Source organism: Mesoplodon mirus, assembly GCF_964341445.2.
Source record: "Mesoplodon mirus genome assembly, chromosome: 7".
Taxonomy (NCBI): domain Eukaryota; kingdom Metazoa; phylum Chordata; class Mammalia; order Artiodactyla; family Ziphiidae; genus Mesoplodon; species Mesoplodon mirus.
The window spans coordinates 111,096,739-111,159,523 of NC_138983.1; the positions used below are offsets into that span (position 1 = coordinate 111,096,739).

The 62,785-nt window shown below is 40.4% G+C and overlaps 4 protein-coding genes across 4 annotated transcripts; all 4 read right to left on the reverse strand.

The window, feature by feature from the left end:
• Window positions 1–3,706: 3,706 nt before the first annotated feature.
• LOC309808403 (YTH domain-containing protein 1-like) lies at window positions 3,707–8,394 on the reverse strand. The gene has a single exon (XM_082628704.1). It carries the CDS (start codon window positions 7,150–7,152, stop codon window positions 4,975–4,977), a length of 2,178 nt encoding a protein of 725 aa, XP_082484830.1. The 5' UTR covers window positions 7,153–8,394; the 3' UTR covers window positions 3,707–4,974.
• Window positions 8,395–18,392: 9,998 nt separating this feature from the next.
• On the reverse strand, window positions 18,393–22,510 carry LOC309808404 (YTH domain-containing protein 1-like). The gene has a single exon (XM_082628705.1). It carries the CDS (start codon window positions 20,581–20,583, stop codon window positions 18,406–18,408), a length of 2,178 nt encoding a protein of 725 aa, XP_082484831.1. The 5' UTR covers window positions 20,584–22,510; the 3' UTR covers window positions 18,393–18,405.
• Window positions 22,511–31,821: 9,311 nt separating this feature from the next.
• Window positions 31,822–34,015, reverse strand: LOC309808412 (YTH domain-containing protein 1-like). Its single transcript, XM_082628713.1, has one exon. It carries the CDS (start codon window positions 34,010–34,012, stop codon window positions 31,835–31,837), a length of 2,178 nt encoding a protein of 725 aa, XP_082484839.1. The 5' UTR covers window positions 34,013–34,015; the 3' UTR covers window positions 31,822–31,834.
• An 11,403-nt stretch (window positions 34,016–45,418) lies between these two features.
• LOC309807584 (YTH domain-containing protein 1-like) lies at window positions 45,419–47,565 on the reverse strand (the record flags this gene model as incomplete). Its single annotated transcript, XM_082627407.1, is given in 4 exon segments — window positions 45,419–46,525; window positions 46,527–46,761; window positions 46,763–47,277; window positions 47,281–47,565. Coding segments are annotated over 4 exon segments (2,142 nt in total).
• Window positions 47,566–62,785: the final 15,220 nt, after the last annotated feature.

The window sequence follows — 62,785 nt, forward strand, 5'->3', positions numbered from 1 at the left end:
GGATGCTGTAAGGAACAAAACACAGCCCCAGCTGTCCTGGGACTTAGGTTATGGGTGCTGTGAGCTAGTAAGTAAATACAGAAAGGGGTACGCTATACAAATGCCTGTGGGAAGAGGATCCAGGAAGATGGCACAGCCAAGCGCAAAGGCCCTGTGGCAGGAGCAAATCCAGGTTAGCTGCGTGCGTGAGTAATAAATTGCTCTTCTGGACCATCACCTCTTCCCCCGTTGAATTTCAGGAACGGGCTCTGAATTTCTTGGTTACTGAGTGAAACAAATTCTCCTTGAGAGGATAGACATCCTGTTACTTGGTGTGGCTCTAGACCTGATTTGTAACATGAATGAGAGCCTTGGATAAGCTTTGGAGATTTTACTTCCTTGGAGCTCAAATGCTCTGGGAAGCAACTGCCATCTAGTGGCGAAATGAGGAAACATGCCTGGTAGATTGGGAAGAGAGGAAGCTCAACCTTGGATCGCTGGCTATGGAATTACTCTGAAAATCTGCATATTTTCCACTCTCACAAAATCCACGTAAGTTGAACAATAAGCTCCAAAGTAACCTCTGTCACAATTGTTTTCTGACAGGAGGAGGCATTTTCTTTGACATGTACTTGGCATTTTAACGTTTCCATATTTAATCTTCACAGCAACTCTGCAAATTGGCCGTTTTTATTATCCTCATTTTGAATAGGAAGATAAGTAAAGATTGAATCACTTTTTCAATGTATTAGATCTGTTAAATGACAGAGTTTGCATTTACCCTGGTTTGTGTGAGGACCAACTTGAGTTACATTGTCCACCTGTAGGCAGCTCTGAGCACTTAGTAAAGGAACGAGATCTTAATTGGATGCCAACAAGTCCAATTAACTTGTTGTGAAACCAGGTCCCCAATTCTCACTATGAAGGAAATGCTCAGAACTAGGATTAATAGGGAGAAATCACCACAGGTAAATGTCACTTCAGCATAAAGAACTTTCTAGGAATTAGACTTGTCTGCAGTGGAACAGGATGCCTTAGCGAGCAGACATGGATGGGGTCGCTAGTGGGCACTGGCAGGACATTGCTGTGTTTTTCTGGCCCAGGCTGAGTCTTATAAACATTTGCATTTGAGTGCTTTGTCTTGGAGTTCTTTCCAGTTTGTCACAGTCTCAGCCATTTCCTAAATACTACACATGACCCAATTCACACATCTACCTTACCTGACTGGCCCACTAGGCATTTGGATTGTTGACCGCTGAGTAAATTAGAGGTGTTTTAAGTGATGTTCTACCATATATTTGAGGGGCTTAACAACGTTTTAAAACTAACTTAATTTTTTTTCAGAAGAAGGGTTAATAAAACGAACTCAGTCCTGTTACCATAAATATTTTCTTGTACAAAATAGATAAAAATAGACGGAAGAAAAAAGAAAATAACAATTATTGACATTTGTTGAGTGCATACTATCAGTGACCATAAACTCTGATTTTCCCATTTTTGTCCCGTCAGTGCCTGTTGTCACTGTAGAATTATTAATACGGCCCCTTTTCACTTTTCAAAGTGTCTCTTACCCCAATCTCTCTCCTGCCCAGGGGCAGCCTCTGTTATTAATTTCTTGACTATCACTTAGGAAATTTCTATGACTATGTAAGCATTTATATATGCATATATGGCCCTTCCAAAAGAAAAAATAAATAAGAGCACACCATTTTAATACATCATTCTTAGCCTTGCTTTTATCTCACTTAGTGTGTCTTAAAGATTTTTTTTTTTTTTTTGCGGTACGCGGGTCTCACTGTTGCGGCCTCTCCTGTTGCAGAGCACAGGCTCCGGACGTGCAAGCCCAGCGGCCATGGCACACGGGCCCAGCCGCTCCGTGGCACGTGGCACGGACCTGGACACGAACCCGTGTCCCCTGCATCGGCAGGCGGACTCTCAACCACTGCGCCACCAGGGAAGCCCTAAAGACTTTTTTTGCAACACATAAATAAAATGTTAAATGTTAAATTTAACATGAATATTTGTTTTTTAAACCTTTTATTTAAAAATGATTATAGATTCATAAACTAAATATAGACTATAGATTCACTCTGTACTATAGAGAGAAAGAGGACCATGGACGTTTCACTCAGTTTCCCCCAGTGGTTACATCTTACACAATTATAGTACAGTATCAAAGCGAGGAAATAGACATTGGCGCAATGTTTGTATATTGTTCTATGTCATTTTGTCACATGACTCATTTAGCAACCAGTGCCGTCAAGATAGGGAACTGGTCCATCATCACGAAGATCTCCCTTGTGCTACTCTCTTGTAGCTGCCCCCTTCGCCCAACCTCTCACCATCCCATAACCCTGGCAACCACTAGTATGATTTCCATCTCTATAATTTTGTCATTTGGAGAATATTATGTACATCAAGGGTCCCCTACCCCCAGGCCGCAGACTGATACTGGTCTGCAGCCTGTTAGAAACCGGGCCACACAGCTGGAGGTGAGCGGCGGGCAAGGGAAGCTTCATGTGCCGCTCCCCATTGCTCCCCATCGCTCCCCATCGCTCGCATTACTGCCTGAACCATCCCACCACACCCTCAACCCCTGGCTGTGGAAAAAGTTGTCTTCCACGAAACCGGTCCCTGGTGCCAAAAATGTTGGGGACTGCTGATGTACATGGCATCTTATAGTGTGTGGCATTGAGATTCACTTTTCTTTAGTTAGCATAATGTATTTTTGAGATCCATCCAAATTGTTGTGTATTAATAGTTCATTCCTTTTAATTGCTGAGTTAATTAATTCCTGCTAATTTCATAATATGGGTATACTACAGTTTGTTTAGCCATTCACCTATTGAGGAACATTTTGTTTGTTTCAGTTTCTGGCTGTTACAAATAAAGCTGCTCTAGCACTCATATGTAGAACCTAAAACAAAACAAAACAAAAAAACTGAGCTCATAGATACAGAGAACAGATGAGTTGTTGCCAGAGGCAAGGGAGTGGGGAGTGGATGAAAGGAGTGAAGGGGGTCAAAAGGTACAAACTTTCAGTTATAAAATAAGTCCTAGGGATGTAACGTATAGCATGGTGACTCTAGTTAATGAAACTATATTGTATATTTGAAAGTTGATAAGAGAGTAGGTATTCAAAGTTATCATCACAAGAAAAAAAATGTATCCATGTATGGTGAAAGGTGTTAACTAGACATATTGTGGAGATCATTTTGCAACATATGCCAATATCAAACAATTATGTTGTACATCTGAAACTGATCTGATGTTATATGTCAATTATACTTCAATTAAGTTGTTTTTAAAGCTGCTATAACGATCATTTCCTGGTTTTGTGTGAACATAGGTATTTGTTTCTTTGGTGTAAATACCAAGGAGTGAAATGGTTGGGTTGTATAAATGTATGTTTCATTAATTTAACAAAACTGCCAAACTGATTTCCCAAGTGTACCATTTTACATTCTCGCTAGCAATATATGAGAGATCAGATTCTCCATTATGCCAGCATTTGTTATTGTCACTATTTTTCATTTTAGCTGTCCTAATAGATGTAGTGATATCTCATTATGGTCTTTAAAATTTTTTTTAAACCTCTTTGTTGGAGTATAATTGTTTACAATGTTGTGTTATTTTCTGCTGTATAACAAAGTGAATCAGCTATATGTATACATGTATCCCCGTATCCCGTCCCACTTGCGTCTTCCTCCATCCCTCCCTATCCCACTCCTCTAGGTGGTCACAAAACACTGAGCTGATCTCCCTGTGCTATGTGGCTGCTTCCCACTAACTATTATACATTTGGTAGTGTATATATTTCGATGCCACTCTCTCACTTCATCCTAGCTTACCCTCCCCCCTCCCTGTGTCCTCAAGTCCATTCTCTACTTCGGCTTCTTTATTCCTGTCCTGAACCTATGTACATCAGAACCTTTTTTTTTTTTTTTAAGATGCCATTTTTATGTGTTAGCATACGGTATTTGTTTTTCTCTTTCTGACTTACTTCACTATGTATGACAGTCTCCAGGTCCATCCACCTCACTACAGATAACTCAATTTCATTTCTTTTTATGGCTGAGTAATATTTCATTGTACATATGTGTCACATCTTCTTTATCCATTCATGTGTCTATCGACACTTAGATTGTTTCCATGTCCCGGCTATTGTAAATAGTGCTGCAATGGTTATTGTGGTACGTGACTCTTTTTTTTTTTTTTTTTTGTCAATCTTTACCAATTTATTTTATACAAAACAGTAGCAATGTAGAATATGGGAATTATCTTCCGCTGCCACACATGCAAGTTGTGAACATTCCAAGCCAATGTATACAGTTTGGAGGGGAAGGCTAAACAATAGCATCAACCATGCTACTGAACAGAGGAATTTTTTTATCTAAAAAGAGTAAAAATTAGATAGCAACGTCTTAATATTGCTCTCATCATTGAAGATGGAAGAAACATAAAAAGTGACTTTTTTTAAGATTAAAAAAAGGAAAAGGAGAAACCAAGAGGCTGCTACAGCACTGCCTTACAGTCAAACCATCATATTTCAATATTTGCATACTTGATAGCAGCATTATTTTTACTGAACCGTGTGCACCTACATTTAGAAATACATCAAAGCAAAATATTGTGCCAGTCATCCATCAAGATGCAAAAGAAAGCAAGCAAACAAACAAAAAACTCTAGGATGAACATATTATATGTAGATGAACATTTATGGAGACTGAATCAATATCTACATTCTTGGGCTGTTCCATTCTGCCACAATAAAAGCCTCAACTCAAATTGTCAACTGTGCATTTTTTGGAGGATTTGAGTTTTTCCAGTTCTTATTATACTGCATGCTTGGAACAAAGCGGGTCATAATAAATCCTTCTACACAATGAACTTCAAGTAGACAGTTGAAAATAGTTTTACTACTTGTAAACACACACAACAAGAAAAATACAAGATTCTTTTTATTTTTAAAGAATCGGTGCTTCCAAAAGCACATTATCTTCTATATCGACCTCTCTCCCCTCGGTCTCTGTCCCGATCACATAATCGCTCTCTTTCTCGTTCTCTATCACGTCCTCTATCTCGTTCTCTGTCTCTTCTGTTATCTCTAGGGCGATCTCGCTGTCGCTCCCGATCTCTTTCACGAGGTCTACTTCTCCGACCGGTGACAACAGCTTGTGTTCGACGAAGGAAATCATCCACCCTCATATCATAATCATGTAGTCGTTTATCTCTGTATCTTGCTTCATGTGGTACTGGGTGATGTCCTGAGTAGGGGGGATGAGCTTGAGGAGGTGGAGCATGGTGCTGATGGTGTGGAGGTCGTTCCATTCCAGGATAAGGAGTCATTCCTCGCCGAGGTGCTGGTGGTCCCAGGTTATGAAATTCCCTCAAATAATCATTGTAGGACCCATTTAAAAACACATCTCGGGGAACTCCTGAAAACCGTCTATCTACTTCCTGGTATCGTGGATCCTTTAAATACCCTGGTGTCTGATGAAACTCAGGGGCATAGTCAATCCTTGCTTTCTTTCTGCTGTTATGAATATCATAATCTTCTGGTCGACGCCTTCCCACATCCCGGACTGGTTCTCGACGGGATGGACGATCTCTTGACTGGGGCTGAGAATGCATTCTTCTCTTGTGAGGCATTTTATGAACGACCTGATGCAAGTCAATACTTTCATCAGGGGGAAATAGAAGACAAAGCTGCTTTCCACATTCAAGTTCAATTTCCTGTCCATCACGTGCGATGTTTACTGGCTTATGTCCATTCCAAGGATTGGTGAGATGAGCCGACTTAGTGAAGGGTAGTCCACGCCTGCAAATCCAGTCAATTTTAAAGACACCTCCCAGCATTTTAGCGTTCATTCCTGCTGGAAGTACCCAATGTATAGGAGATCCTCCATGGTGTGATTCTGAAGAAAGTCTTGCAAATCCTTGAAATTTTCCACTGTCTCTCACAGAAAATATTAAGATAGCACTCCTTGCAGATCTGAATGCAGCATTTAATTTCTTCTCATTTACTGGCAGTGTAGACCATACACCCTTAGCTTTGGCAAGGGACACATTCTCATGGCTGTTACTCTCTATGAGAAAAAATCTCGCATCCTGTAGGACATATTTGAGTTTACTGGTTTGATCTTTTCGGACAACATGAATGGCAGATTGTAATTTCACGTGCTTCTTTTCTGAACCTGCATATGACTCTGATGCAGAGCTTCCACTTGTATCAAAAACAATAGGAGATACGCCTCTAGCTCTCTTCCTTTCCTTCTTTTTCTCCTCTGATCCATCTGTTCCTGAACCAGATCTGACAGGCCCATCCGTGAAGGAAAGAGAGTCGATAGCCTCCCTTCGGGTGTCATAATCATTTCCCTCTTCCTTCTGGTCTCTCTCATCCTGTTCATATTCTTCTTCCTCCTCCTCCTCTTCCTCCTCCTCCTCCTCTTCCTCTTTTTCTTCCTCCTCCTCCTCCTTCTCCTCCTCTTCCTCTTCTTCTTCCTCCTCTTCCTCCTTTCCATCGTCATCCACCTCTTCATCTTCCTCCACATCTTGCACCCCTTCCTCCTCATTCTCAGTGTTGTTGCCTTGCTCATCCGAAGAACCACTGCTGCCAGTCTCATGGTCAGAGGCATGTTCTTCAGAGTTCACTTCCTCCTTAGAAGACTGGCTGGATCTGCTTGCACGTCTGTCCACTTCAAGCCCAATTCTCTCAGAGCCATCTGGTGTAAGGGATTTGACCCTCCTTTCAGGATCCCTTTTCCGCACACATGTTTTCTCAGGTTGACTCTTATAAGGTTCTCTGGAGGCACTACTTGACAAACGAGTCTTCCGATCAGCTTCTAGACGTTTGTATCTTTCAGATCTTTGATAGTCCTCATTTTTATACTCTGTGACTGGCTTTCCGTCTGTACTAACCATTCTTTTGTTATTGCTGACTGATGAGCTCAGTGGCTTAGAAATCAATTGTCTTGAAAGAACAGAAGGCTTTTGTTGCTTTGTGTCAGTAGATTCCATTCGGTCCCTTTTTCTTTTTGAACCCTCTTCCTCATTTTTATCTGGTTCACTCTCTGGATTATAGAGTTCATCATCCTGTTCTGGTATTTCAGACACAATAGCATCTAGAACAGTAAGTTCTATATCTTTCTCCTCTCGGCTGTCGGCCGCCATTGCTCCCCTCTTGTTTCCGCCGCCGCCGCCGCCGCCGCCGCCGCCGCTGCTCCGACGTGACTCGGGCGGGCGCCGCAGCCGCGGCAGCAGAAGCACAGGCGCGTCCGTCAGTCCGTCCGCTGGGCTTGCGCGCTTCGCACGTTAGCCTCTACCACTAACCCTTCCCGACTCACCCTTCCTCCTCACTTCTTCCCTTTCTCCCTTTTCCGCTTTCCTCCTTTCACTCCGGCCTCCCCCACCCTAGGCCCAGCCTTCCCGTTGGGGCTTAGGGACGGGAGGCGGTAATGGGGAGGGAAGGGAAACCATGGAGGCAGCGGGCAGCGGTATAATGGAGCCGTGTGAAACGATCCCCCTCCCAAAATGCCCTGCGCTGCTTACGCTTCGTTCCTCCCTGGGAACGTCACAGTGCCCCGTGACGCTTTTTGAATTATGGTTTTCTCAGGGTATATGTCCAGTAGTGGGATTGCTGGGTCATATCGTAGTTCTATTTTTAGTTTCTTAAGGCACCTCCATACTGTTCTCCATAGTGGCTGTATCAGTTTACATTCCCACCAAGAGAGCAAGAGGGTTCCCTTTTCTCCACACCCTCTCCAGCATTAATTGTTTGTAGGTGTTTTGATGCTGGCCATTCTGACCGGTGTGAGGTCGTACCTCATTGTAGTGTTGATTTGCATTTCTCTTATGATTAGTGATGTTGAGCATGCTTTCATGTGTTTGTTGGCAATCTGTATATCTTTGGAGAAATGTCTATTTAGGCCTTCTGCCCATTTTTGCATTGGGTCGTTGGTTTTTTTTGAGTTTGATTTTGGAGATTAATCCTTTGTCAGTTGCTACATTGGCAAATATTTTCTCCCATTCTGAGGGTTGTCTTTCCATCTTGTTTATGGTTTCCTTTGCTATGCAAAAGCTTCTAAGTTTCATGAGGTCCCATTTGTTTATTTTTGTTTTTATTTCCATGTCTCTAGGAGGTGGGTCAAAAAGGATCTTGCTGTGATGTATGTCATAGAGTGTTCTGCCTGTGTTTTCCTCTAAGAGTTTGAAAGTGTGTGGCCTTACATTTAGGTCTTTAATCCATTTTGAGTTTATTTTTGTGTATGGTGTTAGGGCGTGTTCTAATTTCATTCTTTTACATGTAGCTGTCCAGTTTTCCCAGCACCACTTATTGAAGAGGCTGTCGTTTCTCCACTGTATATTCTTGCCTCCTTTGTCAAAGATAAGGTGACCAGATGTGCGTGGGTTTATCTCTGGGCTTTCTATCCTGTTCCATTGATCTATATTTCCGTTTTTGTGCCACTACCATACTGCCGTGATGACTGTAGCTTTGTAGTACAGCCTGCAGTCCAGGCGCCTGATTCCTCCAGCTCCATTTTTCATTCTCAAGCCTGCTTTGGCTATTCGGGGTCTTTTGTGTTTCCATACAAATTGTGAATTGTTTTGTTCTAGTCCTGTGAAAAATGCCATTGGTAGTATGATAAGGATTACATTGAATCTGTAGATTGCTTTGGGTAGTATAGTCATTTTCACAATGTTGATTCTTCCAATTCACAAACATGGCATATCTCTCCATCTGTTTGTTTCATCTTTAATTTCTTTCATCAGTGTCTTATAGTTTTCTGCATACAGGTCTTTTGTCTCCTTAGGTAGGTTTATTCTTAGGTATTTTAGTGTTTTTGTTGCAATGGTAAATGGGATTGTTCCCCTAATTTCTCTTTCTGATCTTCTGTTGTTAGTGTATAGGAATGCAAGAGATTTCTGTGCATTAATTTTGTAGCCTGCTACTTTACCAGATTCATTGATTAGCTCTAGTAGTTTTCTGGTACCTTCTTTAGGATTCTCTAGGTATAGAATCATGTCATCTGCAAACCCTGACACTTTTACTACTTCTTTTCTGATTTGTATTGCTTTTATTTCTTTTTCATCTCTGACTGCTGTGGCTAAAACTTCCAAAACTATGTTGAGTAACAGTCGTGAGAGTGGGCAACCTTGCCGTGTTCCTCATCTTAGTGGAAATGGTTTCAGTTTTTCAACATTGAGAACGATGTTGGCTGTGGGTTTGTCATATATGGCCTGTGTTATGTTGAGTTCCCTCTATGCCTACTTTCTGGAGGGTTTTCTCATAAATGGGTGTTGAATTTAATCAAAAGCTTTTTCTGCATCTATTGAGATGATCGTATGGTTTTTCTCCTTCAGTTAGTTAATATGGTGTATCACATGGATTGATTTGCATATATTGAAGAACCCTTGCATTCCTGGGATAAACCCCACTTGATCATGGTGTATGATCCTTTTAATGTGCTCTTGGATTCCGTTTGCTAGTATTTTGTTGAGGATTTCTGCATCTATGTTCATCAATGATATCGGCCTGTAGTTTTCTTTTTTTGTGGCATCTTTGTCTGGTTTTGGTATCAGGATGATGGTGGCCTTGTAGAATGAGTTTGGGAGTGTTCTTCCCTCTGCTATATTTTGGAAGAGTTTGAGAAGGCTAGGTGTTAGCTCTTTTCTGAATGTTTGATAGAATTTGCCTGTGAAGCCATCTGGTCCTGGGCTTTTGTTTGTTGGAAGATTTTTAATCACAGTTTCAATTTCAATGCTTGTGATTGGCCGGCTTATATTTTCTATTTCATCCTGGTTCCGTCTCGGAAGGTTGTACTTTTCTCAGAATTTGTCCATTTCTTCCAGGTTTTCCATTGTATTGGCATATAGTTGCTTGTAGTAATCTCTCATGGTCCTTTGCATTTCTGCAGTGTCAGTTGTTACTTCTCCTATTTCATTTCTAATTCTATGGATTTGAGTCTTCTCCCTTTTTTTTTCTTGATGAGTCTGGGTGGTGGTTTATCAATTTTTTTTTATCTTCTAAAAGAACCAGCTTTTACTTGTGTTGATCTTTGCTATCGTTTCCTTCATTTCTTTCTCATTTATTCCTGCTCTGATCTTTATGATTTCTTCAGCTAACTTTGGGTTATCTTTGTTCTACTTCCTCTAATTGCTTTAAGTGTAAGGTTAGGTTGTTTATTTGAAATGTTTCTTGTTTCTTGAGGGAGGATTGTACTGCTATAGCCTTCCCTCTTAGAACTGCTTTTGCTGCATCCCGTAGGTTTTGGTTGGTCGTGTTTTCATTGTCATTTGGTTCTAGGTATTTTTTGATTTCCTCTTTGATTTCTTCAGTGATCTCTTGGTTATTAAGTAGTGTATTGTTTAGCCTCCATGTGTTTGTATTTTTGACAGACTTTTTCCTGTAATGGATATCTAGTTTCCTAGTGTTGTGGTCGGAAAAGACACTTGATACGATTTCAATTCTCTTAAATTTACCAGGCTTGATTTGTGACCCAAGATATGATCTATCCTGGAGAATGTTCCATGAGCACTTGAGAAGAAAGTGTATACTGCTGTTTTTGGATGGAATGTCCAATAAATATCAACTAAGTCCATCTTGTTTAATGTGTCATTTCTTTTTTCACAAACACACACACTTTATTTTATTTTTTCAAGAGATAAATAAACTGACACCAAGCATTGTAAATGGATGAACACAAAAAATACGACAATGAGTGCAAATACCAAACACGAAACACACTCATACTATGTCATAATATTGACATTCAGTCCAGTAATCCTCCACTGTAACAGCTCCTTTACTTTGCAGTGAAAATTGATTTGTATATGTTTTGCCTCTGAGTCCTCGTGGGATTTGTTTTTTATTCAAACAGAAAGTCACAAAAATTATAATCATCCTCATCAGTTCACTCAGTCCCATGTAATTAATTTTTTTTAATCTTGATCTTTTGTTAGCACCTTTATGAATTCATCAGTTTTCCATTAGAGCTCTGAAAATGCTTATTCATTCAGTTCAGCAGTATAGTCAGTTACCAGAAACCTGTACTTGTCAGAGTCTTTCCCATGAATTCCTTGAAGACGAATGTGTCATTTAAGGCTTGTGTTTCCTTATTTATTTTCAGTTTGGATGATCTGTCCATTGGTGAATGTGAGGTGTTAAAGTCCCCTATTATGATTTTGTTACTGTCGATTTCCCCTTTTATGGCTGTTAGCATTTGCCTTATGTATTGAGGTGCTTCTGTACTGGATGCATAAATATTTACAATTGTTATATCTTCTTCTTGGATTGATCCCTTAATCATTATGTAGTGTCCTTGTTTGTCTCCTGTAATAGTGTTTGTTTTAAAGTTTATTTTATCTGATATGAGAATTGCTACTCCAGCTTTCTTTTCATTTCCATTTGCATGGAATATCTTTTTCCATCCTCTCACTTTCAGTCTGTATGTGTCCCTAGGTCTGAAGTGGGTCTCTTGTAGACAGTACATGTACAGGTCTTGTTTTTGTATCCTTTCAGCCAGTCTATGCCTTTTGGTTGGAGCATTTAATCCATTTAAATGTAAGGTAATCATTGATATGTATGTTCCTATTACCATTTTCTCCATTGTTTTGAGATTGTTATTGTAGGCCTTTCCCTTGTCTTGTGTTTCCTGCCTAGAGAAGCTCTTTTAGCATTTGTTGTAATGCTGGTTTGGTGGTGCTGAATTCTCTTAGCCTTTGCTTGTCTGTAAAGGTTTTAATTTCTCCGTCGAACCTGAAGGAGATCCTTGCTGGGTAAAGTAGTCTTGGTTGTAGCTTTTCCCCTTTCATCACTCTAAATATGTCCTGACACTCCCTTCTCACTTGCAGAACTTCTGCTGAAAGATAAGCTGTTAACCTTATGGGGATTCCCTTGTATGTTATTTGTTGTTTTTCCCTTGCTACTTTTAATATATTTTCTTTGTATTTAATTTTTGGTAGCTTGATTAATATGTGTCTTGCCATGTTTCTCCTTGGATTTATCCTGTATGGGACTCTCTACCCATCCTGGACTTGATTAATCATTTCCTTTCCATAGTAGGGAGGTTTTCCACTATAATCTCTTCAAATATTTTCTCAGTCCCTTTCTTTCCCTGTTCTTCTTCTGTTATTCCTATAATTCGAATTTGGTGTCTTTCATGTTGTCCCAGACGTCTGTGAGTCTGTACTCAATTCTCTTCAATCGTTTTTCTTTATTCTGCTCTGCAGTAGTGATTTCCACGATTTTATCTTCCAGGTCACTTATCCATTCTTCTGTCTCAGTTATCCTGCTACTGAGTTCTTCTAGAGAATTTTAAATTTCATTTATTGTGTTGTTCCTCATTTGTTTTTTTTTTTTTTTTTTGCTCTTCAGTTCTTCTAGGTCATTGTTAAACGTTTCTTGTATTTTCTCCATTCAATTTCCAATATTTTGTATAATCTGTACTATTATTGCTCTGAATTCTTTTTCAGGTAGACAGCCTATTTCCTCTTCATTTGTTTGGTCTGGTGGGTTTTTACCTTGCTCCTTCATCTGCTGCAATAACAAACAAATGAATAAAATATGGCCCAGCCCTCATGTTACTCTAGTGAGAAAGAGCTGGTAAAAATACATTGCAATAAAGAGGGATAGACACCATGAGAGAAATCTACATGAAACAAGTGGAGACACATGGAACAGAGGGTCAATTCTACTCAGAGAGGCAGGGAGAGAGAAGGCTTCACAAAGGAGATGAAATAAGCTGATCTTAAAGGGTCCATAAGAAGTGTTGAGCAGGTCATAGAGCTGTGCATTTTGTCCAATAGACTTTGGTGACAGCCCAGGGAAACGAGGGCCCTGGGTGATGGCAGTAAGAATGGGAAAGAGGAGTGTAGAGGCTTGAGGTAGGATTATTAGGGGGTGACAGTTACATGTGGTGTCCAAGGAGAGCAATGAGCTGAAGTCCTGTGACTGGGGTGCCATTATCGGGGACAGTTTGTGGAAGAAGAGAATAGATTTATTTGAGTTTGTGGCACCTATAAAATAGAGGTGTGGATAAAAGACAAAAGAAAGGAGTATTGGGTTTTGGCAATAGCTTTTTGTCCAGAATGACTATTAAAAGCCATGTTACTGATAAGGAAAGAAAAGGATCATCCCTGACTTTCCCCCATTACCTCAGGTCAGTTTATTAGCCTTGCCATGGTCACCGGAGGCTCAAGCAATGTAGGAGATGAGATGTGATTTCCACAGGTGAGGGTTGGGGACCATGGCCACATTCAGTCCTCGGCTGGTTAGACAGAGTCTCTCTCCTTCTCTGGCATCTGGATTTGCTTTCTTAAGGAAAAGAGAAAGAGTGTTATTTTAGCTAGTGGATGAGCAACTTTTGAGAACTTAGGTATTCATTTAAGCTTCTCTTGACAGGTATTTATTGGGCAAATGTTTATTAGTATGTACTAGGCACAGTTATTGAGGTTGGGGATGCTGTAAGGAACAAAACACAGCCCCAGCTGTCCTGGGACTTAGGTTATGGGTGCTGTGAGCTAGTAAGTAAATACAGAAAGGGGTACGCTATACAAATGCCTGTGGGAAGAGGATCCAGGAAGATGGCACAGCCAAGCGCAAAGGCCCTGTGGCAGGAGCAAATCCAGGTTAGCTGCGTGCGTGAGTAATAAATTGCTCTTCTGGACCATCACCTCTTCCCCCGTTGAATTTCAGGAACGGGCTCTGAATTTCTTGGTTACTGAGTGAAACAAATTCTCCTTGAGAGGATAGACATCCTGTTACTTGGTGTGGCTCTAGACCTGATTTGTAACATGAATGAGAGCCTTGGATAAGCTTTGGAGATTTTACTTCCTTGGAGCTCAAATGCTCTGGGAAGCAACTGCCATCTAGTGGCGAAATGAGGAAACATGCCTGGTAGATTGGGAAGAGAGGAAGCTCAACCTTGGATCGCTGGCTATGGAATTACTCTGAAAATCTGCATATTTTCCACTCTCACAAAATCCACGTAAGTTGAACAATAAGCTCCAAAGTAACCTCTGTCACAATTGTTTTCTGACAGGAGGAGGCATTTTCTTTGACATGTACTTGGCATTTTAACGTTTCCGTATTTAATCTTCACAGCAACTCTGCAAATTGGCCGTTTTTATTATCCTCATTTTGAATAGGAAGATAAGTAAAGATTGAATCACTTTTTCAATGTATTAGATCTGTTAAATGACAGAGTTTGCATTTACCCTGGTTTGTGTGAGGACAAACTTGAGTTACATTGTCCACCTGTAGGCAGCTCTGAGCACTTAGTAAAGGAACGAGATCTTAATTGGATGCCAACAAGTCCAATTAACTTGTTGTGAAACCAGGTCCCCAATTCTCACTATGAAGGAAATGCTCAGAACTAGGATTAATAGGGAGAAATCACCACAGGTAAATGTCACTTCAGCATAAAGAACTTTCTAGGAATTAGACTTGTCTGCAGTGGAACAGGATGCCTTAGCGAGCAGACATGGATGGGGTCGCTAGTGGGCACTGGCAGGACATTGCTGTGTTTTTCTGGCCCAGGCTGAGTCTTATAAACATTTGCATTTGAGTGCTTTGTCTTGGAGTTCTTTCCAGTTTGTCACAGTCTCAGCCATTTCCTAAATACTACACATGACCCAATTCACACATCTACCTTACCTGACTGGCCCACTAGGCATTTGGATTGTTGACCGCTGAGTAAATTAGAGGTGTTTTAAGTGATGTTCTACCATATATTTGAGGGGCTTAACAACGTTTTAAAACTAACTTAATTTTTTTTCAGAAGAAGGGTTAATAAAACGAACTTAGTCCTGTTACCATAAATATTTTCTTGTACAAAATAGATAAAAATAGACGGAAGAAAAAAGAAAATAACAATTATTGACATTTGTTGAGTGCATACTATCAGTGACCATAAACTCTGATTTTCCCATTTTTGTCCCGTCAGTGCCTGTTGTCACTGTAGAATTATTAATACGGCCCCTTTTCACTTTTCAAAGTGTCTCTTACCCCAATCTCTCTCCTGCCCAGGGGCAGCCTCTGTTATTAATTTCTTGACTATCACTTAGGAAATTTCTATGACTATGTAAGCATTTATATATGCATATATGGCCCTTCCAAAAGAAAAAATAAATAAGAGCACACCATTTTAATACATCATTCTTAGCCTTGCTTTTATCTCACTTAGTGTGTCTTAAAGATTTTTTTTTTTTTTTTTTGCGGTACGCGGGTCTCACTGTTGCGGCCTCTCCTGTTGCAGAGCACAGGCTCCGGACGTGCAAGCCCAGCGGCCATGGCACACGGGCCCAGCCGCTCCGTGGCACGTGGCACGGACCTGGACACGAACCCGTGTCCCCTGCATCGGCAGGCGGACTCTCAACCACTGCGCCACCAGGGAAGCCCTAAAGACTTTTTTTGCAACACATAAATAAAATGTTAAATGTTAAATTTAACATGAATATTTGTTTTTTAAACCTTTTATTTAAAAATGATTATAGATTCATAAACTAAATATAGACTATAGATTCACTCTGTACTATAGAGAGAAAGAGGACCATGGACGTTTCACTCAGTTTCCCCCAGTGGTTACATCTTACACAATTATAGTACAGTATCAAAGCGAGGAAATAGACATTGGCGCAATGTTTGTATATTGTTCTATGTCATTTTGTCACATGACTCATTTAGCAACCAGTGCCGTCAAGATAGGGAACTGGTCCATCATCACGAAGATCTCCCTTGTGCTACTCTCTTGTAGCTGCCCCCTTCGCCCAACCTCTCACCATCCCATAACCCTGGCAACCACTAGTATGATTTCCATCTCTATAATTTTGTCATTTGGAGAATATTATGTACATCAAGGGTCCCCTACCCCCAGGCCGCAGACTGATACTGGTCTGCAGCCTGTTAGAAACCGGGCCACACAGCTGGAGGTGAGCGGCGGGCAAGGGAAGCTTCATGTGCCGCTCCCCATTGCTCCCCATCGCTCCCCATCGCTCGCATTACTGCCTGAACCATCCCACCACACCCTCAACCCCTGGCTGTGGAAAAAGTTGTCTTCCACGAAACCGGTCCCTGGTGCCAAAAATGTTGGGGACTGCTGATGTACATGGCATCTTATAGTGTGTGGCATTGAGATTCACTTTTCTTTAGTTAGCATAATGTATTTTTGAGATCCATCCAAATTGTTGTGTATTAATAGTTCATTCCTTTTAATTGCTGAGTTAATTCCTGCTAATTTCATAATATGGGTATACTACAGTTTGTTTAGCCATTCACCTATTGAGGAACATTTTGTTTGTTTCAGTTTCTGGCTGTTACAAATAAAGCTGCTCTAGCACTCATATGTAGAACCTAAAACAAAACAAAACAAAAAAACTGAGCTCATAGATACAGAGAACAGATGAGTTGTTGCCAGAGGCAAGGGAGTGGGGAGTGGATGAAAGGAGTGAAGGGGGTCAAAAGGTACAAACTTTCAGTTATAAAATAAGTCCTAGGGATGTAACGTATAGCATGGTGACTCTAGTTAATGAAACTATATTGTATATTTGAAAGTTGATAAGAGAGTAGGTGTTAAAAGTTATCATCACAAGAAAAAAAATGTATCCATGTATGGTGAAAGGTGTTAACTAGACATATTGTGGAGATCATTTTGCAACATATGCCAATATCAAACAATTATGTTGTACATCTGAAACTGATCTGATGTTATATGTCAATTATACTTCAATTAAGTTGTTTTTAAAGCTGCTATAACGATCATTTCCTGGTTTTGTGTGAACATAGGTATTTGTTTCTTTGGTGTAAATACCAAGGAGTGAAATGGTTGGGTTGTATAAATGTATGTTTCATTAATTTAACAAAACTGCCAAACTGATTTCCCAAGTGTACCATTTTACATTCTCGCTAGCAATATATGAGAGATCAGATTCTCCATTATGCCAGCATTTGTTATTGTCACTATTTTTCATTTTAGCTGTCCTAATAGATGTAGTGATATCTCATTATGGTCTTTAAAAATTTTTTTAAACCTCTTTGTTGGAGTATAATTGTTTACAATGTTGTGTTATTTTCTGCTGTATAACAAAGTGAATCAGCTATATGTATACATGTATCCCCGTATCCCGTCCCACTTGCGTCTTCCTCCATCCCTCCCTATCCCACTCCTCTAGGTGGTCACAAAACACTGAGCTGATCTCCCTGTGCTATGTGGCTGCTTCCCACTAACTATTATACATTTGGTAGTGTATATATTTCGATGCCACTCTCTCACTTCATCCTAGCTTACCCTCCCCCCTCCCTGTGTCCTCAAGTCCATTCTCTACTTCGGCTTCTTTATTCCTGTCCTGAACCTATGTACATCAGAACCTTTTTTTTTTTTTAAGATGCCATTTTTATGTGTTAGCATACGGTATTTGTTTTTCTCTTTCTGACTTACTTCACTATGTATGACAGTCTCCAGGTCCATCCACCTCACTACAGATAACTCAATTTCATTTCTTTTTATGGCTGAGTAATATTTCATTGTACATATGTGTCACATCTTCTTTATCCATTCATGTGTCTATCGACACTTAGATTGTTTCCATGTCCCGGCTATTGTAAATAGTGCTGCAATGGTTATTGTGGTACGTGACTCTTTTTTTTTTTTTTTTTGTCAATCTTTACCAATTTATTTTATACAAAACAGTAGCAATGTAGAATATGGGAATTATCTTCCGCTGCCACACATGCAAGTTGTGAACATTCCAAGCCAATGTATACAGTTTGGAGGGGAAGGCTAAACAATAGCATCAACCATGCTACTGAACAGAGGAATTTTTTTATCTAAAAAGAGTAAAAATTAGATAGCAACGTCTTAATATTGCTCTCATCATTGAAGATGGAAGAAACATAAAAAGTGACTTTTGTTAAGATTAAAAAAAGGAAAAGGAGAAACCAAGAGGCTGCTACAGCACTGCCTTACAGTCAAACCATCATATTTCAATATTTGCATACTTGATAGCAGCATTATTTTTACTGAACCGTGTGCACCTACATTTAGAAATACATCAAAGCAAAATATTGTGCCAGTCATCCATCAAGATGCAAAAGAAAGCAAGCAAACAAACAAAAAACTCTAGGATGAACATATTATATGTAGATGAACATTTATGGAGACTGAATCAATATCTACATTCTTGGGCTGTTCCATTCTGCCACAATAAAAGCCTCAACTCAAATTGTCAACTGTGCATTTTTTGGAGGATTTGAGTTTTTCCAGTTCTTATTATACTGCATGCTTGGAACAAAGCGGGTCATAATAAATCCTTCTACACAATGAACTTCAAGTAGACAGTTGAAAATAGTTTTACTACTTGTAAACACACACAACAAGAAAAATACAAGATTCTTTTTATTTTTAAAGACTCGGTGCTTCCAAAAGCACATTATCTTCTATATCGACCTCTCTCCCCTCGGTCTCTGTCCCGATCACATAATCGCTCTCTTTCTCGTTCTCTATCACGTCCTCTATCTCGTTCTCTGTCTCTTCTGTTATCTCTAGGGCGATCTCGCTGTCGCTCCCGATCTCTTTCACGAGGTCTACTTCTCCGACCGGTGACAACAGCTTGTGTTCGACGAAGGAAATCATCCACCCTCATATCATAATCATGTAGTCGTTTATCTCTGTATCTTGCTTCATGTGGTACTGGGTGATGTCCTGAGTAGGGGGGATGAGCTTGAGGAGGTGGAGCATGGTGCTGATGGTGTGGAGGTCGTTCCATTCCAGGATAAGGAGTCATTCCTCGCCGAGGTGCTGGTGGTCCCAGGTTATGAAATTCCCTCAAATAATCATTGTAGGACCCATTTAAAAACACATCTCGGGGAACTCCTGAAAACCGTCTATCTACTTCCTGGTATCGTGGATCCTTTAAATACCCTGGTGTCTGATGAAACTCAGGGGCATAGTCAATCCTTGCTTTCTTTCTGCTGTTATGAATATCATAATCTTCTGGTCGACGCCTTCCCACATCCCGGACTGGTTCTCGACGGGATGGACGATCTCTTGACTGGGGCTGAGAATGCATTCTTCTCTTGTGAGGCATTTTATGAACGACCTGATGCAAGTCAATACTTTCATCAGGGGGAAATAGAAGACAAAGCTGCTTTCCACATTCAAGTTCAATTTCCTGTCCATCACGTGCGATGTTTACTGGCTTATGTCCATTCCAAGGATTGGTGAGATGAGCCGACTTAGTGAAGGGTAGTCCACGCCTGCAAATCCAGTCAATTTTAAAGACACCTCCCAGCATTTTAGCGTTCATTCCTGCTGGAAGTACCCAATGTATAGGAGATCCTCCATGGTGTGATTCTGAAGAAAGTCTTGCAAATCCTTGAAATTTTCCACTGTCTCTCACAGAAAATATTAAGATAGCACTCCTTGCAGATCTGAATGCAGCATTTAATTTCTTCTCATTTACTGGCAGTGTAGACCATACACCCTTAGCTTTGGCAAGGGACACATTCTCATGGCTGTTACTCTCTATGAGAAAAAATCTCGCATCCTGTAGGACATATTTGAGTTTACTGGTTTGATCTTTTCGGACAACATGAACGGCAGATTGTAATTTCACGTGCTTCTTTTCTGAACCTGCATATGACTCTGATGCAGAGCTTCCACTTGTATCAAAAACAATAGGAGATACGCCTCTAGCTCTCTTCCTTTCCTTCTTTTTCTCCTCTGATCCATCTGTTCCTGAACCAGATCTGACAGGCCCATCCGTGAAGGAAAGAGAGTCGATAGCCTCCCTTCGGGTGTCATAATCATTTCCCTCTTCCTTCTGGTCTCTCTCATCCTGTTCATATTCTTCTTCCTCCTCCTCCTCTTCCTCCTCCTCCTCCTCTTCCTCTTTTTCTTCCTCCTCCTCCTCCTTCTCCTCCTCTTCCTCTTCTTCTTCCTCCTCTTCCTCCTTTCCATCGTCATCCACCTCTTCATCTTCCTCCACATCTTGCACCCCTTCCTCCTCATTCTCAGTGTTGTTGCCTTGCTCATCCGAAGAACCACTGCTGCCAGTCTCATGGTCAGAGGCATGTTCTTCAGAGTTCACTTCCTCCTTAGAAGACTGGCTGGATCTGCTTGCACGTCTGTCCACTTCAAGCCCAATTCTCTCAGAGCCATCTGGTGTAAGGGATTTGACCCTCCTTTCAGGATCCCTTTTCCGCACACATGTTTTCTCAGGTTGACTCTTATAAGGTTCTCTGGAGGCACTACTTGACAAACGAGTCTTCCGATCAGCTTCTAGACGTTTGTATCTTTCAGATCTTTGATAGTCCTCATTTTTATACTCTGTGACTGGCTTTCCGTCTGTACTAACCATTCTTTTGTTATTGCTGACTGATGAGCTCAGTGGCTTAGAAATCAATTGTCTTGAAAGAACAGAAGGCTTTTGTTGCTTTGTGTCAGTAGATTCCATTCGGTCCCTTTTTCTTTTTGAACCCTCTTCCTCATTTTTATCTGGTTCACTCTCTGGATTATAGAGTTCATCATCCTGTTCTGGTATTTCAGACACAATAGCATCTAGAACAGTAAGTTCTATATCTTTCTCCTCTCGGCTGTCGGCCGCCATTGCTCCCCTCTTGTTTCCGCCGCCGCCGCCGCCGCCGCCGCCGCCGCTGCTCCGACGTGACTCGGGCGGGCGCCGCAGCCGCGGCAGCAGAAGCACAGGCGCGTCCGTCAGTCCGTCCGCTGGGCTTGCGCGCTTCGCACGTTAGCCTCTACCACTAACCCTTCCCGACTCACCCTTCCTCCTCACTTCTTCCCTTTCTCCCTTTTCCGCTTTCCTCCTTTCACTCCGGCCTCCCCCACCCTAGGCCCAGCCTTCCCGTTGGGGCTTAGGGACGGGAGGCGGTAATGGGGAGGGAAGGGAAACCATGGAGGCAGCGGGCAGCGGTATAATGGAGCCGTGTGAAACGATCCCCCTCCCAAAATGCCCTGCGCTGCTTACGCTTCGTTCCTCCCTGGGAACGTCACAGTGCCCCGTGACGCTTTTTGAATTATGGTTTTCTCAGGGTATATGTCCAGTAGTGGGATTGCTGGGTCATATCGTAGTTCTATTTTTAGTTTCTTAAGGCACCTCCATACTGTTCTCCATAGTGGCTGTATCAGTTTACATTCCCACCAAGAGAGCAAGAGGGTTCCCTTTTCTCCACACCCTCTCCAGCATTAATTGTTTGTAGGTGTTTTGATGCTGGCCATTCTGACCGGTGTGAGGTCGTACCTCATTGTAGTGTTGATTTGCATTTCTCTTATGATTAGTGATGTTGAGCATGCTTTCATGTGTTTGTTGGCAATCTGTATATCTTTGGAGAAATGTCTATTTAGGCCTTCTGCCCATTTTTGCATTGGGTCGTTGGTTTTTTTTGAGTTTGATTTTGGAGATTAATCCTTTGTCAGTTGCTACATTGGCAAATATTTTCTCCCATTCTGAGGGTTGTCTTTCCATCTTGTTTATGGTTTCCTTTGCTATGCAAAAGCTTCTAAGTTTCATGAGGTCCCATTTGTTTATTTTTGTTTTTATTTCCATGTCTCTAGGAGGTGGGTCAAAAAGGATCTTGCTGTGATGTATGTCATAGAGTGTTCTGCCTGTGTTTTCCTCTAAGAGTTTGAAAGTGTGTGGCCTTACATTTAGGTCTTTAATCCATTTTGAGTTTATTTTTGTGTATGGTGTTAGGGCGTGTTCTAATTTCATTCTTTTACATGTAGCTGTCCAGTTTTCCCAGCACCACTTATTGAAGAGGCTGTCGTTTCTCCACTGTATATTCTTGCCTCCTTTGTCAAAGATAAGGTGACCAGATGTGCGTGGGTTTATCTCTGGGCTTTCTATCCTGTTCCATTGATCTATATTTCTGTTTTTGTGCCACTACCATACTGCCGTGATGACTGTAGCTTTGTAGTACAGCCTGAAGTCCAGGCGCCTGATTCCTCCAGCTCCATTTTTCATTCTCAAGCCTGCTTTGGCTATTCGGGGTCTTTTGTGTTTCCATACAAATTGTGAATTGTTTTGTTCTAGTTCTGTGAAAAATGCCATTGGTAGTATGATAAGGATTACATTGAATCTGTAGATTGCTTTGGGTAGTATAGTCATTTTCACAATGTTGATTCTTCCAATTCACAAACATGGCATATCTCTCCATCTGTTTGTTTCATCTTTAATTTCTTTCATCAGTGTCTTATAGTTTTCTGCATACAGGTCTTTTGTCTCCTTAGGTAGGTTTATTCTTAGGTATTTTAGTGTTTTTGTTGCAATGGTAAATGGGATTGTTCCCCTAATTTCTCTTTCTGATCTTCTGTTGTTAGTGTATAGGAATGCAAGAGATTTCTGTGCATTAATTTTGTAGCCTGCTACTTTACCAGATTCATTGATTAGCTCTAGTAGTTTTCTGGTACCTTCTTTAGGATTCTCTAGGTATAGAATCATGTCATCTGCAAACCCTGACACTTTTACTACTTCTTTTCTGATTTGTATTGCTTTTATTTCTTTTTCATCTCTGACTGCTGTGGCTAAAACTTCCAAAACTATGTTGAGTAACAGTCGTGAGAGTGGGCAACCTTGCCGTGTTCCTCATCTTAGTGGAAATGGTTTCAGTTTTTCAACATTGAGAACGATGTTGGCTGTGGGTTTGTCATATATGGCCTGTGTTATGTTGAGTTCCCTCTATGCCTACTTTCTGGAGGGTTTTCTCATAAATGGGTGTTGAATTTAATCAAAAGCTTTTTCTGCATCTATTGAGATGATCGTATGGTTTTTCTCCTTCAGTTAGTTAATATGGTGTATCACATGGATTGATTTGCATATATTGAAGAACCCTTGCATTCCTGGGATAAACCCCACTTGATCATGGTGTATGATCCTTTTAATGTGCTCTTGGATTCCGTTTGCTAGTATTTTGTTGAGGATTTCTGCATCTATGTTCATCAATGATATCGGCCTGTAGTTTTCTTTTTTTGTGGCATCTTTGTCTGGTTTTGGTATCAGGATGATGGTGGCCTTGTAGAATGAGTTTGGGAGTGTTCTTCCCTCTGCTATATTTTGGAAGAGTTTGAGAAGGCTAGGTGTTAGCTCTTTTCTGAATGTTTGATAGAATTTGCCTGTGAAGCCATCTGGTCCTGGGCTTTTGTTTGTTGGAAGATTTTTAATCACAGTTTCAATTTCAATGCTTGTGATTGGCCGGCTTATATTTTCTATTTCATCCTGGTTCCGTCTCGGAAGGTTGTACTTTTCTCAGAATTTGTCCATTTCTTCCAGGTTTTCCATTGTATTGGCATATAGTTGCTTGTAGTAATCTCTCATGGTCCTTTGCATTTCTGCAGTGTCAGTTGTTACTTCTCCTATTTCATTTCTAATTCTATGGATTTGAGTCTTCTCCCTTTTTTTTTCTTGATGAGTCTGGGTGGTGGTTTATCAATTTTTTTTATCTTCTAAAAGAACCAGCTTTTACTTGTGTTGATCTTTGCTATCGTTTCCTTCATTTCTTTCTCATTTATTCCTGCTCTGATCTTTATGATTTCTTCAGCTAACTTTGGGTTATCTTTGTTCTACTTCCTCTAATTGCTTTAAGTGTAAGGTTAGGTTGTTTATTTGAAATGTTTCTTGTTTCTTGAGGGAGGATTGTACTGCTATAGCCTTCCCTCTTAGAACTGCTTTTGCTGCATCCCGTAGGTTTTGGTTGGTCGTGTTTTCATTGTCATTTGGTTCTAGGTATTTTTTGATTTCCTCTTTGATTTCTTCAGTGATCTCTTGGTTATTAAGTAGTGTATTGTTTAGCCTCCATGTGTTTGTATTTTTGACAGACTTTTTCCTGTAATGGATATCTAGTTTCCTAGTGTTGTGGTCGGAAAAGACACTTGATACGATTTCAATTCTCTTAAATTTACCAGGCTTGATTTGTGACCCAAGATATGATCTATCCTGGAGAATGTTCCATGAGCACTTGAGAAGAAAGTGTATACTGCTGTTTTTGGATGGAATGTCCAATAAATATCAACTAAGTCCATCTTGTTTAATGTGTCATTTCTTTTTTCACAAACACACACACTTTATTTTATTTTTTCAAGAGATAAATAAACTGACACCAAGCATTGTAAATGGATGAACACAAAAAATACGACAATGAGTGCAAATACCAAACACGAAACACACTCATACTATGTCATAATATTGACATTCAGTCCAGTAATCCTCCACTGTAACAGCTCCTTTACTTTGCAGTGAAAATTGATTTGTATATGTTTTGCCTCTGAGTCCTCGTGGGATTTGTTTTTTATTCAAACAGAAAGTCACAAAAATTATAATCATCCTCATCAGTTCACTCAGTCCCATGTAATTAATTTTTTTTAATCTTGATCTTTTGTTAGCACCTTTATGAATTCATCAGTTTTCCATTAGAGCTCTGAAAATGCTTATTCATTCAGTTCAGCAGTATAGTCAGTTACCAGAAACCTGTACTTGTCAGAGTCTTTCCCATGAATTCCTTGAAGACGAATGTGTCATTTAAGGCTTGTGTTTCCTTATTTATTTTCAGTTTGGATGATCTGTCCATTGGTGAATGTGAGGTGTTAAAGTCCCCTATTATGATTTTGTTACTGTCGATTTCCCCTTTTATGGCTGTTAGCATTTGCCTTATGTATTGAGGTGCTTCTGTACTGGATGCATAAATATTTACAATTGTTATATCTTCTTCTTGGATTGATCCCTTAATCATTATGTAGTGTCCTTGTTTGTCTCCTGTAATAGTGTTTGTTTTAAAGTTTATTTTATCTGATATGAGAATTGCTACTCCAGCTTTCTTTTCATTTCCATTTGCATGGAATATCTTTTTCCATCCTCTCACTTTCAGTCTGTATGTGTCCCTAGGTCTGAAGTGGGTCTCTTGTAGACAGTACATGTACAGGTCTTGTTTTTGTATCCTTTCAGCCAGTCTATGCCTTTTGGTTGGAGCATTTAATCCATTTAAATGTAAGGTAATCATTGATATGTATGTTCCTATTACCATTTTCTCCATTGTTTTGAGATTGTTATTGTAGGCCTTTCCCTTGTCTTGTGTTTCCTGCCTAGAGAAGCTCTTTTAGCATTTGTTGTAATGCTGGTTTGGTGGTGCTGAATTCTCTTAGCCTTTGCTTGTCTGTAAAGGTTTTAATTTCTCCGTCGAACCTGAAGGAGATCCTTGCTGGGTAAAGTAGTCTTGGTTGTAGCTTTTCCCCTTTCATCACTCTAAATATGTCCTGACACTCCCTTCTCACTTGCAGAACTTCTGCTGAAAGATAAGCTGTTAACCTTATGGGGATTCCCTTGTATGTTATTTGTTGTTTTTCCCTTGCTACTTTTAATATATTTTCTTTGTATTTAATTTTTGGTAGCTTGATTAATATGTGTCTTGCCATGTTTCTCCTTGGATTTATCCTGTATGGGACTCTCTACCCATCCTGGACTTGATTAATCATTTCCTTTCCATAGTAGGGAGGTTTTCCACTATAATCTCTTCAAATATTTTCTCAGTCCCTTTCTTTCCCTGTTCTTCTTCTGTTATTCCTATAATTCGAATTTGGTGTCTTTCATGTTGTCCCAGACGTCTGTGAGTCTGTACTCAATTCTCTTCAATCGTTTTTCTTTATTCTGCTCTGCAGTAGTGATTTCCACGATTTTATCTTCCAGGTCACTTATCCATTCTTCTGTCTCAGTTATCCTGCTACTGAGTTCTTCTAGAGAATTTTAAATTTCATTTATTGTGTTGTTCCTCATTTGTTTTTTTTTTTTTTTTGCTCTTCAGTTCTTCTAGGTCATTGTTAAACGTTTCTTGTATTTTCTCCATTCAATTTCCAATATTTTGTATAATCTGTACTATTATTGCTCTGAATTCTTTTTCAGGTAGACAGCCTATTTCCTCTTCATTTGTTTGGTCTGGTGGGTTTTTACCTTGCTCCTTCATCTGCTGCAATAACAAACAAATGAATAAAATATGGCCCAGCCCTCATGTTACTCTAGTGAGAAAGAGCTGGTAAAAATACATTGCAATAAAGAGGGATAGACACCATGAGAGAAATCTACATGAAACAAGTGGAGACACATGGAACAGAGGGTCAATTCTACTCAGAGAGGCAGGGAGAGAGAAGGCTTCACAAAGGAGATGAAATAAGCTGATCTTAAAGGGTCCATAAGAAGTGTTGAGCAGGTCATAGAGCTGTGCATTTTGTCCAATAGACTTTGGTGACAGCCCAGGGAAACGAGGGCCCTGGGTGATGGCAGTAAGAATGGGAAAGAGGAGTGTAGAGGCTTGAGGTAGGATTATTAGGGGGTGACAGTTACATGTGGTGTCCAAGGAGAGCAATGAGCTGAAGTCCTGTGACTGGGGTGCCATTATCGGGGACAGTTTGTGGAAGAAGAGAATAGATTTATTTGAGTTTGTGGCACCTATAAAATAGAGGTGTGGATAAAAGACAAAAGAAAGGAGTATTGGGTTTTGGCAATAGCTTTTTGTCCAGAATGACTATTAAAAGCCATGTTACTGATAAGGAAAGAAAAGGATCATCCCTGACTTTCCCCCATTACCTCAGGTCAGTTTATTAGCCTTGCCATGGTCACCGGAGGCTCAAGCAATGTAGGAGATGAGATGTGATTTCCACAGGTGAGGGTTGGGGACCATGGCCACATTCAGTCCTCGGCTGGTTAGACAGAGTCTCTCTCCTTCTCTGGCATCTGGATTTGCTTTCTTAAGGAAAAGAGAAAGAGTGTTATTTTAGCTAGTGGATGAGCAACTTTTGAGAACTTAGGTATTCATTTAAGCTTCTCTTGACAGGTATTTATTGGGCAAATGTTTATTAGTATGTACTAGGCACAGTTATTGAGGTTGGGGATGCTGTAAGGAACAAAACACAGCCCCAGCTGTCCTGGGACTTAGGTTATGGGTGCTGTGAGCTAGTAAGTAAATACAGAAAGGGGTACGCTATACAAATGCCTGTGGGAAGAGGATCCAGGAAGATGGCACAGCCAAGTGCAAAGGCCCTGTGGCAGGAGCAAATCCAGGTTAGCTGCGTGCGTGAGTAATAAATTGCTCTTCTGGACCATCACCTCTTCCCCCGTTGAATTTCAGGAACGGGCTCTGAATTTCTTGGTTACTGAGTGAAACAAATTCTCCTTGAGAGGATAGACATCCTGTTACTTGGTGTGGCTCTAGACCTGATTTGTAACATGAATGAGAGCCTTGGATAAGCTTTGGAGATTTTACTTCCTTGGAGCTCAAATGCTCTGGGAAGCAACTGCCATCTAGTGGCGAAATGAGGAAACATGCCTGGTAGATTGGGAAGAGAGGAAGCTCAACCTTGGATCGCTGGCTATGGAATTACTCTGAAAATCTGCATATTTTCCACTCTCACAAAATCCACGTAAGTTGAACAATAAGCTCCAAAGTAACCTCTGTCACAATTGTTTTCTGACAGGAGGAGGCATTTTCTTTGACATGTACTTGGCATTTTAACGTTTCCGTATTTAATCTTCACAGCAACTCTGCAAATTGGCCGTTTTTATTATCCTCATTTTGAATAGGAAGATAAGTAAAGATTGAATCACTTTTTCAATGTATTAGATCTGTTAAATGACAGAGTTTGCATTTACCCTGGTTTGTGTGAGGACAAACTTGAGTTACATTGTCCACCTGTAGGCAGCTCTGAGCACTTAGTAAAGGAACGAGATCTTAATTGGATGCCAACAAGTCCAATTAACTTGTTGTGAAACCAGGTCCCCAATTCTCACTATGAAGGAAATGCTCAGAACTAGGATTAATAGGGAGAAATCACCACAGGTAAATGTCACTTCAGCATAAAGAACTTTCTAGGAATTAGACTTGTCTGCAGTGGAACAGGATGCCTTAGCGAGCAGACATGGATGGGGTCGCTAGTGGGCACTGGCAGGACATTGCTGTGTTTTTCTGGCCCAGGCTGAGTCTTATAAACATTTGCATTTGAGTGCTTTGTCTTGGAGTTCTTTCCAGTTTGTCACAGTCTCAGCCATTTCCTAAATACTACACATGACCCAATTCACACATCTACCTTACCTGACTGGCCCACTAGGCATTTGGATTGTTGACCGCTGAGTAAATTAGAGGTGTTTTAAGTGATGTTCTACCATATATTTGAGGGGCTTAACAACGTTTTAAAACTAACTTAATTTTTTTTCAGAAGAAGGGTTAATAAAACGAACTTAGTCCTGTTACCATAAATATTTTCTTGTACAAAATAGATAAAAATAGACGGAAGAAAAAAGAAAATAACAATTATTGACATTTGTTGAGTGCATACTATCAGTGACCATAAACTCTGATTTTCCCATTTTTGTCCCGTCAGTGCCTGTTGTCACTGTAGAATTATTAATACGGCCCCTTTTCACTTTTCAAAGTGTCTCTTACCCCAATCTCTCTCCTGCCCAGGGGCAGCCTCTGTTATTAATTTCTTGACTATCACTTAGGAAATTTCTATGACTATGTAAGCATTTATATATGCATATATGGCCCTTCCAAAAGAAAAAATAAATAAGAGCACACCATTTTAATACATCATTCTTAGCCTTGCTTTTATCTCACTTAGTGTGTCTTAAAGATTTTTTTTTTTTTTTTTGCGGTACGCGGGTCTCACTGTTGCGGCCTCTCCTGTTGCAGAGCACAGGCTCCGGACGTGCAAGCCCAGCGGCCATGGCACACGGGCCCAGCCGCTCCGTGGCACGTGGCACGGACCTGGACACGAACCCGTGTCCCCTGCATCGGCAGGCGGACTCTCAACCACTGCGCCACCAGGGAAGCCCTAAAGACTTTTTTTGCAACACATAAATAAAATGTTAAATGTTAAATTTAACATGAATATTTGTTTTTTAAACCTTTTATTTAAAAATGATTATAGATTCATAAACTAAATATAGACTATAGATTCACTCTGTACTATAGAGAGAAAGAGGACCATGGACGTTTCACTCAGTTTCCCCCAGTGGTTACATCTTACACAATTATAGTACAGTATCAAAGCGAGGAAATAGACATTGGCGCAATGTTTGTATATTGTTCTATGTCATTTTGTCACATGACTCATTTAGCAACCAGTGCCGTCAAGATAGGGAACTGGTCCATCATCACGAAGATCTCCCTTGTGCTACTCTCTTGTAGCTGCCCCCTTCGCCCAACCTCTCACCATCCCATAACCCTGGCAACCACTAGTATGATTTCCATCTCTATAATTTTGTCATTTGGAGAATATTATGTACATCAAGGGTCCCCTACCCCCAGGCCGCAGACTGATACTGGTCTGCAGCCTGTTAGAAACCGGGCCACACAGCTGGAGGTGAGCGGCGGGCAAGGGAAGCTTCATGTGCCGCTCCCCATTGCTCCCCATCGCTCCCCATCGCTCGCATTACTGCCTGAACCATCCCACCACACCCTCAACCCCTGGCTGTGGAAAAAGTTGTCTTCCACGAAACCGGTCCCTGGTGCCAAAAATGTTGGGGACTGCTGATGTACATGGCATCTTATAGTGTGTGGCATTGAGATTCACTTTTCTTTAGTTAGCATAATGTATTTTTGAGATCCATCCAAATTGTTGTGTATTAATAGTTCATTCCTTTTAATTGCTGAGTTAATTCCTGCTAATTTCATAATATGGGTATACTACAGTTTGTTTAGCCATTCACCTATTGAGGAACATTTTGTTTGTTTCAGTTTCTGGCTGTTACAAATAAAGCTGCTCTAGCACTCATATGTAGAACCTAAAACAAAACAAAACAAAAAAACTGAGCTCATAGATACAGAGAACAGATGAGTTGTTGCCAGAGGCAAGGGAGTGGGGAGTGGATGAAAGGAGTGAAGGGGGTCAAAAGGTACAAACTTTCAGTTATAAAATAAGTCCTAGGGATGTAACGTATAGCATGGTGACTCTAGTTAATGAAACTATATTGTATATTTGAAAGTTGATAAGAGAGTAGGTATTCAAAGTTATCATCACAAGAAAAAAAATGTATCCATGTATGGTGAAAGGTGTTAACTAGACATATTGTGGAGATCATTTTGCAACATATGCCAATATCAAACAATTATGTTGTACATCTGAAACTGATCTGATGTTATATGTCAATTATACTTCAATTAAGTTGTTTTTAAAGCTGCTATAACGATCATTTCCTGGTTTTGTGTGAACATAGGTATTTGTTTCTTTGGTGTAAATACCAAGGAGTGAAATGGTTGGGTTGTATAAATGTATGTTTCATTAATTTAACAAAACTGCCAAACTGATTTCCCAAGTGTACCATTTTACATTCTCGCTAGCAATATATGAGAGATCAGATTCTCCATTATGCCAGCATTTGTTATTGTCACTATTTTTCATTTTAGCTGTCCTAATAGATGTAGTGATATCTCATTATGGTCTTTAAAAATTTTTTTAAACCTCTTTGTTGGAGTATAATTGTTTACAATGTTGTGTTATTTTCTGCTGTATAACAAAGTGAATCAGCTATATGTATACATGTATCCCCGTATCCCGTCCCACTTGTGTCTTCCTCCATCCCTCCCTATCCCACTCCTCTAGGTGGTCACAAAACACTGAGCTGATCTCCCTGTGCTATGTGGCTGCTTCCCACTAACTATTATACATTTGGTAGTGTATATATTTCGATGCCACTCTCTCACTTCATCCTAGCTTACCCTCCCCCCTCCCTGTGTCCTCAAGTCCATTCTCTACTTCGGCTTCTTTATTCCTGTCCTGAACCTATGTACATCAGAACCTTTTTTTTTTTTTTAAGATGCCATTTTTATGTGTTAGCATACGGTATTTGTTTTTCTCTTTCTGACTTACTTCACTATGTATGACAGTCTCCAGGTCCATCCACCTCACTACAGATAACTCAATTTCATTTCTTTTTATGGCTGAGTAATATTTCATTGTACATATGTGTCACATCTTCTTTATCCATTCATGTGTCTATCGACACTTAGATTGTTTCCATGTCCCGGCTATTGTAAATAGTGCTGCAATGGTTATTGTGGTACGTGACTCTTTTTTTTTTTTTTTTTTGTCAATCTTTACCAATTTATTTTATACAAAACAGTAGCAATGTAGAATATGGGAATTATCTTCCGCTGCCACACATGCAAGTTGTGAACATTCCAAGCCAATGTATACAGTTTGGAGGGGAAGGCTAAACAATAGCATCAACCATGCTACTGAACAGAGGAATTTTTTTATCTAAAAAGACTAAAAATTAGATAGCAACGTCTTAATATTGCTCTCATCATTGAAGATGGAAGAAACATAAAAAGTGACTTTTGTTAAGATTAAAAAAAGGAAAAGGAGAAACCAAGAGGCTGCTACAGCACTGCCTTACAGTCAAACCATCATATTTCAATATTTGCATACTTGATAGCAGCATTATTTTTACTGAACCGTGTGCACCTACATTTAGAAATACATCAAAGCAAAATATTGTGCCAGTCATCCATCAAGATGCAAAAGAAAGCAAGCAAACAAACAAAAAACTCTAGGATGAACATATTATATGTAGATGAACATTTATGGAGACTGAATCAATATCTACATTCTTGGGCTGTTCCATTCTGCCACAATAAAAGCCTCAACTCAAATTGTCAACTGTGCATTTTTTGGAGGATTTGAGTTTTTCCAGTTCTTATTATACTGCATGCTTGGAACAAAGCGGGTCATAATAAATCCTTCTACACAATGAACTTCAAGTAGACAGTTGAAAATAGTTTTACTACTTGTAAACACACACAACAAGAAAAATACAAGATTCTTTTTATTTTTAAAGACTCGGTGCTTCCAAAAGCACATTATCTTCTATATCGACCTCTCTCCCCTCGGTCTCTGTCCCGATCACATAATCGCTCTCTTTCTCGTTCTCTATCACGTCCTCTATCTCGTTCTCTGTCTCTTCTGTTATCTCTAGGGCGATCTCGCTGTCGCTCCCGATCTCTTTCACGAGGTCTACTTCTCCGACCGGTGACAACAGCTTGTGTTCGACGAAGGAAATCATCCACCCTCATATCATAATCATGTAGTCGTTTATCTCTGTATCTTGCTTCATGTGGTACTGGGTGATGTCCTGAGTAGGGGGGATGAGCTTGAGGAGGTGGAGCATGGTGCTGATGGTGTGGAGGTCGTTCCATTCCAGGATAAGGAGTCATTCCTCGCCGAGGTGCTGGTGGTCCCAGGTTATGAAATTCCCTCAAATAATCATTGTAGGACCCATTTAAAAACACATCTCGGGGAACTCCTGAAAACCGTCTATCTACTTCCTGGTATCGTGGATCCTTTAAATACCCTGGTGTCTGATGAAACTCAGGGGCATAGTCAATCCTTGCTTTCTTTCTGCTGTTATGAATATCATAATCTTCTGGTCGACGCCTTCCCACATCCCGGACTGGTTCTCGACGGGATGGACGATCTCTTGACTGGGGCTGAGAATGCATTCTTCTCTTGTGAGGCATTTTATGAACGACCTGATGCAAGTCAATACTTTCATCAGGGGGAAATAGAAGACAAAGCTGCTTTCCACATTCAAGTTCAATTTCCTGTCCATCACGTGCGATGTTTACTGGCTTATGTCCATTCCAAGGATTGGTGAGATGAGCCGACTTAGTGAAGGGTAGTCCACGCCTGCAAATCCAGTCAATTTTAAAGACACCTCCCAGCATTTTAGCGTTCATTCCTGCTGGAAGTACCCAATGTATAGGAGATCCTCCATGGTGTGATTCTGAAGAAAGTCTTGCAAATCCTTGAAATTTTCCACTGTCTCTCACAGAAAATATTAAGATAGCACTCCTTGCAGATCTGAATGCAGCATTTAATTTCTTCTCATTTACTGGCAGTGTAGACCATACACCCTTAGCTTTGGCAAGGGACACATTCTCATGGCTGTTACTCTCTATGAGAAAAAATCTCGCATCCTGTAGGACATATTTGAGTTTACTGGTTTGATCTTTTCGGACAACATGAACGGCAGATTGTAATTTCGCGTGCTTCTTTTCTGAACCTGCATATGACTCTGATGCAGAGCTTCCACTTGTATCAAAAACAATAGGAGATACGCCTCTAGCTCTCTTCCTTTCCTTCTTTTTCTCCTCTGATCCATCTGTTCCTGAACCAGATCTGACAGGCCCATCCGTGAAGGAAAGAGAGTCGATAGCCTCCCTTCGGGTGTCATAATCATTTCCCTCTTCCTTCTGGTCTCTCTCATCCTGTTCATATTCTTCTTCCTCCTCCTCCTCTTCCTCCTCCTCCTCCTCTTCCTCTTTTTCTTCCTCCTCCTCCTCCTTCTCCTCCTCTTCCTCTTCTTCTTCCTCCTCTTCCTCCTTTCCATCGTCATCCACCTCTTCATCTTCCTCCACATCTTGCACCCCTTCCTCCTCATTCTCAGTGTTGTTGCCTTGCTCATCCGAAGAACCACTGCTGCCAGTCTCATGGTCAGAGGCATGTTCTTCAGAGTTCACTTCCTCCTTAGAAGACTGGCTGGATCTGCTTGCACGTCTGTCCACTTCAAGCCCAATTCTCTCAGAACCATCTGGTGTAAGGGATTTGACCCTCCTTTCAGGATCCCTTTTCCGCACACATGTTTTCTCAGGTTGACTCTTATAAGGTTCTCTGGAGGCACTACTTGACAAACGAGTCTTCCGATCAGCTTCTAGACGTTTGTATCTTTCAGATCTTTGATAGTCCTCATTTTTATACTCTGTGACTGGCTTTCCGTCTGTACTAACCATTCTTTTGTTATTGCTGACTGATGAGCTCAGTGGCTTAGAAATCAATTGTCTTGAAAGAACAGAAGGCTTTTGTTGCTTTGTGTCAGTAGATTCCATTCGGTCCCTTTTTCTTTTTGAACCCTCTTCCTCATTTTTATCTGGTTCACTCTCTGGATTATAGAGTTCATCATCCTGTTCTGGTATTTCAGACACAATAGCATCTAGAACAGTAAGTTCTATATCTTTCTCCTCTCGGCTGTCGGCCGCCATTGCTCCCCTCTTGTTTCCGCCGCCGCCGCCGCCGCCGCCGCCGCCGCTGCTCCGACGTGACTCGGGAGGGCGCCGCAGCCGCGGCAGCAGAAGCACAGGCGCGTCCGTCAGTCCGTCCGCTGGGCTTGCGCGCTTCGCACGTTAGCCTCTACCACTAACCCTTCCCGACTCACCCTTCCTCCTCACTTCTTCCCTTTCTCCCTTTTCCGCTTTCCTCCTTTCACTCCGGCCTCCCCCACCCTAGGCCCAGCCTTCCCGTTGGGGCTTAGGGACGGGAGGCGGTAATGGGGAGGGAAGGGAAACCATGGAGGCAGCGGGCAGCGGTATAATGGAGCCGTGTGAAACGATCCCCCTCCCAAAATGCCCTGCGCTGCTTACGCTTCGTTCCTCCCTGGGAACGTCACAGTGCCCCGTGACGCTTTTTGAATTATGGTTTTCTCAGGGTATATGTCCAGTAGTGGGATTGCTGGGTCATATCGTAGTTCTATTTTTAGTTTCTTAAGGCACCTCCATACTGTTCTCCATAGTGGCTGTATCAGTTTACATTCCCACCAAGAGAGCAAGAGGGTTCCCTTTTCTCCACACCCTCTCCAGCATTAATTGTTTGTAGGTGTTTTGATGCTGGCCATTCTGACCGGTGTGAGGTCGTATCTCATTGTAGTGTTGATTTGCATTTCTCTTATGATTAGTGATGTTGAGCATGCTTTCATGTGTTTGTTGGCAATCTGTATATCTTTGGAGAAATGTCTATTTAGGCCTTCTGCCCATTTTTGCATTGGGTCGTTGGTTTTTTTTGAGTTTGATTTTGGAGATTAATCCTTTGTCAGTTGCTACATTGGCAAATATTTTCTCCCATTCTGAGGGTTGTCTTTCCATCTTGTTTATGGTTTCCTTTGCTATGCAAAAGCTTCTAAGTTTCATGAGGTCCCATTTGTTTATTTTTGTTTTTATTTCCATGTCTCTAGGAGGTGGGTCAAAAAGGATCTTGCTGTGATGTATGTCATAGAGTGTTCTGCCTGTGTTTTCCTCTAAGAGTTTGAAAGTGTGTGGCCTTACATTTAGGTCTTTAATCCATTTTGAGTTTATTTTTGTGTATGGTGTTAGGGCGTGTTCTAATTTCATTCTTTTACATGTAGCTGTCCAGTTTTCCCAGCACCACTTATTGAAGAGGCTGTCGTTTCTCCACTGTATATTCTTGCCTCCTTTGTCAAAGATAAGGTGACCAGATGTGCGTGGGTTTATCTCTGGGCTTTCTATCCTGTTCCATTGATCTATATTTCTGTTTTTGTGCCACTACCATACTGCCGTGATGACTGTAGCTTTGTAGTACAGCCTGCAGTCCAGGAGCCTGATTCCTCCAGCTCCATTTTTCATTCTCAAGCCTGCTTTGGCTATTCGGGGTCTTTTGTGTTTCCATACAAATTGTGAATTGTTTTGTTCTAGTTCTGTGAAAAATGCCATTGGTAGTATGATAAGGATTACATTGAATCTGTAGATTGCTTTGGGCAGTATAGTCATTTTCACAATGTTGATTCTTCCAATTCACAAACATGGCATATCTCTCCATCTGTTTGTTTCATCTTTAATTTCTTTCATCAGTGTCTTATAGTTTTCTGCATACAGGTCTTTTGTCTCCTTAGGTAGGTTTATTCTTAGGTATTTTAGTGTTTTTGTTGCAATGGTAAATGGGATTGTTCCCCTAATTTCTCTTTCTGATCTTCTGTTGTTAGTGTATAGGAATGCAAGAGATTTCTGTGCATTAATTTTGTAGCCTGCTACTTTACCAGATTCATTGATTAGCTCTAGTAGTTTTCTGGTACCTTCTTTAGGATTCTCTAGGTATAGAATCATGTCATCTGCAAACCCTGACACTTTTACTACTTCTTTTCTGATTTGTATTGCTTTTATTTCTTTTTCATCTCTGACTGCTGTGGCTAAAACTTCCAAAACTATGTTGAGTAACAGTCGTGAGAGTGGGCAACCTTGTCGTGTTCCTCATCTTAGTGGAAATGGTTTCAGTTTTTCAACATTGAGAACGATGTTGGCTGTGGGTTTGTCATATATGGCCTGTGTTATGTTGAGTTCCCTCTATGCCTACTTTCTGGAGGGTTTTCTCATAAATGGGTGTTGAATTTAATCAAAAGCTTTTTCTGCATCTATTGAGATGATCGTATGGTTTTTCTCCTTCAGTTAGTTAATATGGTGTATCACATGGATTGATTTGCATATATTGAAGAACCCTTGCATTCCTGGGATAAACCCCACTTGGTCATGGTGTATGATCCTTTTAATGTGCTCTTGGATTCCGTTTGCTAGTATTTTGTTGAGGATTTCTGCATCTATGTTCATCAATGATATCGGCCTGTAGTTTTCTTTTTTTGTGGCATCTTTGTCTGGTTTTGGTATCAGGATGATGGTGGCCTTGTAGAATGAGTTTGGGAGTGTTCTTCCCTCTGCTATATTTTGGAAGAGTTTGAGAAGGCTAGGTGTTAGCTCTTTTCTGAATGTTTGATAGAATTTGCCTGTGAAGCCATCTGGTCCTGGGCTTTTGTTTGTTGGAAGATTTTTAATCACAGTTTCAATTTCAATGCTTGTGATTGGCCGGCTTATATTTTCTATTTCATCCTGGTTCCGTCTCGGAAGGTTGTACTTTTCTCAGAATTTGTCCATTTCTTCCAGGTTTTCCATTGTATTGGCATATAGTTGCTTGTAGTAATCTCTCATGGTCCTTTGCATTTCTGCAGTGTCAGTTGTTACTTCTCCTATTTCATTTCTAATTCTATGGATTTGAGTCTTCTCCCTTTTTTTTTCTTGATGAGTCTGGGTGGTGGTTTATCAATTTTTTTTATCTTCTAAAAGAACCAGCTTTTACTTGTGTTGATCTTTGCTATCGTTTCCTTCATTTCTTTCTCATTTATTCCTGCTCTGATCTTTATGATTTCTTCAGCTAACTTTGGGTTATCTTTGTTCTACTTCCTCTAATTGCTTTAAGTGTAAGGTTAGGTTGTTTATTTGAAATGTTTCTTGTTTCTTGAGGGAGGATTGTACTGCTATAGCCTTCCCTCTTAGAACTGCTTTTGCTGCATCCCGTAGGTTTTGGTTGGTCGTGTTTTCATTGTCATTTGGTTCTAGGTATTTTTTGATTTCCTCTTTGATTTCTTCAGTGATCTCTTGGTTATTAAGTAGTGTATTGTTTAGCCTCCATGTGTTTGTATTTTTGACAGACTTTTTCCTGTAATGGATATCTAGTTTCCTAGTGTTGTGGTCGGAAAAGACACTTGATACGATTTCAATTCTCTTAAATTTACCAGGCTTGATTTGTGACCCAAGATATGATCTATCCTGGAGAATGTTCCATGAGCACTTGAGAAGAAAGTGTATACTGCTGTTTTTGGATGGAATGTCCAATAAATATCAACTAAGTCCATCTTGTTTAATGTGTCATTTCTTTTTTCACAAACACACACACTTTATTTTATTTTTTCAAGAGATAAATAAACTGACACCAAGCATTGTAAATGGATGAACACAAAAAATACGACAATGAGTGCAAATACCAAACACGAAACACACTCATACTATGTCATAATATTGACATTCAGTCCAGTAATCCTCCACTGTAACAGCTCCTTTACTTTGCAGTGAAAATTGATTTGTATATGTTTTGCCTCTGAGTCCTCGTGGGATTTGTTTTTTATTCAAACAGAAAGTCACAAAAATTATAATCATCCTCATCAGTTCACTCAGTCCCATGTAATTAATTTTTTTTAATCTTGATCTTTTGTTAGCACCTTTATGAATTCATCAGTTTTCCATTAGAGCTCTGAAAATGCTTATTCATTCAGTTCAGCAGTATAGTCAGTTACCAGAAACCTGTACTTGTCAGAGTCTTTCCCATGAATTCCTTGAAGACGAATGTGTCATTTAAGGCTTGTGTTTCCTTATTTATTTTCAGTTTGGATGATCTGTCCATTGGTGAATGTGAGGTGTTAAAGTCCCCTATTATGATTTTGTTACTGTCGATTTCCCCTTTTATGGCTGTTAGCATTTGCCTTATGTATTGAGGTGCTTCTGTACTGGATGCATAAATATTTACAATTGTTATATCTTCTTCTTGGATTGATCCCTTAATCATTATGTAGTGTCCTTGTTTGTCTCCTGTAATAGTGTTTGTTTTAAAGTTTATTTTATCTGATATGAGAATTGCTACTCCAGCTTTCTTTTCATTTCCATTTGCATGGAATATCTTTTTCCATCCTCTCACTTTCAGTCTGCATGTGTCCCTAGGTCTGAAGTGGGTCTCTTGTAGACAGTACATGTACAGGTCTTGTTTTTGTATCCTTTCAGCCAGTCTATGCCTTTTGGTTGGAGCATTTAATCCATTTAAATGTAAGGTAATCATTGATATGTATGTTCCTATTACCATTTTCTCCATTGTTTTGAGATTGTTATTGTAGGCCTTTCCCTTGTCTTGTGTTTCCTGCCTAGAGAAGCTCTTTTAGCATTTGTTGTAATGCTGGTTTGGTGGTGCTGAATTCTCTTAGCCTTTGCTTGTCTGTAAAGGTTTTAATTTCTCCGTCGAATCTGAAGGAGATCCTTGCTGGGTAAAGTAGTCTTGGTTGTAGCTTTTCCCCTTTCATCACTCTAAATATGTCCTGACACTCCCTTCTCACTTGCAGAACTTCTGCTGAAAGATAAGCTGTTAACCTTATGGGGATTCCCTTGTATGTTATTTGTTGTTTTTCCCTTGCTACTTTTAATATATTTTCTTTGTATTTAATTTTTGGTAGCTTGATTAATATGTGTCTTGCCATGTTTCTCCTTGGATTTATCCTGTATGGGACTCTCTACCCATCCTGGACTTGATTAATCATTTCCTTTCCATAGTAGGGAGGTTTTCCACTATAATCTCTTCAAATATTTTCTCAGTCCCTTTCTTTCCCTGTTCTTCTTCTGTTATTCCTATAATTCGAATTTGGTGTCTTTCATGTTGTCCCAGACGTCTGTGAGTCTGTACTCAATTCTCTTCAATCGTTTTTCTTTATTCTGCTCTGCAGTAGTGATTTCCACGATTTTATCTTCCAGGTCACTTATCCATTCTTCTGTCTCAGTTATCCTGCTACTGAGTTCTTCTAGAGAATTTTAAATTTCATTTATTGTGTTGTTCCTCATTTGTTTTTTTTTTTTTTTTTTGCTCTTCAGTTCTTCTAGGTCATTGTTAAACGTTTCTTATATTTTCTCCATTCAATTTCCAATATTTTGTATAATCTGTACTATTATTGCTCTGAATTCTTTTTCAGGTAGACAGCCTATTTCCTCTTCATTTGTTTGGTCTGGTGGGTTTTTACCTTGCTCCTTCATCTGCTGCAATAACAAACAAATGAATAAAATATGGCCCAGCCCTCATGTTACTCTAGTGAGAAAGAGCTGGTAAAAATACATTGCAATAAAGAGGGATAGACACCATGAGAGAAATCTACATGAAACAAGTGGAGACACATGGAACAGAGGGTCAATTCTACTCAGAGAGGCAGGGAGAGAGAAGGCTTCACAAAGGAGATGAAATAAGCTGATCTTAGAGGGTCCATAAGAAGTGTTGAGCAGGTCATAGAGCTGTGCATTTTGTCCAGTAGACTTTGGTGACAGCCCAGGGAAACGAGGGCCCTGGGTGATGGCAGTAAGAATGGGAAAGAGGAGTGTAGAGGCTTGAGGTAGGATTATTAGGGGGTGACAGTTACATGTGGTGTCCAAGGAGAGCAATGAGCTGAAGTCCTGTGACTGGGGTGCCATTATCGGGGACAGTTTGTGGAAGAAGAGAATAGATTTATTTGAGTTTGTGGCACCTATAAAATAGAGGTGTGGATAAAAGACAAAAGAAAGGAGTATTGGGTTTTGGCAATAGCTTTTTGTCCAGAATGACTATTAAAAGCCATGTTACTGATAAGGAAAGAAAAGGATCATCCCTGACTTTCCCCCATTACCTCAGGTCAGTTTATTAGCCTTGCCATGGTCACCGGAGGCTCAAGCAATGTAGGAGATGAGATGTGATTTCCACAGGTGAGGGTTGGGGACCATGGCCACATTCAGTCCTCGGCTGGTTAGACAGAGTCTCTCTCCTTCTCTGGCATCTGGATTTGCTTTCTTAAGGAAAAGAGAAAGAGTGTTATTTTAGCTAGTGGATGAGCAACTTTTGAGAACTTAGGTATTCATTTAAGCTTCTCTTGACAGGTATTTATTGGGCAAATGTTTATTAGTATGTACTAGGCACAGTTATTGAGGTTGGGGATGCTGTAAGGAACAAAACACAGCCCCAGCTGTCCTGGGACTTAGGTTATGGGTGCTGTGAGCTAGTAAGTAAATACAGAAAGGGGTACGCTATACAAATGCCTGTGGGAAGAGGATCCTGGAAGATGGCACAGCCAAGCGCAAAGGCCCTGTGGCAGGAGCAAATCCAGGTTAGCTGCGTGCGTGAGTAATAAATTGCTCTTCTGGACCATCACCTCTTCCCCCGTTGAATTTCAGGAACGGGCTCTGAATTTCTTGGTTACTGAGTGAAACAAATTCTCCTTGAGAGGATAGACATCCTGTTACTTGGTGTGGCTCTAGACCTGATTTGTAACATGAATGAGAGCCTTGGATAAACTTTGGAGATTTTACTTCCTTGGAGCTCAAATGCTCTGGGAAGCAACTGCCATCTAGTGGCGAAATGAGGAAACATGCCTGGTAGATTGGGAAGAGAGGAAGCTCAACCTTGGATCGCTGGCTATGGAATTACTCTGAAAATCTGCATATTTTCCACTCTCACAAAATCCACGTAAGTTGAACAATAAGCTCCAAAGTAACCTCTGTCACAATTGTTTTCTGACAGGAGGAGGCATTTTCTTTGACATGTACTTGGCATTTTAACGTTTCCATATTTAATCTTCACAGCAACTCTGCAAATTGGCCGTTTTTATTATCCTCATTTTGAATAGGAAGATAAGTAAAGATTGAATCACTTTTTCAATGTATTAGATCTGTTAAATGACAGAGTTTGCATTTACCCTGGTTTGTGTGAGGACAAACTTGAGTTACATCGTCCACCTGTAGGCAGCTCTGAGCACTTAGTAAAGGAACGAGATCTTAATTGGATGCCAACAAGTCCAATTAACTTGTTGTGAAACCAGGTCCCCAATTCTCACTATGAAGGAAATGCTCAGAACTAGGATTAATAGGGAGAAATCACCACAGGTAAATGTCACTTCAGCATAAAGAACTTTCTAGGAATTAGACTTGTCTGCAGTGGAACAGGATGCCTTAGCGAGCAGACATGGATGGGGTCGCTAGTGGGCACTGGCAGGACATTGCTGTGTTTTTCTGGCCCAGGCTGAGTCTTATAAACATTTGCATTTGAGTGCTTTGTCTTGGAGTTCTTTCCAGTTTGTCACAGTCTCAGCCATTTCCTAAATACTACACATGACCCAATTCACACATCTACCTTACCTGACTGGCCCAGTAGGCATTTGGATTGTTGACCGCTGAGTAAATTAGAGGTGTTTTAAGTGATGTTCTACCATATATTTGAGGGGCTTAACAACGTTTTAAAACTAACTTAATTTTTTTTTCAGAAGAAGGGTTAATAAAACGAACTTAGTCCTGTTACCATAAATATTTTCTTGTACAAAATAGATAAAAATATACGGAAGAAAACAGAAAATAACAATTATTGACATTTGTTGAGTGCATACTATCAGTGACCATAAACTCTGATTTTCCCATTTTTGTCCCGTCAGTGCCTGTTGTCACTGTAGAATTATTAATACGGCCCCTTTTCACTTTTCAAAGTGTCTCTAACCCCAATCTCTCTCCTGCCCAGGGGCAGCCTCTGTTATTAATTTCTTGACTATCACTTAGGAAATTTCTATGACTATGTAAGCATTTATATATGCATATATGGCCCTTCCAAAAGAAAAAATAAATAGGGGCACACCATTTTAATACATCATTCTTAGCCTTGCTTTTATCTCACTTAGTGTGTCTTAAAGATTTTTTTTTTTTTTTTTTTTTTGTGGTACGCGGGTCTCACTGTTGCGGCCTCTCCTGTTGCAGAGCACAGGCTCCGGACGTGCAAGCTCAGCGGCCATGGCTCACGGGCCCAGCCGCTCCGTGGCACGTGGCACGGACCTGGACCTAAACCCGTGTCCCCTGCATCGGCAGGCGGACTCTCAACCACTGCGCCACCAGGGAAGCACTAAAGACTTATTTTGCAATACATAAATAAAGTGTTAAATGTTAAATTTAACATGAATATATGTTTTTTAAACCTTTTATTTAAAAATGATTATAGATTCATAAACTAAATATAGACTATAGATTCACTCTGTACTATAGAGAGAAAGAGGACCATGAACGTTTCACTCAGTTTCCCCCAGTGGTTACATCTTACACAATTATAGTACAATATCAAAGCGAGGAAATTGACATTTGCACAATGTTTGTATATTGTTCTATGTCATTTTGTCACATGACTCATTTAGCAACCAGTACCATCAAGATAGGGAACTGGTCCATCATCACGAAGATCTCCCTTGTGCTACTCTCTTGTAGCTGCCCCCTTCGCCCAACCTCTCACCGTCCCATAACCCTGGCAACCACTAGTATGTTTTCCATCTCTATAATTTTGTCATTTGGAGAATATTATGTACATCAAGGGTCCCCAACCCCCAGGCCGCAGACTGATACTGGTCTGCAGCCTGTTAGAAACCGGGCCACACAGCTGGAGGTGAGCGGCGGGCAAGTGAAGCTCCATGTGCCGCTCCCCATCGCTCCCCATCACTCCTCATCACTCCCCACCACTCCCCACCACTCCTCACCGCTCCCCATCGCTCCCCATCGCTCCCCACCACTCCCCACCGCTCCCCATCGCTCCCCTCCTCTCCCCATTGCTCCCCACCGCTCCGCACAGCTCCCCATCGCTCCCCATCGCTCAGCATTGCTCGCATTACTGCCTGATCCATCCCACCACACCCTCAACCCCTGGCTGTGGAAAAAGTTGTCTTCCACGAAACCGGTCCCTGGTGCCAAATATGTTGGGGACTGCTGATGTACATGGCATCTTATAGTGTGTGGCATTGAGATTCACTTTTCTTTAGTTAGCGTAATGTATTTTTGAGATCCATCCAAATTGTTGTGTATTAATAGTTCATTCCTTTTAATTGCTGAGTTAATTAATTCCTGCTAATTTCATAATATGGGTATACTACAGTTTGTTTAGCCATTCGCCTATTGAGGAACATTTTGTTTGTTTCAGTTTCTGGCTGTTACAAATAAAGCTGCTCTAGCTCTCATATGTAGAATCTAAAACAAAACAAAACAAAAAAACTGAGCTCATAGATACAGAGAACAGATGAGTTGTTGCCAGAGGCAAGGGAGTGGGGAGTGGATGAAAGGAGTGAAGGGGGTCAAAAGGTACAAACTTTCAGTTATAAAATAAGTCCTAGGGATATAACGTATAGCATATTGCCTCTAGTTAATGAAACTATATTGTATATTTGAAAGTTGATAAGAGAGTAGGTATTAAAAGTTATCATCACAAGAAAAAAAATGTATCCATGTATGGTGAAAGGTGTTAACTAGACATATTGTGGAGATCATTTTGCACCATATGCCAATATCAAACAATTATGTTGTACATCTCAAACTGATATGATGTTATATGTCAATTATTCTTCAATTAAGTTGTTTTTAAAGCTGCTATAACAATCATTTACTGGTTTTGTGTGAACATAGGTATTTGTTTCTTTGGTATAAATACCAAGGAGTGAAATGGTTGGGTTGTATAAATGTATGTTTCATTAATTTAACAAAACTGCCAAACTGATTTCCCAAGTGTACCATTTTACATTCTCGCTAGCAATATATGAGAGATCAGATTCTCCATTATGCCAGCATTTGTTATTGTCACTATTTTTCATTTTAGCTGTCCTAATAGATGTAGTGATATCTCATTATGGTCTTTAAAAATTTTTTAAACCTCTTTGTTGGAGTATAATTGTTTACAATGTTGTGTTATTTTCTGCTGTATAACAAAGTGAATCAGCTATATGTATACATGTATCCCCGTATCCCGTCCCGCTTGCGTCTCCCTCCATCCCTCCCTATCCCACCCCTCTAGGTGGTCACAAAGCACTGAGCTGATCTCCCTGTGCTATGTGGCTGCTTCCCACTAACTATTATACATTTGGTAGCGTATATATTACGATGCCACTCTCTCACTTCGTCCTAGCTTACCCTTCCCCCTCCCTGTGTCCTCAAGTCCATTCTCTACTTCAGCTTCTTTATTCCTGTTCTGAACCTATGTTCATCAGAACCTTTTTTTTTTTAAGATGCCATATATATGTGTTAGCATACGGTATTTGTTTTTCTCTTTCTGACTTACTTCACTATGTATGACAGTCTCTAGGTCCATCCACCTCACTACAGATAAATCAATTTCATTTCTTTTTATGGCTGAGTAATATTTCATTGTACATATGTGTCACATCTTCTTTATCCATTCATCCGTCTATCGACACTTAGATTGTTTACATGTCCCGGCTATTGTAAATAGTGCTGCAATGACTACTGTGGTACGTGACTCTTTTTTTTTTTTTGTCAATCTTTACCAATTTATTTTATACAAAACAGTAGCAATGTAGAATATGGGAATTATCTTCCGCTGCCACACATGCAAGTTGTGAACATTCCAAGCCAATGTATACAGTTTGGAGGGGAAGGCTAAACAATAGCATCAACCATGCTACTGAACAGAGGAATTTTTTTATCTAAAAAGACTAAAAAGTAGATAGCAATGTCTTCTTAATATTGCTCTCATCATTGAAGATGGAAGAAACATAAAAAGTGACTTTTTTTAAGATTAAAAAAAGGAAAAGGAGAAACCAAGAGGCTGCTACAGTACTGCCTTACAGTCAAACCATCATATTTCAATATTTGCATACTTGATAGCAGCATTATTTTTACTGAACCTACATTTAGAAATATATCAAAGCAAAATATTGTGGCAGTCATCCATCAAGATCCAAAAGAAAGAAAGCAAACAAACAAACAAACAAAAAGCTATAGGATGAACATATTATATGTAGATGAACATTTATGGAGACTGAATCAATATCTACATTCTTGGACTGTTCCATTCTGCCACAATAAAAGCCTCAACTCAAATTGTCAACTGTGCATTTTTTGGAGGATTTGAGTTTTTCCAGTTCTTATTATACTGCATGCTTGGAACAAAGCGGGTCATAATAAATCCTTCTACACAATGAACTTCAAGTAGACAGTTGAAAATAGTTTTACTACTTGTAAACACACACAACAAGAAAAATACAAGATTCTTTTTATTTTTAAAGACTCGGTGCTTCCAAAAGCACATTATCTTCTATATCGACCTCTCTCCCCTCGGTCTCTGTCCCGATCACATAATCGCTCTCTTTCTCGTTCTCTATCACGTCCTCTATCTCGTTCTCTGTCTCTTCTGTTATCTCTAGGGCGATCTCGCTGTCGCTCCCGATCTCTTTCACGAGGTCTACTTCTCCGACCGGTGACAACAGCTTGTGTTCGACGAAGGAAATCATCCACCCTCATATCATAATCATGTAGTCGTTTATCTCTGTATCTTGCTTCATGTGGTACTGGGTGATGTCCTGAGTAGGGGGGATGAGCTTGAGGAGGTGGAGCATGGTGCTGATGGTGTGGAGGTCGTTCCATTCCAGGATAAGGAGTCATTCCTCGCCGAGGTGCTGGTGGTCCCAGGTTATGAAATTCCCTCAAATAATCATTGTAGGATCCATTTAAAAACACATCTCGGGGAACTCCTGAAAACCGTCTATCTACTTCCTGGTATCGTGGATCCTTTAAATACCCTGGTGTCTGATGAAACTCAGGGGCATAGTCAATCCTTGCTTTCTTTCTGCTGTTATGAATATCATAATCTTCTGGTCGACGCCTTCCCACATCCCGGACTGGTTCTCGACGGGATGGACGATCTCTTGACCGGGGCTGAGAATGCATTCTTCTCTTGTGAGGCATTTTATGAACGACCTGATGCAAGTCAATACTTTCATCAGGGGGAAATAGAAGACAAAGCTGCTTTCCACATTCAAGTTCAATTTCCTGTCCATCACGTGCGATGTTTACTGGCTTATGTCCATTCCAAGGATTGGTGAGATGAGCCGACTTAGTGAAGGGTAGTCCACGCCTGCAAATCCAGTCAATTTTAAAGACACCTCCCAGCATTTTAGCGTTCATTCCTGCTGGAAGTACCCAATGTATAGGAGATCCTCCATGGTGTGATTCTGAAGAAAGTCTTGCAAATCCTTGAAATTTTCCACTGTCTCTCACAGAAAATATTAAGATAACACTCCTTGCAGATCTGAATGCAGCATTTAATTTCTTCTCATTTACTGGCAGTGTAGACCATACACCCTTAGCTTTGGCAAGGGACACATTCTCATGGCTGTTACTCTCTATGAGAAAAAAATCTCGCATCCTGTAGGACATATTTGAGTTTACTGGTTTGATCTCTTCGGACAACATGAACGGCAGATTGTAATTTTGCGTGCTTCTTTTCTGAACCTGCATATGACTCTGATGCAGAGCTTCCACTTGTATCAAAAACAATAGGAGATATGCCTCTAGCTCTCTTCCTTTCCTTCTTTTTCTCCTCTGATCCATCTGTTCCTGAACCAGATCTGACCCGCCCATCCGTGAAGGAAAGAGTCGATAGCCTCCCTTCGGGTGTCATAATCATTTCCCTCTTCCTTCTGGTCTCTCTCATCCTGTTCATATTCTTCTTCCTCCTCCTCCTCCTCCTCTTCCTCTTTTTCTTCCTCCTCCTCCTCCTCATCTTCCTCCTCTTCCTCCTCTCCATCGTCATCCACCTCTTCATCTTCCTTCACATCTTGCACCCCTTCCTCCTCATTCTCAGTGCTGTTGACTTGCTCATCAGAAGAACCACTGCTGCCAGTCTCATGGTCAGAGGCATATTTTTCAGAGTTCACTTCCTCCTTAGAAGACTGGCTGGATCTGCTTGCACGTCTATCCACTTCAAGCCCAATTCTCTCAGAACCATCCGGTTCAGGGGATTTGACCCTCCTTTCAGGATCCCTTTTCCGCAGACATGTTTTCTCAGGTTGACTCTTATAAGGTTCTCTGGAGGCACTACTTGACAAACGAGTCTTCCGATCAGCTTCTAGACGTTTGTATCTTTCAGATCTTTGATAGTCCTCATTTTAATACTCTGTGAATGGCTTTCCGTCTGTACTAACCATTCTTTTGTTATTGCTGACTGATGAGCTCAGTGGCTTAGAAATCAGTTGTCTTGAAAGAACAGAAGGCTTTTGTTGCTTTGTGTCAGTAGATTCCATTCGGTCTCTTTTTCTTTTTGAACCCTCTTCCTCATTTTTATCTGGTTCACTCTCTGGATTATAGAGTTCATTATCCTGTTCTGGTATTTCAGACACAATAGCATCTAGAACAATAAGTTCTATATCTTTCTCCTCTCCGCTGTCGGCCGCCATTGCTCCCCTCTTGTTTCCGCTGCTGCCGCCGCCGCCGCCGCCGCCCCCACCACCGCCGCCGCCGCTGCTTCGACGTGACTCGGGCGGACGCTGCAGCCACGGCAGCAGAAGCACAGGCGCGTCCGTCAGTCCGTCCGCTGCGCTTGCGCGCTTCGCACGTTAACCTCTACCACTAACCCTTCCCGACTCACCCTTCCTCCTCACTTCTTCCCTTTCTCCCTTTTCCGCTTTCCTCCTTTCACTCCGGCCTCCCCCACCCTAGGCCCAGCCTTCCCGTTGGGGCTTAGGGACGGGAGGCGGTAATGGGGAGGGAAGGGAAACCATGGAGGCAGCGGGCAGCGCTGTAATGGAGCCGTGTGAAACGATCCCCCTCCCAAAGTGCCCTGCGCTGCTTACGCTTCGTTCCTCCCTAGGAACGTCACAGTGCCACGTGACGCTTTTTGAATTATGGTTTTCTCAGGGTATATGTCCAGTAGTGAGATTGCTGGGTCATATCGTAGTTCTATTTTTAGTTTCTTAAGGAACCTCCATACTGTTTTCCATAGTGGCTGTATCAGTTTACATTCCCACCAAGAGAGCAAGAGGGTTCCCTTTTCTCTACACCCTCTCCAGCATTAATTGTTTGTAGGTGTTTTGATGCTGGCCATTCTGACCGGTGTGAGGTCGTACCTCATTGTAGTGTTGATTTGCATTTCTCTTATGATTAGTGATGTTGAGCATGCTTTCATGTGTTTGTTGGCAACCTGTATATCTTTGGAAAAATGTCCATTTAGGCTTTCTGCCTATTTTTGTATTGGGTCATTTGTTTTTTTGATTTTGATTTTGGAGATTAATCCTTTGTCAGTTGCTACATTGGCAAATATTTTCTCCCATTGTGAGGGTTGTCTTTTCATCTTGTTTATGGCTTCCCTTGCTGTGCAAAAGCTTTTAAGTTTCATGAGGTCCCATTTGTTTATTTTTGTTTTTATTTCCATGCCTCTAGGAGGAGGGTCAAAAAGGATCTTGCTGTGATGTATGTCATAGAGTGTTCTGCCTGTGTTTTCCTCTAAGAGTTTGAAAGTGTCTGGCCTTACATTTAGGTCTTTAATCCATTTTGAGTTTATTTTTGTGTATGGTGTTACGGAGTGTTCTAATTTCATTCTTTTACATGTAGCTGTCCAGTTTTCCCAGCACCGCTCATTGAAGAGGCTGTCGTTTCTCCACTGTATATTCTTGCCTCCTTTGTCAAAGATAAGGTGACCAGATGTGCGTGGGTTTATCTCTGGGCTTTCTATCCTGTTCCATTGATCTATATTTCTGTTTTTGTGCCACTACCATACTGCCGTGATGACTGTAGCTTTGTAGTACAGCCTGAAGTCCAGGCGCCTGATTCCTCCAGCTCCATTTTTCATTCTCAAGCCTGCTTTGGCTATTCGGGGTCTTTTGTGTTTCCATACAAATTGTGAATTGTTTTGTTCTAGTTCTGTGAAAAATGCCATTGGTAGTATGATAAGGATTACATTGAATCTGTAGATTGCTTTGGGTAGTATAGTCATTTTCACAATGTTGATTCTTCCAATTCACAAACATGGCATATCTCTCCATCTGTTTGTTTCATCTTTAATTTCTTTCATCAGTGTCTTATAGTTTTCTGCATACAGGTCTTTTGTCTCCTTAGGTAGGTTTATTCTTAGGTATTTTAGTGTTTTTGTTGCAATGGTAAATGGGATTGTTCCCCTAATTTCTCTTTCTGATCTTCTGTTGTTAGTGTATAGGAATGCAAGAGATTTCTGTGCATTAATTTTGTAGCCTGCTACTTTACCAGATTCATTGATTAGCTCTAGTAGTTTTCTGGTACCTTCTTTAGGATTCTCTATGTATAGTATCATGTCATCTACAAACACTGACACTTTTACTTCTACTTTTCTAATTTGTATTCCTTTTATTACCTTTTCTTCTCTGATTGCTGTGGGTAAAACTTCCAAAACTATGTTGAATAATAGTGGTGAGACTGGGCAACCTTGTCGTGTTCCTGATCTTAGTGGAAATGGACTCAGTTTTTCAACATTGAGAATGATGTTGGTTGTGGGTTTGTCATATATGGCCTGTGTTATGTTGAGTTCCCTCTATGCCTACTTTCTGGAGGGTTTTCTCATAAATGGGTGTTGAATTTAATCAAAAGCTTTTTCTGCATCTACTGAGATGATCATATGGTTTTTCTCCTTCAGTTAGTTAATATGGTGTATAATGTGGATTGATTTGCATATATTGAAGAGCCCTTGCATTTCTGGGATAAACCCCACTTGATCATGGTGTATGATCCTTTTAATGTGCTCTTGGATTCCGTTTGCTAGTATTTTGTTGAGGATTTCTGCATCTATGTTCATCAATGATATCGGCCTGTAGTTTTCTTTTTTTGTGGCATCTTTGTCTGGTTTTGGTATCAGGGTGATGGTGACCTTGTCGAATGAGTTTGGGAGTGTTCTTCCCTCTGCTATATTTTGGAAGAGTTTGAGAAGGCTAGGTGTTAGCTCTTTTCTGAATGTTTGATAGAATTTGCCTGTGAAGCCATCTGGTCCTGGGCTTTTGTTTGTTGGAAGATTTTAAATCACAGTTTCCATTTCAATGCTTGTGATTGGTCGGTTTATATTTTGTATTTCTTCCTGGTTCTGTCTCGGAAGGTTGTACTTTTCTAAGAATTTGTCCATTTTTCCAGGTTTTCCTTTGTTCTGGCATATAGTTGCTTGTAGTAATCTCTCATGATACTTTGCATTTCTGCAGTGTCAGTTGTTACTTCTCCTTTTTCATTTCTAAATCTATTGATTTGAGTCTTCTCATTTTATTTCTTGATGAGTCTGGGTAGTGGTTTATCAATTTTTTTAATCTTCTAAAAGAACCAGCTTTTACTTGTGTTTATCTTTGCTATCATTTCCTTCATTTCTTTCTCATTTATTCCTGCTCTGATCTTTATGATTTCTTCAGCTAACTTTGGGTTTTTTTTGTTCTACTTCCTCTAATTGCTTTAAGTGTAAGGTTAGATTGTTTATTTGAAATGTTTCTTGTTTCTTGAGGGAGGTTTTTACTGCTATAACCTTCCCTCTTAGAACTGCTTTTGCTGCATCCCATAGGTTTTGGTTGGTCGTGTTTTCATTGTCATTTGGTTGTAGGTATTTTTTGATTTCCTCTTTGATTTCTTCAGTGATTTCTTGGTTATTAAGTAGTGTATTGTTTAGCCTCCATGTGTTTGTGTTTTTGACAGATATTTTCCTGTAATTGACATCTAGTTTCCTAGTCTTGTTGTCAGAAAAGACACTTGATATGATTTCTATTCTCTTAAATTTACCAAGGCTTGATTTGTGACCCAAGATATGATCTATCCTGGAGAATGTTCCATGAGCACTTGAGAAGAAAGTGTATACTGCTGTTTTTGGATGGAATGTCCAATAAATATCAATTAAGTCCATCTTGTTTAATGTGTCATTTGTTTTTTCACAAACACACACACTTTTTTTTATTTTTTCAAGAGATAAATAAACTGACACCAAGCATTGTAAATGGATGAACACAACAAAAACAACAATGAGTGCAAATGCAAAACATGAAACACAGTCATACTACGTCATAATATTGACATTCAGTCCAGTGATCCTCCATTGTAACAGCTCCTTTACTTTGCATTGAAAATTGATTTGTATATTTTTTGCTTCTGAGTCCTTCTGGGATTTTTTTTAATTCAAACAGAAAGTCCCCAAAGTTATAATCATTCTCATCAGTTCACTCAGTCCCATGTAATTAATTTTTTTTAATCTTGATCTTTTGTTAGCACTTTTATGAATTCATCAGTTTTCCATTAGAGTTCTGAAAATGCTTTTTCATTCAGTTCAGCAGTATAATCAGTTACCAGAAAGCTGTACTTCTCAGAGTCTTTCCAATGAATTCCTTGAAGATGAATGTGTCATTTAAAGCTTGTGTTTCTTTATTTATTTTCAGTTTGGATGATCTGTCCATTGGTGAAAGTGAGGTGTTAAAGTCCCCTGTTATGATTTTGTTACTGTCGATTTCCCCTTTTATGGCTGTTAGCATTTGCCTTATATATTGAGGTGCTTCTGTACTGGATGCATAAATATTTACAATTGTTATATCTTCTTCTTGGATTGATCTCTTGATCATTATGTAGTGTCCTTGTTTGTCTCCTGTAATAGTGTTTGTTTTAAAGTTTATTTTATCTGATATGAGAATTGCTACTCCAGCTTTCTTTTCATTTCCATTTGCATGGAATATCTTTTTCCATCCTCTCACTTTCAGTCTGTATGTGTCCCTAGGTCTGAAGTGGGTCTCTTGTAGACAGTACATGTACAGGTCTTGTTTTTGTATCCTTTCAGCCAGTCTATATCTTTTGGTTGGAGCACTTAATCCATTTAAATTTAAGGTAATCATTGATATGTATGTTCCTATTACCATTTTCTCCATTGTTTTGAGATTGTTATTGTAGGCCTTTCCCTTGTCTTGTGTTTCCTGCCAAGAGAAGTTCTTTTAGCATTTGTTGTAATGCTGGTTTGGTGGTGCTGAATTCTCTTAGCCTTTGCTTGTCTGTAAAGGTTTTAATTTCTCTGTCAAATCTGAAGGAGATCCTTGCTGGGTAGTGTAGTCTTGGTTGTAGCTTTTCCCCTTTCATCACTCTAAATATTTCCTGACACTGCCTTCTCACTTGCAGAACTTCTGCTGAAAGATAAGCTGTTAACCTTATGGGGATTCCCTTGTATTTTATTTGTTGTTTTTCCCTTGCTGTTTGTAATATATTTTCTTTGTATTTAAGTTTTGATAGTTTGAATAATATGTGTCTTGCCATGTTTCTCCTTGCCTTTATCCTGTATGGGACTCTCTACCCTTCGTAGACTTGATTAATCATTTCCTTTCCATAGTCGGGAAGTTTTCCACTATAATCTCTTCAAATATTTTCTCAGTCCCTGTATTTTTCTGTTCTTCTTCTGTTATTCCTATAATTCGAAATTGGTGTCTTTAATGTTGTTCCAGATGTCTTTGAGTCTGTCCTCAATTCTTTTCATTCTTTTTTCTTTATTCTGCTCTGCAGTATTTATTTCCACTATTTAATCTTCCAGGTCACTTATCCATTCTTATGCCTCCGTTATTCTGCTACTGATTTCTTCTAGAGAATTTTAAATTTCATTTATTGTGTTGTTCATCATTGTTTGTTTACTCTTTAGTTCTTCTAGGTCCTTGTTAAACGTTTCTTGTATTTTCTCCATTCTATTTCCAAGATTTTGGATCATCTTTACTATCATTACTCTGAATTCTTTTTCAGGTAGACTGCCTATTCCTCTTTATTTATTTGGTCTGTTGTGTTTTTCCTTGCTTCTTCATCTGCTCTGTGTTTCTCTGTCTTCTCATTTTGCTTAACTTACTGTGTTTAGGGTCTCCTCTTCATAGGCTGTAGGTTCGTAGTTCCCGTTGTTTTTGGTGTCTGCCCCCAGTGGCTAAAGTTGTTTCTGTGAGTTGTGTAGGCTTCCTGGTTGACAGGAATAATGCCTGTGTTCTGGTGGATGAGGCTGGATCTTGTATTTCTGAAGGACAGGTCCGCATCCAGTGGTGTTTTTTGGGGTGTCTCTGACTTTATTATGAATTTAGGCAACCTTTCTGCTAGTGCGTAGGGTTGTGTTTCTGTCTTGCTCATTGTTTTGCATAGGGTGACTAGCACTGTAACTTCCTGGTTGTTGAGTGGTGCTGGGTCTTTGCATTGAGATGGAGATCTATGGAGATCTCCTTCAGTTTGGTATTATGTGTGGTCGGGAGGTCTCTGTTGGTCCCGTGTCCTGAACTCCACTCTCCCACCTGAGATTCTCAGGCCTGACATGTGCCATAATGCCAAAACCCTGTCAGCTTCATGGCTCAGTAGAAAATTTAGAAAAAGAAAGAAAGAATGGGGGCTTCCCTGGTGGCGCAGTGGTTGAGAGTCCACCTGCCGATGCAGGGGACGCAGGTTCGTGCCCCGGTCCGGGAGGATCCCACGTGCCGCGGAGCGGCTGGGCCCGTGAGCCATGGCCGCTGAGCCTGCGTGTCCGGAGCCTGCGTGTCCGGAGCCTGTGCTCCACAACGGGAGAGGCCACAACAGTGAGAGGCCTACATACAGAAAAAAAAGAAAGAAAGAATGAATGATAAATAGCATAAAATAAAGTTATTAAAATAAAAAATAAAAATTATTAATATTAAAAAATATATAAAATAATAAAAACAGAAAGAGAGAATGAAGGGAGCAACCAAAACAAAAACAAATCCACCTATGAGAACAGGGGCTAAAAGCTATACTAAGACAGACAAACAAACAAAAAAAACCAAAAAAATAAAATAAAATAAAATAAATGCACAGACAGAAGCATAGGACAAATGGTAAAAGCAAAGTTATGCAGAAAAAAATCTCACAAAGAAGCATACTCATACACACTCCGAAAAAGCAGAAAAGTAAATATATATATATATATATTTATATATTTATATATTTATATATGAAGAGAGCATCCAAATGCATAACCAAATCTACCAGTGACAATAAGCTCTAAATTGTAAACTAAGATAAACATAAAAGCAGAAAGAAATTAGATGCAGAAAGCAAACCGCAAGTCTACAGTTGCTCCCAAAGTCCACCACCTAAATTTTTGGATGATTTTTTGTCTATTCAGTTATTCCAGAGATACAGGGTACATCTACTTGATTGTGGAGATTTAATCCACTGCTCCTGAGACTGCTGGGAGAGGTTTCCCTTTATCTTCTTTGTTCGCACAGCTCCTGTGCTTCAGCTTTGGATTTGGCCTCACCTCTGCATGCTCGCCTGGCGTGTCTGTTCCCTTCCCAGACAGGACGGGGTTAAAGTAGCAGCTGCTTAGGGGGCTCTGGCTCACTCTGGCTTGGGAGAGGGAGGGTATGGAATGCAGGGTGAGCCTGTGGCAGCAGAGGCCACTGTGACATTGCAACAGCCTGAGGTGCCCCGTGTTTTCTCCTGCAGATGTTGTCCCTGGATCATGGGACCCTGGCAGTGGCGGGCTGCACAGGCTCCCAGAGTGGGGTGTGGTTAGTGACCTGTGCTTGCACATAGGCTTCTTGGTGGTGGTGACAGCCGCATTAACGTTTCATGCCCGTCTCTGGGGTCTGAGCTGACAGCCGTGGCTCACACCCATCTCTGGAGCTCCCTTTAGTGGTGCTCTGCCTATTGTGGGCACATAGGTTGGGAATCCCCTTTCCTCGTGCACCCCGAAACAATGGTCTCTTGCCTCTTAGGCGTCCGGAATTTTCTCCAGACACCCTCCTGGCTAGCTGTGGTCCACTAGCCCCGTCAGGCTGTCTTCATGCAGCCAACCCCAGTCCTTTCCCTGGGATCTGACCTCTGAAGCCCTAACCTCAGCTTCCAGCCCCCACCCGCCCTGGTGGATGTGCAGACAAGTCCCTCAGGCTGGTGAGTGCTGGTTGGCACTTTTCCTCTGTGTGGGAATCTCTCCACTTTGCCCTCTGAACACCTGTTGCTGTGCTCTCCTCCATGCTTCAAACTCCCCCCACCCCGACCACTCGCCATCTCCACCAGTGAAGGGGCTTCCTAGTGTGTGGAAACTTTTCCTGCTTCACAGCTCCCTCCCAGAGGTGCAGGTCCCATCCCTATTCTTTTGTCTCTGTTTCTTCTTTTTTCTTTCACTGTACCCAGGTATGTGGGGAGTTTCTTGCCTTTTGGGAAGTCTGAGGTCTTCTGCCAGTATTCAGTAGGTGTTCTGTAGGAGTTGTTCCACATGTCAATGTATTTTTGATGTATCTGTGAGGAGGAAGTTGATCTCCACATCTTACTGCTCTGCCTTCCTGAAGGTCCCCCAATTTTACTGCTTTTGTCTTTTAACGTCCATACTAGCTTTTGTTCATGGTTGATTTACTATCTTTACTGTATATTTGCCTATATCAATGAGCTTTTTCTTTTTGCCATTTTCATATTTATAGTTGTGACCTTTGCTTTTTCACTTAGAGAAGTTTGTGTAACATTTCCTTTAAAGCCCCTATCATGGTGCTGAACTCTTTTAGCTACTGCTTATCTGTAAAACTTTTGATCTCTCCATCAAACCTGAATGAAAGCCTTGCTGGAGACAATAATCTTGGCTGTAGGTTTTTCCCTTTCATCACTTTAAATATATTGTGCCACGTTTTTCTGCCCTGTGGGATTTCTGCTGGAATGTCAGCACTTATCATTGTGAAAGTTCCCTTGTTGATAACTTGTTGCTTTTCCCTTACTGCTTTAATGTTCTCTCTTTATCTGTAATTTTTGCTATTTTATATTTTTTAATATTTGTTTATTTATTTATTTATTATTTTTATTTGGTTGTGCTGGGTCTTAGTTGTGGCAGGAGAGCTCCTTTGTTGTGGCTTGCTGGCTCCTTAGTTGTGGCTTTCCAGCTCCTTAGTTGCAGCTCACCTGCTCTTTAGTTGTGGTGTGTGAACTCTTAGTTGTAGCCTGCATGTGGGATCTAGTTCCCTGACCAGGGGTCGAACCCAGGCCCCCTGTATTGGGAGCATGGAATTTTAACAACTGCACCACCAGGGAAGTCCCAACTTTTGCTCTTTTAATTACAGTGTGTTTTGGTGCTCCTCTTTGGGTTGATCCTCTTTGAGACTCTGTTGTTCCTGGACCTTGAAGTCTGTTTCCTTTTCCAGGTCAGGCAAGTTTTCAGCCATTATGTCTTCAAATATGTTTTATGCCTCTTTCTCACTCTTTCTCTTCTGGGACCCCTATAATGCAAATGTTAGTACACTCTTTGTTGTCTCACAGGTCTTTTAAATTATCCTCATTTCTTTTTATCTTTTTTTTTTCTGTTCAGCATCAGTAATTTCCACTATTCTGTCTTCCAGCTCACTAATTCACTCCTCTGTATAATTTAATCTACTGTTCATTCTGTTAGTGTAATTTTTATTTCAGTTATTGTATTTTGCATCTCTCTTTGGTTCTTCTTATAACTTCTCACTCTGTTCTGTTCATCCACCCTTCTCCCAAGTTCTTTGATCATCTTTACGATCATTACCTTGAGCTCTTTATTGGGTAGATTGCTTATCTTCACTTCACTTAGTTCTTCTTCTGGGGTTTTATCTTGCTCCTTCATTTAGAACATGTTCCTCTGTTGCCTCATTTTGTCTAATTTGCTATTTTTATTTGCTATAAAATAATTGCTATTTTTATTTCTATGTCTTTGGTAGGTTGGTTACATTTCCTGCCCTTGGAGAAGTGGCCTTTTTTATGAGACATCCTGTGCGTCACAGGACATCCTCTGGTCACCAGAGCTGTATGCTCTAGTGGTGCCCCCTATGAAAGCTGTGTGAGTCCTTCTGTTGTAGTGGGCTGACTACTATGGGAAGTCTGGTAGGCATGGCTGGCCACTTGTCTGTGGAAGCTGCTGGCTGGTGGTGAGTGGGGTCAGGTCATGAGGTGCTGGCTGTGGAACCCTGGGGTTTCCAGGGCTAGTGGTGGCCCACTGGTGGGCAGGGCTGGGTCTCTAACTGCAGGGCCTTGGGAATCCTGGTTATTTTTATGGCTGGCTGTGCAGTCGGGGGCATCCTGAACATGGCTTTTTTCTTTATCATCTTCATAGGACATTTCATGGAGCAAAAGTTTTTAATTTTGATGAAGTTCTTAGATTTTTTTAATATCAATAATATGTTATATTTTTCTTTTAGTGGTTGCATTGTATTCAGTTGTAACGATATATAATAATTTACTTGATTGGTCCTTTATCTATGCATATTTAGTTATTTCCAGTAGTTTACAATTAAAAACAGTGCCACAGTGATTTTCTGGGGATACCCAACTTTGTGTATGTGAGCAAATATATCCTTAGGATAAATTCCTGGATGTGGTATTGACTGGAACATAAGGTGTGTGTATTTTAATTTCCCATCAACTACAATGCAACAGTTTACATCTTTACTAGCAGGGTGTGAGAATACTTTTTATCCTACACTCTCATTAACATTATATGCTTCACATTAAAAATCAGACAAATAACTTTGATGGTCTGAGAGGTAAAAAAAGTATATATATATATATATATATATATATATAAATGACTTTTTATCTTATTTCTTCAATTATGAGTGATATTGAGCATAGATTCATATGTAAGCCTTCCTTCTATTGGCCATGAACTGTTCCTGTCATTTGACAGTTTTTCTGTTGAGTTGGTAGTTATTTCTTAGTGAAGAGCTTTCAACATTAAAAAAGGAAACAATCCCTTTCCATATGCAAATATATTTCTTGTTTTACCCTGTTTATAGCATTTTTGCCATGGAAAAATTTAAAATCTTTTTGGCCAAATTCTTCAGTTTTTCTACTGTGATTTCTGGATTTGTAACTTATGTAGAAAGGAAAAAATGTTTTAAAACATATGATGTAATCTATAACACCAGTTTAGGTGGAATAAATCTTTTATAGTCCAAGTGTTTTTCGAAGAATCTCAGGCCCTACTTAAGGCCACCTTGCATCTGCACTTTACCAAGACCCCTTGATGGTTCATATGCACTTTAACATTAGAGAAGCACTGGTGTAGGTTGTATATGTTTGCATTTTTCCCTTTATTAAACAGTGGTCAGACCCTGCAGAATAGATAAAAGAGCACATTTTCAGCTCAAAAAGTTTTCACTAGGTGGCGCATGGAGAATTTTAAATAACAGTTAAGATGCAAAGATTGTGAATTCAGCGAATTGTGAAAAGCAGACTTGACCTATTGGAACCACTCAGAGTGTTGAAAGAGGTTAAGACAGAAGTTAAGAGAAAGCTAATCCAGGTCTGTGCCTTGTTCTGTGATCTGCTTTTATTCTCTTCTGGTCATTGGTTTGAATGTTCTCTCACTGGCTGAACCTGATAGTTTCTTCCTAATAACTCTACAGAGGTTTGTGGAACCTGACTGGTTGCTGTCAACTTCCAGAAATGGGTTTTTTTTACTTTCTGTGATGGAATCACCCTCCTTAGTAATGGCCAATCCAAAACCCACCTAGCACTGGCAGTTGGCTCATGCTGACTGGACAACCCTGGACTGTCACAAACACTACCATTGTATTTACTTTGCCCCCTCCTTTTCTCACTCAGAGCCTAAGGGTCAAAAATAGGGGAAGTGATTAGTGGCAGCCCTCCTCCAGCAAGAAGAATAAATCAGGAATTATCTCCCAATCAGGCACTTCCCTTTCCCCTCATCAGCTAGTCACATAACACTATAGAGGGAAAATGCTGTCTTTGTCCTCAGACTATTTTTGTAAGCAAGTACCCTTTCAAAGTATGTACAGTTGATTTAATGAGGGTCTTGATGAGTCAACAGATTCCTGAACCTTCAGAGTTCAGGATGCTGGTCTTTTTTGGGAACAGATATTTCACAACTGCCTTTAATCACTCACTATAGTGTTCCAAACACTTAGGGCCAGCCAGGGGAGTTGCCTATTTTCTTTGGGAATTGAGTGCCTGCTTATCAGGAAGCCCAAGTGAACGTGAGGCTGGCTTCTGTTTAGTAAAAGCGTGGCACACAAATGGGGACTGTGGACAGAGGTGACTGCCAGCTTCCTTGATCCAAGTTCTGTAGTTGACTCTATAGAGACAGATCAAAGCACAGTCAAGGGATATGGGCTCTCTACCTATCTTCCTTGGTTTTACTTTCTCTGCTCTCAGGCCTTCACCATTGTAGCCACAATGCTGTTAGGAGGACTAAAAAGGCAGGAGGTGTGGTGGTGGAGGCAGTGCAGAATGTAGTGATTTTCAGAGTGTGGTCTCCCGACCAGCCATATCACGATCACCTACTGAATCCCAAAGTCTAAAGTGGGGCCCAACAATCTGTATTTTAACAAACCCTCTAGGTAATTTTGATGCACACTAACATTTGAGAACCACTGTTTTAGAAAGTCCGTGCTACTCAAAGGAAGTCTATGGACCAGTGTCTTTGGGAGCTTCTTAGAAATGCAGACTCTCAGATCCCACTCTCCTGAGATTCTAATGTAATTGATCTGGGATAAAGGAGCCTAATTATCGGTAATTTTAAAAGCTTCTCAAATGATTCTAATTGTGAATTGTTATGGATTGAATGTTTGTGTCCCCTCCAAATTCATGTTGAAATCCTAATACCCAATGTTTGGAGGTGGGGCCTTTGGGAGGTAATCAGGGTTAGATTAAGTCATGAGGGTGGGAGCCTGATGATGAAATTAGTGTGTTTATAAAAAGAAGAGTAGACAGGAGATCTCTCTCTCTCCTTGCATACACATACCAAGAACAGGCCATGTGAGGACATAACCAGGAAGAGAGCCCTCACCAAGAACTCCACCGTGCTGGCACCCTGATCTTCCAGCCTCCAGAACTGTGAGAAATAAATGTTTGTTGTTTAAGCCACCCAATCTATGGTATTTTGTTATAGCAGCCAAACTGACTAAGGCATGCATCTAGGATTAAGAATTACTTCTCTAAGGAAGAAATTGTTAAGTGCATTTTATGTTTTCTGGGAGAAAATGTGGTCCCTTCCACACAGATATTAAAAGATGTAAATGATTTTCCTTTGCAGATTTACTGGAGCTCAGTTAGAAGAGCTCAGTTATTGCACCTTTATCCAAAGAGGGGTAAATTTCAGAGTTTCAGCAGTAGAAGATGGCCCAGAGGATATAGGCCAGGTGTTATAAATGGCATAACATCAGTCAATGAAACTTTCAGGTTCCCACAAGGGAATGAAGCAAAGAACTAAGATCTAGCCACTACCAGTGAGGTGAAGGCCATGAAAAAACAAAATGAAGAATAAGAAAAAGAGGGCCTGGCAGCCTAGATACAACTCCAAGCCAGCCCAGGATCATCAGCCCAGAGGCTGCAACCAAGGAGAAAGGTGGGCAGGTCTCACTATGAGAGGTGATGGGAGTCCACCTGGACTCTGCCCGAGGCCCGGCCAAAGTTAGCTGGTAGAGATGCCCAGCTCGGGGAGGAGAGAAGGCAGTATTTGGGGATACTCCTCTTCTTTGGATGATGCAAGGCAGTGAGTTGGATTTTAGTATTCCCCAAACCACCACTGGGATCCCAGGCTTGTGTCTTATGGAATAAATGCAGGGAAAATTAAGATCTAAACAAGATCATAAAAGTATTACTGCAAGATCATTTCTTTCAATCCAGTACATATTCCTTGAGGCCTCCTAGGTATTAGACACTATAGTAAATATTAAGATTCCTAAGGCATGATCCTTACATTTAAGAAGGGAGTCATTTAAGACTAAAACAATATCAACCACAACAAAAAGAATTTGGAGAGGTGAAAAATGTTATACAGAAAAGTGCTGTAGTGAAAAGAACACAGAACCATTAGCCAGGGTAGCTGAATATGAATTCCATCTTTGTTAGCAACTCATTGTGTATCTTAATTTTTTTCTGCATAAAATGGACTTATTACCACCAGCATTTTCTTTCTTACCTCCCAGGGTCATCTTGAGAACCAAATAAGATCATGGATGTGAAAATAATTAGTGAAATACAAAATTTAATCATCATTATTGTCATACTTTGCTTATGCAGTTCTGTACAAATAACTTGCAAGCCAACATTTTTAGTTATTTTTGAATTACTGTAAAATAAGGGAGCCCTTTGTCAAGAGGCTGAAGAGTTGAGATGTTTGGGTTCCCCAGAGCCTCTTTGACAATTGCATTCAACAGGAGTGTTTTCATGGAAGGATGCAGGCACCATCAGGTCCAACATAGCCTGGGTTACTGTGTTTGGTCACTTGGTGTGTTGTAGCATTGCTTAACAGGGAAGGTACTGTGTTCTTTCCTTTTTCTTTACACACATTGAGAAAATAAACCGCAGCAATCATGAAATCAGAACTTTGGTGAAACATATTGCAGAAGAACCAGGAAACATGTTGCAATGGAGCCTGCTGGGTGCTGCTGCTGTTTGTGAGGTGAACAGGAGAATCCGGTTCTTATAGGTAAATAGAAAATGTGTACAAGGGAGTAATGTTTTGTTTTGTTTTGAGTGGTGGCCAGTACAGGACATAAGAGTGTTAGAACATTCATATTCCATAAGAACATTGAAAATGTGACTATATGAGACAGGATCTGGATTCTGACATTTATCATGTGACCTTAGGCAAGAAAAATAATCTCTCTAAATCCCATTTCTTCATTTATAAAATGCAACAATACCCACCCTTATAGGATGGTTATGAGGATAAAATAGATACCATAAAGTAACTATCATTCTTGTGTTTAACAAATGGTCAATATCACTATGATTATTTAAAGAGTCCTTATAGAAATAGCTGCAGATAAACTATCTTTAACAGTGAAGACAAGGGCTTAAAAATGGAGCACTCTTTTTCCACTTGAAAAACTCTTTATCTGCTTCAATCAGGGTAGGTACTCCATTCTGATATCATGCTGTTCTTGCTACCAGGAGTCAGGTCTGAGAGCAGGATGTTTCCCTAATTTGAATGCAATAACTGAGGTGGAAAATGATCAAGTGAGGTTTTCTTAGAAATGTTGCCTCTAATTTTAAATTCTTGCATTGATTCTTTTTGTTGTTTCTTAAAACAGGTTCCATTCTTATAGAAAAAGAAAAAATGTCAATGTTTATAATGCTTATTAAAATAAAGTCACAATAGCCCACAAGGCCAGAAACTCAGCTTGCAGACCATTTGGCAACGAGGTGAGGCAGAGTCCTCCTACAAACACAGACAGTACGTCTCTCCTCAGATGGCATGATGGAAGCTTTCTTATTTTGTAAATTTTCCCTCATTGATAAAAATGTGTGAGATATCTATAAAATATACATATAAAACTATGACATACATTGTTGACATGAATGTGAATGCATACCCAACAGGAAGAACGTGCCCACGTACATAAATAGAACTGCTGTGGGGATCAAAATGCCCAACACAGTTTATCTTTAATCTGTCAGTGACTAGGGATCAGGTCTCAGTTTCTTCTTGTCTTTATCTGGGCCACTGCCTAGGTGACCTAATCTGATCCTGTGTCTACACAGTAACCCCTAGATGGATCCCGCCATGCTCAGCCTTTCCTCCCAACTTCTGACCTGTGTATCCTACTGCCGACTGGACATCTTGATTTTCTCCTCAGAGGTGTTGCTTCCACAGACTTGGTCACCTCAGTAAATGGACACTCCATTCTTCCAGTTGTTCGGAAACAAAGTTGGGTTATACTTGACTCCTCTCTTCATATCACACCACTCATCCAA

What these genes read in the sequence shown, in the direction of transcription:
- LOC309808403 (XM_082628704.1), bottom strand. Translation starts at nt 7,152, where the DNA reads ATGGCGGCCGACAGCCGAGAGGAGAAAGATATAGAACTTACTGTTCTA.
- LOC309808404 (XM_082628705.1), bottom strand. Translation starts at nt 20,583, where the DNA reads ATGGCGGCCGACAGCCGAGAGGAGAAAGATATAGAACTTACTGTTCTA.
- LOC309808412 (XM_082628713.1), bottom strand. Translation starts at nt 34,012, where the DNA reads ATGGCGGCCGACAGCCGAGAGGAGAAAGATATAGAACTTACTGTTCTA.